This window comes from Psittacula echo, assembly GCF_963264785.1.
Source record: "Psittacula echo genome assembly, chromosome: Z".
In the NCBI taxonomy this organism is placed as follows: domain Eukaryota; kingdom Metazoa; phylum Chordata; class Aves; order Psittaciformes; family Psittacidae; genus Psittacula; species Psittacula echo.
Window position 1 is genome coordinate 102,192,779 of NC_137742.1, and position 72,089 is coordinate 102,264,867.

Genomic DNA, 72,089 nt, shown 5'->3' on the forward strand with positions numbered 1-72,089 from the left:
AGGGCTGCGGAGCTGCATGGTTTTGGGGTGGCCCTGTTGCAGGGGCACGGTGGTTCACCACTTCTGCACTCGTTATTCAGGGAAGTTAGGAAACTAGAGGCTGCTTGTATCATCTTTCAGCTGATGATATAAGCTTCCTGCAGATAGAGCAAACTCATTGATCCAGACAGAATCAGAGGAGCAAGGAAGAAAAAAGGATGCAGTGATTTTAAGCTGAAGCAGTGCAGAACCTCCAGTCAACCCAGTTCTGTGTGGTCCTTGGATTGTCGGTATTGGTGGCAGCATCTGAGCCTTTTCGGGACCAAGCTGCCCACGTTGCACTGCATCGCTTTTAGTGGAATAGAAGTGCCAGGTCCCAGTGATGGACCGTATATTGTAGGTTCACCTACACAGCTTGTTTTGAAGTATGCCAGTACAAAGTTCCTGTATGTGGGGAAAAGCAGCCAGAGATGGCGTAGTGACTGTATCAGGCTGTAGGACTGGCACTGACTGGTGAGGACTGGCTCAGCTACAGCTCAGGTTAAAAGACACAAACCAGAAGATACACCCTAAGTGCTGAGAATCTGCTGTTTAGAGTCACAGCATGGTTTGTGTTGGAAGGGAGCTTAAAGCTCATCCAGCTCCAACCCCTGCCACGGGCAGGGACCCCTTCCACTGGAGCAGCTTGCTCCAAGCCCCTGTGTCCAACCCGGCCTTGAACACTGCCAGGGATGGGGCAGCCACAGCTTCTCTGGGCACCCTGGGCCAGCGCCTCAGCACCCTCACAGGGAAGAGCTTCTGCCTAAGAGCTCATCTCAGTCTCCCCTCTCCCAGGTTAAAGCCATTCCCCTTGGCCTGTCCCTACAGAGCCTTGTATAAAGCCCCTCTCCAGCTTTCTTGTAGCCCCTTTAGGTTTTGTCTCCAGAAGTTTCTTCCAGAAGACCTCAGGAGCACGGTGCAAGAGATTAAATCAGCAGTTATGTCTCAGAGCTGACTTTGGAGGGGTTATTTTCTTTGCTCAGTGAAGCTGCTCTCCGCTGCCAATATTTGCTGCTTTGCTCACGCGCTGTTGGACAAATGTGATAAATGTCATTCTGCTTTTTGAGCACCACTGGGTTTAAACAAGCCTCTCAGCGGCAGAATACCTTGTAAATTCCCTTCTTGTAAATAGTAAATAAGTGGTTGGGGTTTTGCTCAAAGGCTCTTAGGAAGAATGGAGGGACTTTTCTACCCCAAAGAGCTTTGGAGAGAGGACTAGAGAGTGGATTTGGAGATATCATAGCTGCTTTGCTTGGATATGCCAAATCCAGGAGGTGGGTGCTCCTCTTCCTCTGTGCTGGGCTGTTGCAGGGGGAGATGTGGGCATGGGGACCCCAATGCACCCAGGTAGAGGGGTGATGCTCAGACCTGCTCACTCCAGACACTCGGCACCGCAGCATCCTGCTGTGGGCTGCTGCAGCAGAGGCTCTGTAATGTGCTCATGTTGTTACTCATGATAATGGTTTCATTTTTCCAGGTTTCTACTTAAAAAGAAACAAACAAACGAAAAAGGAACTTTCAACTTGTCTTTTGCTCAATCATTTCCTTTCACAGTGAGTAAAACACTTAAAAAAGTGTTTCAACAGTGAATGCAGGGATGGAGATGGGTGCGAAAGCTGGGGCTTTGTGAGCATCAGGAGGTGAGCCTTGCCTAGATGTGCCACTAACTTTTATTTCCCCTGTTCCCTGTAACTCCTGCAGCAGGATTGAACCACGAGTGTGTGCAGGGAATGCCAGCACCAAAACAGCTTTGGGAACAAGCTGCAGAGGGTGATAAATATCCCAATTCTCAGCAAGTGCCAGCTCTGGGGAGAAAGAGGATGCCCTGCGGTGTACCCAAGGGCTGGATCCCAGCTCAGCCCTGCTGCCAGAGCCAAGATCCTGCTTTGCCCTCGGGTCCAATGGAGCTGTGTCAGCCCTGGAGCAGTGGGACTGCTATGGGATTTCCCTGTGGGGAGCAGGAAATGGCTGACCTGGCAGCCAAGATAGATTTAATCCGTCACAGGAAAACCCCTTTATTGAGTTCCCCTTCCCTCACCACCGGAGCCCCTCACCGAGGCATTGAGTCTGCCCCAGCGACAGAGAAGATGCCCATGGGGCTGCGAGTTCTGCCTGAGAGCTGACTGCAGGGGAAAGCAAAGCAAACCCTTTTATATGATTATCTGGCTGCACTCCTCCTCCTCTCCCCCTCCCCGCATGTGGTGTTACAGCCTTTGGGAGGACGGTCCTAATCTGCTGAGCCCCAATGACTGTCTTCTTACTGCTGAGATCCCAAGCAACACCCCTCTGCTCCTTGCTCCTGCCTCCTTTTGGTTCCCCCCCCCCCCCCTTCTTCTTTTCCCTTCTTTCCTTATTACTACAGGCCCGTTGCCAAACAGGATGATCCAGGGTTGTCCTCTTTGCCTGGAGAGCATAAATACCACTGGGGAGCTCTGTGAGACTGCAGTTGGTACAAGCTGCTGAGCTGAGACCTTGTACATCTCGCGCCTCCTGAGGCTAATTTCATCCTTTTCCTCCTAGCTTAAATACTTCAGAGATAGAATTGATTTTCCAGGCTTGGAGGAGCTACAATTTCCTTGGGACTTGGAAGTACTCAGCAAGGTAAGTGTAAGCTTTGGTCTTTGCTTCTGAAATGTGATTTTTTGGGGGGTTCAGGGGAGGTTTGTGCGAGAAATGTCTCTATTCAGAAAGCAGTTTTAGTAACTTCTCCAAGTTAAATAGCACAGCACTGCATGAGCTCCCCTTATGTGTGCTTTGCAGAGGTTACTGCAGGATTAATCTTGAATGAATGGGAGGAGTTTGCAAGTGCAGGAGTGGGTTTCTACACAAACAGAAACAACCTAAGGGATGCTGCAGCCGCCTCTAATAGCTGGCTGCCCATGGGCACACCTACCCTGCTCCAGGAAGCCTGTGTTTATTCAGCTCTGCTCTTAAGCCCTGTCTAAAAGGAATTTCACAGTGTCGCCACATGTTGTGTCTGTTACCAGTGGGTTTTCCGTGTGGTTTTGCGTTGAAACTCACCCACTTCAGCTCTGTGGGAGCGGATTGTAATGGAAGATCCAGATGTTTTGGCCTGTGGCCTTGAAGATGCTGAATCTGTAGTGTGTTCTGTGCAGTGTTATGTCCTGCGTCAAGGGACTTGTCATTCTGCTTTTCTTTTGAAGCCAGCTCAGTTCTTCAAAGCTCGAGATGTGTGCTTCTCAGTTAAACAGATGACCTGGGGTTTAATGCTTTAAGTATGTTGTGGCTTTATTGCCGGCTTTCTTTGCACAGGATAAAAGCTGATCCCAAGTAAACTCAGTCTAAAAGCTGCTCCCAGGCTGACTCCACTCTGCTTCGCTGGTTTAGATGCTTTGCTGGTAATCCCGAGCCAACTTTTGCCTTTTCCTGCCTTGTCAGCTCGTTCCATGTATAACTCCTCAGGTCCCGGGAGGCTTTAACTGCAAATGTCATCTGTAACCAAGGAGTAGACACCCACTCGTATACTTTATGAGGGAAGGCAGCTAAAGATCAGTAGCCGTGAGGAATAAGGTGAAGTGGGGACATAATGAAGTGCAGAAGTCAGCCCTCATGTGGCTTTTTAGCAGGCAGAGATGCATGCCAGGCTTCAGACGCTACCAACTCTTCTGTGCAGTGCAGACACCATTCGTTAGCTGGGGAAATAGCTTTCTAAATATAGTCTTTTCCAAAGTCTATTTAACTGTTTAACTTGCTGGTTAACTTGCTCAGATCCAAAAAGGAAGCCTCCCTTTTGTCCCCAGCTTTGGACAGGCTTTACAGCACATCAAGGAGCCGGTTTCTGCTGACTCACTCATTTCTGATCGCTCCCAGATGTTTACCTGGCACCAGTATCAAGGGCCTGATGTGTTTAAAGGGATGTGCTAATGCTTCTCCTGCACCCTTGAAAACAACAGCAGAGGCTCCCTCAGCTGACTGTCAGCTGATAATTCTCTCTGAATAATGTCAAATCCCAACATAATTTCCGCCTTCCCCAATGAATTTCCCGTCTTCCTGATATATCCCAGAGGCACAGCCCCAGCTCAGCAGGGCACTTGTCCCACTTTAACACATGTCCAAGTGTTGTGTTGCACCAGGGCATGAGGATATTGAGAGTAGCAAATGGATGGACCCCTGAAATCTATGATGTCTATCGATGTCAATCGATGAGAGCTCCCTGAAACCTCAGCGTCTTTCTGCTGCTTCCAATTAACCTGGCTCTTTGATCCCCAGCCCTCTCTGATCATCCTTCCTTTGGATGCTCAGCACTCCCCACCTCCAGCCAAAGCAGAGGAAGGGACCTGCACTCCCTAAGTGAAAAGAAGGGTAGTGCCAAAGTGACCTAATTTTAGAGGGCTGCTAGTATCACAAACGGGATACAGGGAAGAATATCCCAAGGAATAATGCACCATCTGTTGCAAGGTTTTGGCTTGCTCATGGAACCAGACGCGTTGGCTTCATTGCGAAGCCGTGAGTGGGGCAGCTCCTCTGGGCTTCCAGATGTTACAGCTGACTTCTCTTCAAGCTGCCCTTTCTGTGAGTTCAGTGTTTGCCTTAAATGGGTGGTGGATACGGGCTCCTATTTAGCAAAGGGCACCCGGCCGAATGAAAGGGTACCACTGCAGCATGTATTAACTGTCTGTTCCTGCCTGCTCTACCTACAGGGCAGGCTGCAGTTCAAACTGCTTGCGCTAAATGGCCGCATTGTGAACGGCTGTGGCAGAGCGTCTATTTTTAAACGCTTAGGGAAGTGCCTCAAAGTAGGAATTGTTCCCTGAATTTGGGTCAGACAGTCTACAAAAGCAACTGCTCGTGTTGCCTCCCCCTATCCCTCTGTAGCTGGGTTAGAAAGCTGCTTGTGGGGGGAAGCGAGTGCCAGCAAACAGGGCTGAGAAGAGGATGAGGTTAAAGCAGTATTTGTCCCCATGCCACCGAATGTCCCGTCTTTCAGGTGTGCCTGGAGCTGGGGACAAGGCGTGTGTGTTCGACTTGCTCTGCAGAGCAGCAGATAATGAGAAGCCGTTACCTAAACTAAATGAGCAAATTGCATTCCTGCATTGTTCTACCCAGGCAAAGGCTTTAACGCTCCGCCTGGAGAGAGACTGAAGGCAGCTGGTTTTCATCTGCCTTAATACAGTACAAGAAGCCTCAAATGGGGACTTTATCTCCTTTACGTTGACAGCCAGCAGGTTTTCAGGAGTTCTCACTGTTCTCAGTGTCTTTTTAATATAAAGCACCTTGTCTTTGCTGCTGTCATCCTGGGTCTGGGGAACAGGGGTTTGGGACTTCACGCTTGAGTGCAGCTTTTGAGCTGGGAGCTGGAAGGCTGTTCCCTGCCTTGGATGGTTTCCAGTTCATCCAGTCTCAGTGTGTCTAAACCCCGTGTCACTGGGCTGAAACTTGTGGAATAATTCCTGTTGATCTGGGGTTTGTTGCTGTGTAGGAATGCTTTCTGTGTGTCTTGTAACAGTGGTGTCAAAAACACATCCTCACCCAGTGCTGAGGACAGGGATGGGGACGCTAAGAAGAGAGACGATGTGCTTGCACCTTCTGTATGGATGCTTATTGTCCTGACTGATTCTCCTTTAGTGGCTCTTCGATTCCACCTAAGGAGCATTAGGTGCTGCAGAGCAATACAGCAGCACGTTTCCTTCCCTGAATAGATCATGATCTAAATAAAACCAGCCTAGACACACAAGGCTCATTAGATGGAGAAGTCAGGGTGGGGAGAGAAGAAGGGAGAAAGAGTTTGGAAATGGCAGGTGGAGCCAGGAGCACCATGGAACAAGGGAAGGGGATTAAACAAAGCCGTTCAAACCTGGCAATGACCGAATCAGGACCATCTCTCCAAGCTCCCGTCGCTGACCGCTACAGAGCGTGCATGGGATCTCCTGGCTGGGGTTGGATGGGTGCTTTGGCTTCTCTCCTAACCTGCCATAATTCATATTGCTGGCCGTGCTCCCACCCGCTGTGAAGCGATGCGTCAGCGAGAACACCCCGGTGCGTCAGTGGCCAGCAGGGATTTTGGTGCTCGATGTTACGGTGACATTTCACATAAACAGCCGCTTTCACAGGGTCTGGCAGCTGCTCTGCTGGAGTCTATTGGCAGAAATAGCTCTTGCTGATGTCTGACCCCTGCGATCCGGCCTGCTGGGAGGTTTAGTTTCCCTTTTATTCGTGTTCATTCTCCACTCTAACAGCTATTTGGGCAAATAGGCTTAAATACTTCTCTCCTGAAGGAGGTGGGGTTGTTCAGAGCTGCTGGTGCTGCTGGCTGACACCTGCACTCCTGGTGTCTATGGTGGAGAAGGCATCCACTGCAGTGCCTGGGTAGTGCTCGCTCCCAATACAACATCAGTGGATTGCCTGGTGTAATAAACTGAGTTCCCATCACTTACAGTGCTGTTCAGGTATTCCTGTCACTGGGGTGAACAGTAATTGCTTACGCTGTAAGCACTACTCTTTTCCAAGCGAAAAAACAGGTTGTGTGGCTTCATCTGTGGGGGTCATACACACCAAGAGTTTCTCTGGCATAAATCTAACTGCCTGTTTCTCCCCAAAATCCAGATCTGTGCTGAACCGCAGCAGTCCCTGCAAGAAAACCTACCACCATCTCCGTGTTCATAGAGGAGGAGACATGAATCCTGCCCTGCATTGGATCCTTGGTCTGGGATGTGTGCTGCTCCTGGCAAAGGCAGCTGAATGCTTTATCCTGCCAAACTCAAGTCACCTGGAGAGCATTCTGAGTAAATATCAGGATGGGGAAATTAACTCGAGATCCAAGAGAGCCATTTTATTCTCTGACAGACAGGAGATACTGATGCTCCATAATAAGCTGAGAGGTCAGGTGTACCCAGTGGCCTCTAATATGGAATACATGGTGAGTCCAGCTCCTGATACCTAACTTTGTTATAACACCTTTTTAAGCTTTATTCTAATTTTCCTTGCACAAAAATTAGAAGCAAATTTCCTCTAAAATGTAGATTTTTTTTTTTTTTTTGGTAGCAAATTTCCCCTGGAGTAAGTTTTTTCAAGAGGTTTCCTAAAGCAGTTTCATTCCAGAGTGAATTATGCTTTAGATCATTGGACTGTTTTGGTTGGAAAGGACCACTAATGGGTCATCAAGTCCATCCGCTGCATAGTTTCAGGACTGGTTCCATTATTCATAAACTAGTGTCTGGCCCAATGCTGGATGCATCTCCAGTGATGGCAATTCCACAGCCTGCCTCAGCAGGTTCTTCCATTACCTTAATGTCATAAAAGCATCAAATTTTCCCTAGTGTTTAACCCACGTTCTCCCTGTGAAAGCTTTCAGACTGTTGTGACTGCTGTTTCAGGACACCATAGTCTGCTCAGAGAACCTTCTGATGGTCTTTGGGTTGCCATCAGCTGCCACCCAACGCTGGAGGCAGCATCTCCCTTTTTCATACACTGATCAAGAGGTTATCGCTGTGGTCCAAACATCCATGATGTTACTGGGAACCTGCTCAGCACCTTGGAGAAGCAGGGCTTGAGGAATGTGGCTCCATCTGTAGTGAGTGTGAGGCACTGGAAATAGCTGGAAAGACTTTGGGTGTTCATGGGTGGATGGGTCATTGCTATTGGCTTTTTGTAGTTCAGGAAACCAAAATAAAGGTTTGCTCAGTGTATTCTCCCACTTCAGAGGGAGAACTTAAAAGTGTGAGTATGAAATATGTCTTTACTATCAATAACCCAGATGAATAGTTTTTTTTTCACCTGACGCCAGGGACCCTACTTTGAGCTATTTTTGACACGCCATCAAAATATTGCGGGGCCAGAAAATGATGTAGGCAAATAAAATAATTTTGTGTGCCTTTTCCCAATGTGCAAATATAGTTATGACCGAAACTACTCTGACTTCAACTGTGTTCTCCTGCTGACAGATTAAATGATTAATGATTTGTTAAGACCATGTTTAAAAGGGTAAAAGTAAAGTACACTAAATGTGATATAAAATCGTTTGCCAGCTGTGCTAGAATGACTGCTGCAAATGGAAAATCCTGCCTTTTGTGACTGTAGGGAAAAAGGAAAAGAGAAGGGAGGGCAGTGGATGGTAAGGAAGGACATCTGTCCATCAGTTGGTCCCCAAGAACGTTCACACCGCTGGTCTTCCATCCCACTGTTGTCAGAAACCAAACGCCTTTTGAAGAACCAGTGCTTTGTTTCTCTCTTTCCCAGCTCTCACATTAACCTGCAGGCAAGGTACTGCCAGAGAGGAGGTGACTGGATTGACTTCCAGAGAGTAAACACAAAGCATGAGAAAGCCAAATGTGTTTGGGTTGGCTTTGAGGATTGGAGAGGGCTGCCATTGCGGGCTGTCCAACTGCTGTTTACACTTGCAGCGTGGTTGCACTTTCATATTTGCCTTTGCTCAGTGTGCTTTTCTAGTGGTTTTTATGGGCGATTGAGGGTAAATGAAAGGGCCTTATATGCTGTGAAGAAAGAAGCTGAGTATGAGATGGTGCTACTTGGAAAGGCTATAATCAGCCTTTCACGTATTCGTGTTTACCCAATATCACTTGAAAATGCTGTGTGTATTCTGAATGTGAATTTCACTTTAATCCTTTGTTCTGCATAGGACATTTCTCATTTGGACTCATTTAAGAGGCTGGTCTGTCTTTAGTACTGTAGACACACTTTTCTCTTTTCCTTTGGTGCCTATGAGGAGCGTCACAGGTGACGTGCAGTGCTAATTTGTGGATAAGTAGGTAGAACTTGTTCTTCCCATCAACCTCATTTCACTCAGCTCCATATCTGACATATTTATGTGATCTGAAATGGCAAGGGGAGCTAATGTATTCCATGAAAGGGATGTATTGGTCTACTACAGAATGAACTTTAGTTGTCGGAGACTGTTAATAAGAAAGCAATAACAGTGATTTCCATGACTTAGCTGGAGATGAAAAGAATTATAAACATACGGGATAAAGGTAAAGCAGACTGAAGAAATGAAGAAAGAAAGTTTTGCTGCTGGGTTTGTATAATTAATTGAAAACTGGCACAGGTATTCAGTGTTAATGGAAAATGAATGAGCAGTGTACATCTTGCTGATGAAATTGATCAAATACAGAATTACCTTAACCCCTCTAACAGCTTTCTGATCAACATTTCCGCTGTGTGCTGGACTTTATAACAGCAGTCCCAGCAGTGGATCAGTGCCAGGACCAAAACAAACTCCTTGTTAATGAGCATGGAGTAAAAAGAACAGAATAGTTCCTAAGACATCTTGACCTTTTAAGATGGTTTAGCCAGATGGCTTTCAGCAGTGATGAAAGGCAGAAATCTTGCAGAAGCCCCAAAGACATCTGGATAAAACAAAATTGTTCTCGTTACAGATTGCTGGAAGGAAAATAGTTTGTTTTCATGTATAAGGTATGCATCCTTCCTCTAAAGTGTAGGGTGGTGACTTTCCTTGTCAGGATGGGATAGTATTTCTGTGCAGGTTAGCAAACCATATCCAAGCTTCTACCAATACATGTCAGCCCTGGACTCTCAGGCCACTTTTAAATGTCAGTTGTCAGTATTGCAAAAAGTCTAAAGTGAGGAGAAAAATGAGTAACCTGATCACTGCAAATCATGTATCTGAGGCTGGATTTACTAACTGGTTAGGCTGAGTAAGTAGACTCCTTGTGGGATATGATATACTCTTATTAAATCTGAACCTACAAATTGTAGCATAGTGCGTGTATGCCACATGTGTATTTTACGTGTACAATGTATGCTGTGCTTTGAAAGACCATTACAAATTTGCAGGAGTGAAAAAAGAGAGTCAGTGTGCTAAATCACTTGGAATCACACATACACAAAGGCTTCTCAATCTCTGCTTGAGAAGGAAACTGAGCGTAGGTGTACGCTGCCTCTCTGGCTTCACTAGTCTTCCTAGACACTGCTTTGAATATTGGCATAAAGTGTTCTTGAAAGCATAGCTGAGAAAGTCTGAAATATCTCTTTTTTGTTGTTTCATATGTTTATTGCTCTGAAATAATTCCAGCCTCCTGACCACATTCACGTCTGAGAACTAAGAGGCAAATAACTGTTCTGATTTAAATGGGATGTCTTTGTAATCTGATGCCTGCAGAAATGAGCTTCTGTACGCATCAAGCACAAAGCCATTCAAAGATGTAGCTCATTTCCAATTACCTGTTGAGTATCTTTTGTCCGAGTTCATTTATTTTACCCATGGGCATCAAAGGAAGATGTAGCGCATATGTTTGCATCAATTTCCATTTAATCGCCTATTGTTAATGGTGTCTCTGCATTAAATTAGGAGATTTGGAACACCTCCACTTTTGAGGCTTCAAGGAATAACACTCTGCTAGGAAGTCTCGAGTACTAGCGGCACATAACATCTCGGGAGAGTTCCTGTGGCTTATGTGTTGGATGGGAAGGCAGATTGTGGCTGGACATTGCCTAGCGCAGAAAGTGGGAGACCACAAAAAGCTGTGTGTCTAGGCACAATTGCAACAGTCTGCTTGAAGAGAGGTTTGGAAACATGTGTGTGGTGGGGCAGATCCCATACACCTTCAAGGAGCAGGAGGGCTGAGATGGAAAATGGTTTTATTCCCTTTGTCAGAGGTGTGTCCGCATGGGTTTTTTCGGACTGACATGGATTCGCTTGGTCACTGGTCAGCTCACAGCCAAGCTGATGAGCTCAGAGAAGCTCTGGGATGTTGTTGGAATCTGGGTTGCCGAGTATGCTTCATGATAAGCTGTTCTCAGAGGTCTGGGCTGTCAGCTCAGTCAGATGTGCTCATGTTTGCCTTACAAAGATAGCGTAGACACACCAAGTTCCAGGAGACACTGCGTTTTCCTGTCATCTTAGCCAGACGTGCAGTCCCTCCCCATCCCAGTTATAACCGCCTGAGACTGTGTTCAGATGCTTACTCAGAATGAGCTCTTGATGTTCTTTTAATGTGTCTGAGAGCCTAAATGCCCTCCAGTCCTCCAAATGAGCTCTGACAGGTCCTTTGATATGTTTGAGATCAGAAGCTGCTTTTCTTCTGGAGAAGATGGGACTTGGAAAGACCAGCCGGTTGTGATTGTAAAAGTCCAACAAGTACATAATCTTGTGCTGGCACATGAGTGGGCTGGAGACACGTTACAAGACCTCTCTTCTTTTTGGTTTTATTTGTAGGAATGTGCGGTAATATTTTAATCCCGACAAATTGTCCTCTAAGGATTGTTCTGAATAGACCAGCTGTCAGTAATTACACAATGAATCTAGGGCACTGTCTACTGGATCCAACAAGTCTGGCCTTTAAAACAAATATACTCCTGGGCAGTGGAACCAGCGAAGCCTGCTTTCCTGTTTGCCTTTGTGTCGTGTTTGAGCTCTTATTTGGCTTACAGCTAGGTGATACTCAGGGAGGACTGTTCTTATAGCAATGTTCTTCCTTCAGTGGGAACATAAACAGGATCCATCGCTGCAAACCTGATGCTTGTGTCATTGAGGGTGATGTTAGCTTAACAGCTCTGGGACTTTGCCACCTCTGTTAGAACTGACTCCATCCATTGGTGGACTCAGTAGTTATTTTGGAAAGAGAGGTCGAGTGGGACACCCCTTGATTAAGAGGTTGGGTCAAAAATCTCCGGCTGTGTTGGTAGAGGACGGCAGGAACACATCCACTGTTGGAGTTCCCCTTGATGGCAAAGCCTGGAAATGTCCTAATAGTAAGGACAATGGATGAAAAATGGTGCAGAACCCCATCATAGCACTGACTGCATGTTAGAATTCTCGCAGGTCTCAGAAATAGGTGTCATGAGGAAGTCCTGGGGTCTCCAACCTTGATGGTGTGTTTTGGGATTATTTTTTTAAGCAGATTAGAAAAACACCTGTCAATAATATCTTGTGTTTTAGGATGGATAATCTAGATGGGTTCTTCCAGGTGTGTTATCTGCTGATCTATGCAAAAAACCTACTAAGGAGCACAGCAACAAGCAGGAAAAATAGTAGACCTTTTAGTGCCCTGCATTTCCATGGCATCTTGAGAAACTTGCTTTTAGGTTAGGGCACATCACTGAAATGTGCCAGCCTCACAAGGGCAGGCCAGACATGAGGGTCTTTCTCTGCTAACTGCTGTTGGTTGAGTCTCTTGATCCAATGAACTTGAGATGATGAATTGACCTGTTCTTTTCTCTCCCTGCATCGTGAAGACTTGGGATGATGAACTGGAAAGATCAGCCCAAGCTTGGGCTCAGCAGTGTATCTGGGACCATGGGCCCAGTGCCCTCATCAGGTCAATTGGACAGAACTTGGCAGTTCACTGGGGCAGGTAAGAGTTGGGGTGCTACAAGCTAATTGCAAAGAGCAATTTATGGATCCTCCTTTAACTAAGTTGGGAAAATTTTGCCTTGTTGATGCTTAGTAGAGCACAGGGGAGATGGAAGAAAAGCTGGGGACTACTTATTGCTATTGCTTTGGAGAAATGGTTATAGCGATAACATCTGCAGCCAGCATCAGTAAAACATTGATGTGGGTTACTCCATTTATCTCTGGGAACACAGCTGTAATGTGCTTAAAGTGACTGTTACTCCTCAAGAACAACTACATAAGTCATAACACTTGATGCTGTACCTGCTGTTTCAGTACTCAGGGTGGAGGGGGTTGTTGGCACCATGCTGAGAACCTGCTCAAAGCTGAAGTTTCTTAGGAATGATGTCAGGACTCAGCTGCTAGTACAAAAGTTAATAATTTCTTATTTTATTTCCCATATTTATCCACTCCTGATTTCCCTTTACTGAAAATGCTTTGCAGGTTTTTCTTTTTTTTTTTAAATTCCAAGGGAAGGTTTTTAATCTGGAGTTATCAACCTAGCTAGGAAAGCTAATGTTATGGCTTCCAAATGGATTTGGCTCTCCAGCTCATGATGAAATTTGCTTATTGTGAAGCCCCTATTGTTAAGCCTGCTACAGGTTAATCCTGCTTTGTGCAGCAAATTTTTTTGTACGTGCTCAGCAGCCCTGATGGGTGGAAATGCAGTTATGTTTGTTGTAAATCAGGTAGAACTTGGTTGAAAGCAATGGAAATTTGCTGGTGTGAAATTAGCCCGATACAAAAATCGGGCCTGTTTTTTTTGGCTGAATTAAGTAATGATTGGAAAGTGGAGTGGTTAATCCATTGAAACAGAGTCAAAGATCGTGCTGTCCTTGGCTCTCCTACAAGTGTTCAAGATGGCCATGGGTTACTGATGGAGGTAGATCCAATCTTGCTCCCTTTGCAGTCAACTGAGAGGAAAAAGAAATCAGATTTATCTCAGTTTTTTCAGGAACGGGCCATAACTTGATTGCCTCAATTTCCTCTCCTGTAAAATAGGATTCGGAAAGTATTCACTTAATGACATCATGAGATGAATGTTTTTAAAATACTTCTAATGAATGATTTTTAATGAAGAGTTGGCTGAAAGAACAAGCTCCAGTTGGTAATGATATCATTTGTGTTTCTGGCTGCTTGCTCCATGTGAGCTGTTGAAAGCAATAAAAAAACGTGGGTTTGAAGAGCTGCTCTGCTTTGATGCAGACTCTGCAGATCACTCTGCTCACTGCGTACACAAAACGCATATGAGTTTTTATAGCTAGTTTTAACACCATTTGTGTTACCCCAAACAGCATGAGTAGCATCAGTGCTGCTGGAGGCTGTAATATCTAGTGTGTAGTTTGCACAAAGCACATGCAGTGTGTGCTGGGGCTTAGTGAAGAGGGAAGTTGCAATAAAAGGTGGGATTTGTGTAGTGCACCAACACTTGGTGAATGTGAATTGATGAATGTGAAAAAGCCCACTCACTTTCAGAGGTCTTTCAGTATTAACTGCCAGCCTACTTCCAGATATAGCAAATTGCCCAGTGGTAAAATAGGTACACGCTGGCTTTTGGTTTAAGGTGTTTGGCAAACCTTTACTTGTGTTTACTTTCAAAATACAACTTTCCGCCAAACTAGAAGTTTTTTTGCAGTTGTGTGGAAGAGTGAGGAGGACATTTCAGGTCACTTGAAGAGCATGTCAAACCTATAAATAATACAGAAAGCCAGGCCAGGCTGTGAATCTGAGGGGAAAAAAAAACCAGTTTTAACGTTTTTCAATGAGATTTTTTGGTTTTTTCCTGTTCATTAGATTGGGTTCCTTAAGCACCTTGTCAATGAATGGAACTTGCCTTAACTTTAACATAAAAATTAGGTAATTGTATAAAAAAGAAATCTGGGCTTACAATATGGCTATCATTTGAAAACTTCAACCAGAACTTCATGATTTATACTGCCTTTGCTCCTTCAGGTATCGGTCTCCAGCTTTCCATGTGCAGTCCTGGTATGATGAAGTTAAAGACTACACATACCCATATCCTCACGAGTGCAACCCGTGGTGCCCAGACAAATGTACTGGCGCTATGTGCACACATTACACCCAGGTAAAGGAGACAAATGGCTTTCATACCTTTACTCTCTGCATCCCCCCATGTCCTTGTTGTCACTTCAACATGTGCCCACAGTGGGATAGTTTGCTTACCTCCCATAACTGCGTTACACTTGCAGATAGTCTGGGCCACGACGAACAAGATTGGCTGTGCTGTGAATGTCTGCAAGCAAATGAATGTCTGGGGAGAAATATGGGAGAATGCCGTCTACCTGGTCTGCAACTACTCACCAAAGTAAGGCAGATGAGCTGGGCTCTCTCCAGCTTTCCTAAAACTGGCAGGTTGCTTAACTAGCCCAGGGTCTGTGGAAGAGATTTGAGGCAGTCTAGACCGGTGGTTGTGGCTTTAAATTTTCTCTTTAGACGGCAGCACAGAGCTGGTTCAAGACTTCCGAGCATTGCCTGGAAAACTAAATGAGGGGCTGGGGCCAGGCTGGAGCTTTGATGTTCCTGCCATGGGAAGGAGAAGGAGGAGATGGCCAGGATGGAGCCAGTGTGCACTGCCAAGCAAGGCTTGCTCTCTTTGCTGCTGGAGGCTGGGAGGGGATGGGGTGGTGATTAACACTGCTCCAGCAGCAGCTTCTGGACCCAGCCAGGTAGGCTGCTGTATCATAACACATTTTTCCACCCCCCCTTGCAAAAGCTCCTTGTTTAAACACACCGCTGCTTCATGTAAAGCCAGCCCTGCAGTAGTCATTGGTGGAAGCTGGGGCCCGCTGCAAGGAGCTGCAATGAGTTAAATCCCAAACCTGGACGAGCTCCCTGTGGCTTAGAAGAAGGGGGGGGGGGGGGGGGGGAAAGGAAAAAAAGGTGAAATAACTGCATCAGTCAGGATTTAGCAAGCTTGATGGATTGGTTTGATTTCAAAATGAAAATCACAGTTCCTGGCTACTGTGTCCAGGAGAAGTGTCCTACCTGGCAATGGCAATTAATATTTTCTGCTTTAATGGCTAATAGAAGAAACATTCCTATTCCAAGTCCTTGGCAATTCAAAAAGTAGGGAAATCACTATATACAGGCGGAGTGGCTTGGAGAGCATCTGGCTTCTGGAGATCAGAATAATGGAGAGAAAAAAGATGTGCGGGCCTGGGGAAGGCTGCTCATAGTGTGATCCAGGCAGAGCTGTCTGCATGGGTTGCCTAAGCCCCTCTACCCATGTCAGATACCAAGCACGTTATTCTTCTGTTTCGGTGGGATTTAATAACCTGTGTCTCATAAGGGATCACACCATGTCCCATGGGTCTTCTGCAGCAGGCTGGGCTATTTGCACATCATCCGTTCAGGGATGCTGGATGGAAAAATATTCTATTTCCGCAGCTTCTGCTTAATCTTTTCTCTCTGGCATTGGTAAGCATTGTCCTCATCTAGCCTTATAGGTGGAGACAGCTGAAAGAGCAATAACCCAAGGGTTCACAGCCACAGGCTGAACTCCGGCTCCTTCAACCTTCTCAGCCCCTAAAGTCTGCTATGCAGAGCACCAAAAAAGCGCTTTTGTTTCTGGGTAGTTCCTTGAGGAAGATGCAGTAACCCATTGATATACCTCTGTTTACATAAGATCACAGTGTTTATATTGGAGTTTAATGTAAAAGTGATATTGCGTGCAATTTATTTAAGTAACCCCTAAAAATGTCATCTTGGCGGTGAAATGAGGAGGAGCGCTTTTCTTACAAGGCTTTCTTGGGCTGGTTGTTCAATCTTTGCTTAGCTGCTCTGGGCCACGATGGCGTTACTGCACTCTCAGAGGGAAAACTGGAGACTTGAGGATGGCGGGGTTGGGTGAGAAAGGACTGCAAAGTGCTTCTCTGCTTCCCAGACGATCTGGTGTGAGGGTCCATGTATTTTTGGTGGTTTTCTGCTTGGAAATGGTTCCAGATGGAAAATAGAGCAGCTTTTAAATGGTAGGAGCTGTACTCCAGCCTGTCCCATGAAGCTGCCTGGGGGTGTTGCAGAAAATGGCAGGGGATTTGTGGTTCTGACGAGCAGAAGACAAGTGTCAGACAAATGGGAGGCAGCAGGCAGACAGCCGCTGAGTTATTGCTGGAGAACAACAGGCAATGCAGGATGGGAAGAATGGGGACAGGCTGTCTTTCCCCATTTACAGCCCCCTATCCAAGAATGAGCACAGCAGAAACACCCATTTTATCCACTCCCTTAGTGCCAGGCAGTCTCAGGGGCTTGGTTGGGTATGTGGGTGTCTGATGGGTATGCATTGCTCCTGTTCTTCCAGGGGGAACTGGATTGGAGAAGCCCCATACAAGACTGGCCGCCCCTGCTCTGAGTGCCCACCAAGCTATGGAGGAGGCTGCCAGAACAACCTCTGCTACAAAGGTATGTGCTGGGGAGCCTGGGGGAAAAGGCTGGAGCAAACTTAGGTCTGGGAACTCTTAATTAGAAGCAGCCACAGCTTTGTGCACCTTTTAATTAGCCATCCCTAATATTTCAACATCACGACATGTGGTGCTGCTGAAACCAAAACCTTGAACTGCCCAAAATCTGGAGCTGGGATTCAGTGCGTTTGTCCTGTGAAAATGGGAGTGAGGGCTTGGATGGGGGGAGGCTGCTCTGAGCTTACATAGGTTTGGCCCGAGAGCTCAGGCGGGATTTGAGTGCTGGCAGGCTGCGGGTAAGAGCAATCCCGTCCTCGCGGGGTTTGTTTGGGAAGGGAATGTTCTCCAACGCTTACCAGAGGCGATGTGGGTGGGCAGAGCTTGGCTGCCTCCCCTGCTCCTTCAGGGGCCAGGGACAGAGCGTTTTCCCTCTCTCCCCACCTTGGTTTTCATGGCTGTAAAATGAATACAGCAATTCCTGTCTCTTGGAGGAGAGGAGGGGATCGTGGACGGTTTTTCCTGACCTGTGGAGTTTTCTCGGAATAGAGGTCAATAGAGAGAAAAATATTAACTCTGAAGCCTCCAGTGAAGCTCTGCTATCCCCACAACGTGCAGGATTTCCTGGGGTCACGCACTGAGGGCCATTTTCTTCTCCCATGTCTTTTGCTTCAGGGACAGCTGGGCTCTGGGAAGGAGGCAGGCTCTCCATAGACCTGCCCAAAGCAAAGGCATATTTTTCTGCCAAATTATCTTTATTTTTAGCCTTTGGCATTTGGAGGAAGGACCCCAGGGTGCAGTGGGGAGAGGGGGCAGGGTGCCCTGGTGGTACAGCAAGAGGGAGAAAGCCCTCTTGGGGCCATCACCCTTCATCCCTCCGCTGGCATTGTTCCTCCCCATGGCTGTGAATGGCGCATGGTTTTGGGTAGGACGGGCCAAGCAGGATGAATTTTGCTGGCACTGTTTCCCAAATCCCTCTGCCTGGCTGCAACAGCAGCAGCTTGTTCTCTGGTAAAGGGAGGGATAAATCCGCTGCAGGCACTGAAGCTGGGATCACGCTGCGGCAGGACCCATGCTTTACTGGAGGATCATCTGTATCCATGCTCATGGGGTGCTTGGGAGGATAAAAGGCTTCAGCCACATTCCCAAATAGTAGAGCCTCTTTTTGCATGCACCCGTCAGCAAATTTGTGTTTCCCTTCAGAGAGAAGGAGCTGTCTGTGAAACAGAAGAAATAGCAGCACTTTCTTTGCTAATTAGCAGAGATCATTTCAAACCCTCACTGTAAGATGCTATAAATGCTGCTTCATGCGCAGAAGAGCAATCTCCACTCCAAGTGCTGCACCTGCCCTCTCAATAGCCCCGTGCTGCATTTAACGGGCGTTTTTGAGCTTCCAATTATTTAAAAGCAGATCCTTGTTAAACTAAATCACCTCCCTCACAACAGCGACCTGTCAGACTTCCCCATCAATATGAACATGCTGCAACCCTTATTTTAATCCCCTCTTCTCACCAGATTACCGTTACGAGGATCCCATCATCACCGAGACGGATGAGACAAACGAAGTGGAGATTTCACAGGTTGCAGAGCAGAAGCCGGTGCGGTTCAACCTTCCGGAAGGCAGGGCCAACAAACCTACCAAGCCCAAGAAAGTCATCCCAGAGTCCTACATGAGTAAGACAGCCTCTCTTTTCATCAGCTCTAACATACCTCTATGAGTGTAGAAAAGTCATGAGGACTTTGAGCGACGTGATCTAGTGTGAGGCATCCCTGCCCATGGCATGGGGGTTGGAACTGGATGATCTTAAGGTCCTTTTCAACCCAACCCATTCTGTGATTCTTTGAGGAGGCTCAGGGAAAAATAACTGGAAGGATGTTTGAGGGGAGTGGAAGGAAAGCTATGTGAAAATTCAGTCTTCGTTATAGCAGAAGCCTTCCAGAAACTGGAGGCAAAGCTTTCAAGAGCTACTTGTGCCTTCTGCATATAATGTGCAATAGTTGTTTGTTCTGTTAAGCTATCTCGAGGAGGTGTCAATGAAGCAAGGGCTCTCCCATCCGTAATCAATTTGAGACATAGTGGTTTCATTTCCCATTTACAATACTTCACTACTACAGCTACACCCATTGCAGCTTTTCTGGGTTTTTTTGTTTATTTCTTTTTTATTTCTTGGTTGGGAGTATTTCTGAAGTTATCTGGTAGTACTTCCTCACTTGTTTTCTACCTGCTGTTAATTAAAGCAGGCTTATTGTAAAAACAAGGTGAGGCAAGTCAATGCATCCTTTTCAAGTCTATCTTCCAGCACCTCAGTAGTCTGTAATTAAACAGAGAGTATGAGAGGCTTGCAGACCTCAGGCTGTAAATCAAAGCCTTCAGCTGTCAGGTGTTTCTTCCTTGCTAATATTTCCGAAGACACCTGTCTCAGGTGAAGGGCTAAAGAGGCATGAAATGCTCCAGGCTGGGCTTTTCCATGCTAAGGTTTTATTGTGCTGCACCAAAGGCCTCCAGGGAAGATTCATGGTGGTTGCTCATCTCCGTAGCTTGAGAGCAGCCTCTTAGCTTTCTAAATTACTTATGTATTTTGTGTTTTATCCTCAGCACAAGTCATAACGTGTGAGACGAAGATGAGAGACAAATGCAGAGGCTCAACATGCAACAGGTAGGGTTTTGTTGATACATCTGGGAGCGCTACAGGAAAAAGTGGCTTAAAAATTGCCCAGTTTTTGCAAACATAGGATATGTAAATTTTTTTGTGACTATCTAGGTAGATCTCTTAAAAAATACAGCCTTCAGCCAAGCCTAGCAATAAGGTGACTCAGTTTTTTACTCAGCCACGATGACCCACAGTTTCAGGTATCCAAAATCATTTAATGAATTTTGGCAGTGTCTCTTTTTGAGCCTTTTTCATGCATTCCACCTCTGTCCAAGCCAGACCCATAATTCATGGCTTGTCCCCTCCTAGCCAGTCAAGAACTTCTGGTTAAGGTTTCTGCAAAGAACAGGACAGTTTATCACTTGGAGAAACCCCAAATCCACAGAATCTAAATATTGGTCAGGATTTTAAGGAAGGTGGAGAAACTGTTTTAAAAAGTAGCTATTTTGCAATCTTGTTTTTAAATGGAAGAGTTACGTGAAATGAATGGAATGACTATTAAATGAAATAGAGTCAAAGTCTGTTTTTCTTGAATTGTTTTTTCACCACCCTCAAAGATATATATCTTTACTAGGTATTTGTGCCCAGCTGGCTGCTTGTACAGTAAGGGAAAGATCTTTGGAACATTTTATTATGAAAGTGTAAGTACCTTTTAATAGCTCATAGATGTAATTTGTGAGGAGTTAGCGGTAATAACAGAAATGGGAAATGCTAACAATTCTAGTATAATTTGGCTTTTCGTATTCTCCAATTGTGGTGCTGTAAAATGGTGCTAATAAAGATTATCTGTGTTTTCCTCATCTTAGCAATGAAAAAAAGAGCAGTCTGGAAAGGCAAAGTGATTCCAGACGTGATTTTATGCCCTTAATTTGCAATGAAACCCATGGAAAGTGAGGGATGGTGATCAATAGACAGCTCTTACAAAGATCTCTTCTTTAGTGTGGGCAGCTGTCATGCTGAAAAGAAACTTTATACCAAAAACACCAGTAAATGTTGTAACTAAATAATGTTTTGGGCAGATTTCTTGGATCTTGAATTAGCAGGATAATTTATAAATAAAGCATGGCATTGTTTTCCCATCAAAACTACTTTTGGGGTGAAGATAAAAGGGGATTTGTGTAAAAGCATGTTTGCTTTCCCCATTCTCACTGTTGGTGCATGACTGCATCGCCCATGATACATCTTTGCCCTGAAACTTCTGTGATTGCAGACAGCCAGCTCATCCAAGTGGTTTCAGCATAAATATTTTGGGTTTGAATATTTTCTTGAGAGCTGGAAATATTTCATACTGGTCATTTATTTCCAATGCTGCTTTTCTTCTAAATTGTATCTAAATGTCAGGTTTTGTTATTCAAAAAAAGCTTGCCATTCAACCAGGCAGTGCTTAAAATAATAGTAATAATAAAAAAAGAATAAGGCTGTGTTGGGAGAGTAAGACTTAATAACCAGATTCCAAAGGGCTGTACTCAGCTTATTTTCCATTTGGCACTTTGGTGGTGGTTTCATTTCTTCTTCGTCTTTTTTTTTGCACAGCGGTTGGTCAGCGTTTCTCTGTGAATGAGATTAGTTCACATACTGTTTGTGTTTGTGCTCTTGTCAGTCCTCAAGCATCTGTCGTGCTGCAATTCATTACGGCATCTTGGATAATAAAGGAGGGCTGGTTGATATCACAAGGAAAGGGAGGACACCGGCTTTTGTGAAGTCTACACGGAATGGAGTGGAGTCATTTAGGTACCACCTTCACGAAAAAGTTTTTGTGTTTGTTTTAAATATAAGCAGATGTTCAGTCATCTTTTTACTCAAATGTAGACAATCGTGATCAAGTAATTCTGGTGTGCTTATGTTTTTAATAAATGTCTGTCTTTGTTTGCTTGTTTTTCAGGAAAAGCAAGCCTTCGAACGCATTCATGGTTTCCAAAGTCACAAGTAAGTTTGAACAGTTGATAACAATCCCTTGTCGCTAGAGTTTTAGGGGATACTTCAAAACATTACTCCTTACAGTGCTCTTTTTCATTTTAAGTGGTCATGTCAAATGGTTCAGCACCAAAACTAATACATAGACTGGTGATCCATCACAGAGTGTAGGCAATACCACCATCAACCACATCATTTATCTGTAGGGATCTCAGAGGAAAGTACAGAAAAAGGTGCTAAAGGGTCATTTCCAACAGCATCTCCTGGTGATGGATCACAGTTGGTCCAAATATCAGTCGCAGTGTCACAGGCTGCTGATAGTAAAGTGATGGAAGATGGTGCCTCCTTGTGTGAAAGCTTCAGTCTAGTGTGAATGCTATAAAGACTGAAAAAGGTAGTACCTAATCTAACAGTGCAGTAGTATAATGAAACACATAATGCATATATAATTAGTTTATAACAGTGAGTCTTCATATTTATGATAAACATATAAACAAATACTGTGGAGTTCTACTTTTTAAACAATTCCCACTTTCTGCGTATCTTTCAATAATGCCTCTTTCTCCTATATACAAACATCACTTTGATTAGTTCCACTCCAGCCGCTTTCAGGGAAATCTGTAGCTGTTGCATTATTTGAACTCTGGAGCTGTAGCTAAAATACACTGTCCTGTGGATCAGCTGCTTTACCCTTTTGAAAGCTGTGACCTTTTTAAGGCCACACTCTAGTATGGTAGCAGGATTTCTGCTGGAGAGCTGGTCAGCCCTCTCCTGGATGCATGCCACTGGTAGAGGAGCGATCAGCTTTCCTCCTGGTGCCCTCAGCCGGACATAGGTCTCACCAGATGTGTTGCGTGACTGACTTGTGTTTTCTGCAGATGTCTGAGCTATTTATTAGCTCTAGTGATTTGCCTTTCCATATTTATCCCTGCAGCACAGACGCTGGATTGCTACACTACTGTAGCTGAGCTGTGCCAGTTCAAAAAGCCGGCGACCCATTGCCCAAGGTAACACAAAGCCACTTACGTTCTGCTTAAACCCGCTCTGCTCTGAGGAGGGACAGCTGAATGGAGGGTGCTGAGGTCCCCAGGTCTGAGGGCTAATGGTAATGGAGCTGGTCTTACCATGAACTGGAGGAGTCGTTGGGAATGGTGTGTTTCCTCCTGCCGCTGCGCTTTTCTTAGCACCAGAATAGAAAATTCACATTAAGTTTTCAGACTGTTTCATTAACATGTAAGTCGGGCTATGAGATCCCATTTCAGCACACCCATATGTATGAGTATACAAATTAGCACTCTGCCTTTGTTCACCACCACTTCCTGGCTTTTGGATTTGGTTTTCCTTTCTGCTTTAGAATATGGAAAATGTTTATTCTAGCAAGCTGCTTTGCGCAGGTATAAGTAGTGAGCACAAACACATGCAAATAATTACACACACAGCATTGTGCAAAAAGGTAAATGCCCCCCTTTGAAAATGTCATAAAAGGCCAATCCCTCTTTCACTGGTCTAAACCCCTGTATTTGGAGTTCTACAGTAAGTACCAAATGTCATCTCAGGGGAACAAATTATTAAATTCACTGTTGCCACCTGCAGACCAGATGCGGGCACTTGAAACCTCCCAAGAATGCAGCTTGCTTTCCTGTTGAGCCTTGATATAGGGAATAAATATGAATAAATTGTTTTCTAGGATTTATTGCCCAGCCCACTGTAAGGACGAGCCATCGTACTGGGCACCGGTGTTTGGCACAAACGTTTATGCAGATGTGAGTATGCTCCTTGCCCTGATCCAAGGGCATCACGATGTATTGCAGAGCTAGGGTCACGGTGTGATTTAGGGAAGAAAATCAAACTCTCTGTGGTCATTGCAATGTGGGGATGAAGGAATAAGGAACACCAATAGCTACACCACCAGGCTGAGGTCAATGGGCTTGGGCACTCTTCGACACTGACTTATTCTTAAGGACTTGGTCAAGTCACTTGACTGCTCCACGCCTTAAGGGCTATGGCTATGAAACCAAGGTAGTGCTTGTCCATGTTTGCAAAGTGTTTTGGGATATACAGAAGAGCCCTAAAGGGCCTTTTATTATATACTGCCACACTCTATTACTTGGCAAAAATAGGCCTCCTTCCACCTCTCCTGTACTCCTTTTTCTGGGAGCTGAGCAATGTTTTTGAGCAGTGGAGATGCAGCACAGGTCAGTGGAAAGAAAGCATGCGAGTTGGTTTTATTGGTTTGTTTTCCTAAGCTCTGCTTGTGGAGGATGAGCAGAGAATTGATGCTGAAACTGGGCAAAGAGTAATTTTTTTGAAATCTCTTAATATTAGGCCTCCAATACCTGGGTTTTGACATTTTTCCAATTCTGGGTGCCTCTTTTTATTTTGTTTTACCCTTTTTTCTTTCTTTCTTCAGTGGAAATTGTGTTTAGAAATCCCAGCTCCCAGGCTCGTGTGTAGCCTGTAGGAAAGTGCTTTTTGAAGGCCTGGGGGGAAGCAGCTGGCAGATTGTGGACTCCCAGCTTGGGGTCACCGTGGAGCTTTGCAGACTCATGGGAAAAGAACATCCTGCAGAAATCAGGCAATAATTTGGGACAAGCAATTTTAAAAGCAATTTAAAAAACAAAACCAAGCTATTTCTTGTTTTACTTGAGACCAATCTCTTTAAAGGTAGGGCTGTACAAACAGGTTAGCCTGGACTAGCTCACATACAAATTCATCAGGCAGCTGCCACCCTGCGGTACTTGCCTCTGTGCATGCTCAGACATGCAGGAAATAGGAAATAACTTTCTCTTTTTTACTGAGGACAAAACTACCTCAGATTACCCCCAAACAAACAGGGCCTGTGATTACAAATGTATTAGGCTGAGGACCAGTATCCCAGGCTGGCATTGTTTCCTGATTTGTACTGACGCAAAAGGATTAGCGTCCTTTAATGAATGGCAAGCTCTTACCATACCCCCAGGTACCGTTTCATAAACGGTGGCATGGACTGTGATTTGGGAGAAAAGTAAAATGGAAAAAGAATGAGTATTTGGCCATTTTCTGGGAGGTTTGCTTAACCTTCTTCTGGACCGCTGTACTAATAAAGTGATGTGGGTGTAATAAGAAGAGCATTTAGGTTTTTATGAGAGTGAAAGGTTGGTAGCAAAGCAAGTTAAACCAGCTGGAAAAAAAAAGGAGTTTGAAGTGGCTGTGAGATGTGCTGGAAAGGGAGAGGTATTGATGCTGAGGAATGCCCAGGCTGGAAAGCTGAGAGGAACGCACAATGCTGAGCAGGGAGAATTTGGACAAAGGCTGTGCGGGATGCTCTCCAGGAGGGGATGCTGTGAATTAACCTGAGCCTGCGGCTGGGGAACCATTAAAACAGGCAATAAGTGGGATGACACAAGTGCTAGCCTTCTGAGAGGTCTCTTTGGCTTCATGTGTAGAGTGCTTCATGGCCCTGAAGGGGCTTGTGCTCTGACTGTGTCTTGTTAGATAAGTTATCCAACAGAAGCATTTCGCCCCATTTCCTGCCTGCAATCCCTGCAAGATGCCATCTGGCCTTTCAGCACCTTTTCTAAAACGTTGACTTGCTAAATGCTCCTGATAGTCCAAGCTGTGATGACAAAATGCTTTGTCAGTCTCTGTAATTACATGATTCACTCCACTTTTGGCCTGAGGTAGTGTTCCCTTTTAGGTGATCCCAGGCAGGCATGTGAAAGTTTGTTTTGCCATGAAGAAGAAAGCTATGACATGAATAATTAGCAGGTTTTGTGCCATAATTCTGAGTTTTGTTCAAGGGGGCATAGGAGCCACTATCTTGGTTTGTGTTAAGATTTTCACCCATTTTAAATGCATTCTGATCAAGTATTTTTTTACTCATCGTTATAAAAATGCCTTGTATTGTGTGTTTATAAGATTATCTCCTGGGTACTCATGGTGGCTTAAAGCACAAAGATATTGGAAAGCAGTGCAGGAAATTGTTCATGGTGAAATAAGTAAGACTGGAACAGGGACATAGAGGAATCTTAAATCTGGGGGTAAATGAACAAAGCGCAAGAAAATACACTACAGGGAAATTTGATGCCCAAATCTGAGGTCTTTCCATTGAATAGCATTATACCTCTTTGAGAACAGAATTGCTGCCTGCATGCAGGGTTTGTAGATGGAAGCTGCATGAGGGGAACATACCCAGGACCACCACAGTGCTGAAATTAGTAATGAGAAGCAGTGGCTGGGGAACAAAAGATTTGTTGCCTCTTTTCCCTGGTGGCACATTGCAGCAAAGCTCTTTATACTGCCATGTAAATGGGAGGGAGGAAATAAAAACCATAATAATCTATGAACACATGATTTTGCCTAAGAAATAAAACTCAGCTCTTGCTAATTTGGGCAGGACCATTTCTGGGGTGATGCTGGAGCTGTGTCTTGGTAAAGGCCCTTTTATCAAGGCTGTAAAAGAGCTTTCAGGTTTCACAAGACACTGTTACTTGACACCCTGCCTGGCTTCTAGTGTGCCTTAAGACTGTAAGGGAAACCCATCCCTATTTGCTGCTCAGGAGCCCTATGGAACCAGGAGACAAAACAACTCTCTGCTCTCTAGATAAAGTCTTTTATCCATGTTTGTGCAGCAATTAGTTGGAGGAGGATAGATCACCTATGTAGCGAGGCAGGCGTTTATCACCAGAGCAAACCAAATTGGGTGGCTCAGCTCTCAGGAGTTATAGAACTTAATGATTAAACCACTCACACTAATGATGAAATTATTGGTGATTAAACTCATAATCACAGACTATTGCTAATGGCCACTATAAAAACCATTGGCGTTTTATGGGGTATGCCTCAGAGTCCACTTCGTCAGGAAATGCTTCCAGAGCATCCCAAGGGGCTATGACATGGAAAGCCCTTGTGTTGTCCATTCAGCTGTTGTACTTCTGAATTTGAGGGGAAGGCCTTATTCTTGTAACGCCTCACCTTCCAAAAGCTCTGCAATCAATTCATCAAAGAGAGGCCTGGCCGGGGATATGAAAGGGCTGTAATCCAACAGAGATAAGAGGAGGTTTGGGGAAAAGCAGTAAAAATCCTGTTGAGCAAAGCTTTGAGTAAGCAGCAGAACAGCAAGTCCTGGAAACAAACAGGAATGCCTTGAAAAGAACATAGGATGTCTCCCAGTGGAGGGTGTTGCAAATTGATTCAGGACAGTTTAATTTTATGAGCCTATTTTAGATTTACAGATTTCCCACCACATACTAGGGTGAATTCACAGCATATCTTCCAAACACAGTGTTCCCTTGCTCCCTTGACCATATATAGAAGCAAAATACCAAATTGGCATTCAAAACTCAGAGACCTGCCAAGAGATAGGCCGTTCAAAATGATAAATATATAGGGAACAAGGCAAATCTGCCATATATGGCTGTGAGAATGAAACAGCACAATCCGTATCATACCTACGCAACGGGAACGTTTGCCCTTGGCACTGGCTTTGTGGTACTTTGATTTTTAGCGATCAGGGAGTTTATGGGGTTGGGATTTTCACCTGCTGCGGTTCCCCATGCGAAGCTGGGCTTTACTTTTTGTTATTCCAGCTTGCTGTGTATAAATCTTCTAGAGAGTTAATGGCCAAGTTTATATTACGTCTCAGCCTTCTCTGCTTTTGCTCCCTTTTTTCTAGATGCTTTGGAAGCTTAGTCATCACTTGTTAGTAATTTGTGTTCCTCCAGCTATTCTGACTCTGCATATCTTGGAGAGCAGGGTAATTGCATGATGTACAACAGAGAGGCTTTAATCTTTTCAGAAGTGTTATTCTGCCTTCGTACTTGATGTTGTCTTATGGGATAATGCCTGTCCAAAGTACACTCAATGGGTACAGGTTGTCTGTTTTTCCTAGAAAGAAGGATGTGAACTGTCCTGGATAATTGGTGGTCATTTACCTCAATTCAGGAAAAGCAGCTGCTTTTCAAGCAATTGAGTGAATAAACTTTGCTGAAGTGGCTTGTTGCTAACAAAGACTTTCACCACAGTGGTTTCTCTAGTGCAGACCCAGAAGGCACTGGCTGGAGAGTCATCCTCGATTCAGCTTTGGCCTTGGATAAGCTCCTAGGTGCAGCTCTAGCACAAATGGGAGTGATGGAAAGGCTGCTTGTCCTCTACAGTGGTGCTGGGTCTTGCAGCCAGGGCTTATGACATGTATATTTTTGTACCTTTATGCTTACGGAGATGGTAAAACTCCAGATATGAAATACAGACTATAAGTGAAAATTATTGTCTTTCAGAGCTCCAGTATCTGCAAAACTGCTGTGCATGCAGGAGTCATTGCAGATGAAAGAGGTGGTTTTGTGGATGTGATGCCTGTTGAAAAGAAGAAAAGTTATGTTGGCTCCCTAAAGAATGGAGTCCAGTCTGAGAGGTGGGATTTTTTTCCTTTGTACTTTCCTCTTATTCTCGACTGTGTGTTCGGTTGTAAGTCAGAGTCAGCAGATATCAGCTAGAAAGGTTGGTGGGTTGGAAGTACATGACTTAACAGTGTCACTGTGAATTTTAAGACCGAAGCAAACAGAGCGTGTTGTCCTGCTCTTACCTTCCACAAGCAAGGAGCTGCTTTCACATTGGTGTGAAACGCATGAAATATTGTTAAGCTTTGCTTTATTTTATTATAATATCAGTACATATTAACACTTTCTGGGGTGTGTGTTTAGCACATTAAAAGATGAACATGGGTATTTCTGCATCTTTCAGCCTGGGTCATGCTTTGACCCTTATAATTGGGATTTCCAGTCAAATTTAGGGTGTGGGATGCATTTGTATTTGTTACGTAGTTCCCTTTATTCTCTCTGAAAGAAGCATGGGTAAGCTAACCTTTTAAGAGATGATCAAACAGTTTTTGAAAATGGATTTGCCACCCTTGCAATTTTTTTGTAGTTTCGTTTGGGACAGCCTTGCTGGTTTCAGTGAACAGTTGCAAATCAGTATTTCCATAACCCTGCAACTCCGGATGATCACAAAGATCAACTTGCAGTTCATTCAGTCCTATCTAATTTGAAACTTCAGTTTTAGTTTGTGATGCACATTATCAGACATCGGTGTGAAGTACCGATTTCTCAGAGCTATCTTTGCAAACAAAGAATTTCCCACTATTATGGTCGTTTTGGTCCCTGCTAACACGGCACTTTCTCTTCTGTGTTGTTCCTCTCTTATAACTATCATAAGAAATTCAAACAAGTTTCCTAGTTTTATTCTAATAATGGATAACCCAGAATGCTGTAAAGCATGTCATAAAATAAAAATAGACTAAGATAAGAAAGCTATAGGCGTAAAATCTGGGCTGCTTTAGTGTAGATCTATCAGGGTCAACGTTTTGCAGTTCTGTGATTTGCAATCTGGTAGGTTGGATTTAGATGACAAACCTCCTGTTCATGAGTTTTCTTCTGTTGCTGTCTTGCTTTCACTTATCTTGTATACTAACAGCTTTATACTTGGATGGCAAACTCTGCCCTAGCTAAGAATAAACTCTACCATTAGCACTGACATGCAATATGAGCACTAGGTGCTGATCTAAGAGGTGAGGGAAACCAAAGACGTTCTCGCAGTAGGGATGAGCATGAAGATTTGGAAAATGTTATTTACACTCAGCAATAAGCAGCACCTTCATGCTGTGAGACCCACTAGACAGTGAAATAGCTTTTCAAAGACGAAAACCTTTACCCTTGAGGACACTGGAAATAACCTTTGCTAAAGATACATAGACAGGTATGGGAAAAGATTGCCTTTAAGATTCACTGAGTCTTTACCCTTGTTGGAACGTTTATTTTGAGGGAATGTGAATTTTTACCTTTTTCCTGGGGTTTTGGAACCCAGCAGGGCTGAAGAAATAAGGGCTGGGAGCAGAAACAACCTCTTGTCCCCATGCACGCATTCAGCAGCTTGGAGTCAGAGCTGTTGGGGATGCCTCTGCAGATTGAGAATTTATATCTATATTTATTGTCTTTTAATGTTAGCTGATCTGTGTACTCCCAGTGCCAGCACCAAGAGACAGTCCAGACAGGCCCTGGGAACCTGCCAGCCTATTTGACCATTTACTTTTTAAGAAAACATTCCTCTTTATGCCTGGATCTCTGCATACGGGAGCACAGTGTTCCTTGGATAAAAGCTAGCGCTATAAGAGAGGCTTTGGTTTCCCAGCTCCTTTTGTTGGTATTCACACTATAGATTTGGATTGAAAACATAAAACAAAGGTGGACTCGCAGATTTGTGCCTCTTCTTTTCCATCCTTAATCTTTCTTTTGCTCCTGGTAAGGCCACATCAGCACAAAGCCAGTGTGCTGAAGCAGTGCACCCCGAAGAAATTCGGGAGTTACCTGTATGTCTATTGCACTTTGAGTCCTGCAGCACCCACATTTGGTTCATTACATGGGTTTTGGTTTTAATCCTTTCTTTTTAATTTCTTTCTTTTTCTCCAGCTTAAAGAATCCTGCGGATGGAAACGCCTTCCGGATTTTTGCTGTGAAGCAGTAAATTCCCAAGGAAGGTCCATTTCTCTTTGGGAGAGCGCTCTGTTGATCTCCAGAGACAGGAAGCCTCCTCTGACAGCATCAGCTCTGGCTGTACCCTCCTTGCTGATCTCTTTCAGGGAATTAAAAAAGAAAATGGGGAAAAAAAAAAGAAAAAAAAGACAAAAAAAAAAAAAGACACCAGGTTCTGACTCAGCTGTTCGCATCTCATCACACCCGTTCAGCGTTGTATCTTTCTGTGTTTTTGTTTCTCTAGGGGCATTCAGCAATGATAAACTGTTCTAACTTTCAATTTACAAGAGGTGTGCTACACAGAACGACAGTAGCTTAATGTATGGCAGATGTAGGGATCTTGGCCTGGCCTTGGATGGCATTTTTAAGGTGTGAAGCATCTACTGCAACTGGTGTGAGGATGTGCATACTGCTGAGCAGACTTGGAAGTGAGTGACTATCCAGGTGCTGGATCCTTTGAAATGAGAAACTGTTTGAAAAGTTGCATCCTTTGAGGAAAGGCTGGGCTTTGACAGAGTGGTTTTGTGTATGTATGATGTTTCGTGTGCAACAGAAGAGAAAATTTGGTCTTTTCCCAATGAGGTGGCATGCATCAGCACTGCTGTGTAAGGCTGCTGGGGCACCACACTAGGCTATGTTGTATGATTGAGTCATGTTTGGGGAGAGAATGTTCTTGTCAAGGTTTTTTGGGGATATTAGTAGGGTGTGAAACGGTGGCAGAGAGCCTTGCTTGGAAAATGAGGCCACCAGATAACCAAAACAGCAAGTTTAGTGTTTGCTGGTCAAACATTCACAGGTATTTTGCAAGTCTGGCAACCTATGAGAAGTCAATGAATTGGGGCTCCTGTGCTGGCACATCTCATCCTATACTACACGCCATTTCACATAAAATTTCAGTTAAATGCAGTGTATTGTTTTATACAGCAGTGCTGGTTGTTTTATCTGTAGTAGTTAAGTAGTGATAAAGTTAATCTTATTTCTGCTAGGAAAGGTTGCAGCTGTAGGAAGCATGTTCACTTCGCCTTTGTGAAGCTTTTTGTGGTGTGTGCAGTTCTGAGGCTTTGAAGTTATGACATAAATTGAGTTAGATTAACTTTTCCCTTTCAATTTGTGAAACCAGCAGTTCCCCACTGTCAGTGTAAATGTTATACCAAAGAGCATTTGATACCCAGGATGATAGTTTTGCATAGCCCAGGTGTGTTATAATGATGTTATTTCATGTTTTGCTATTTACATCTCAACATGCACCCAACTGCATTCCAAAGCCAAAAGAAGAGCCTAGTATGACTTGCTCTTTTAAGGCTGGAGAGAATATTCTGTGCTTTATATTGGAAATGAATTTTTGCAATTGGTCTAAACACGAATCTGGTTGTAACTTCATTAGTCATAAGAAGGCAACTTAAACTTTAATTCTTCAGTTCTTGTTAACTGCATAATCCTTCTGCTCAATTACTTGACTGTAATATTTTGTAACAAATGAGAAAATATTACCCTCCATTTGGCAAATGTCTCATAGCTGCTCTTATGCTCAGGTCATGTTTGTTTTAATCTAGACAGATATACAAGCCATCTCTTCAAGCTCTTTCAAAACACAGATCAAAAACGTTTATATAATTAAGCACGTCTTTAATTCTGTAAACACCATGAAATCAGCAAGGAAATTACATTTGTCACTCAGTTTGTCTCACCATTGGGGTTTCTTTCTCTGTGAAATCTGAATTTGGAAAGAGACCTTTTGTAAAAGCTGCTTTGCATCGTCTCCAAAAGTGCTGCATAGAAAACCTAGCTTTGTGGGGGATAGAAAGAAATGAGTCTGTGTGTTGTCTTTGTTTATATAGTTTATACAGTATCGTCTTTCAAGATGTATTTGCTTTAAATAGGAAAACTGAACTATTTCTTTCTTACTAGGCAAATTGGTGTTAAAAACAGCTGGAACAGATCTTAGAAAAGCTGCTGGTTGGAAGCATTTGAGATCTTGGCAGTGAGATAAGGCTTTCCCTGTGTCTGCCCACTGTGAATAATTACGCTATACATGGTCTGGTTCAAGCCCATTACATACTGCAGCATGAATCTAGGACCATCATGGGCCAAATGATAGCCACAGTGCTATCTATTGAATTGGAAAGAGTGAAGAGATGCAATCAGGTGTTCTTCACAGGGACTGCAAGAGCACATAAACACCTGATGGTAACATATGATCCCATCTCTAACGTGCTGTCGGTAATAAATTACGTGTGCTCTAAAATGATGGGAAGAAATGTGAGGGCTTTTGCAGAAAAGCCCAGGGGATTATTGTGAGCACATAAAAATCCAAACAGCTTGGGATATATCTACCTGAAGAAAAGGGGGTGAGGGAAGAATTATTATTGCAACAGAAATATCCTAAAATACGTAATTCAAGTTACAATTGCGTATTTTTAACTTCAGCCAACTGGTTTGGATTTTTAGAAACTGATGTTAATTTAAGTTTGTATCTGTTTATTTTTATATCTGTTGCACAAAAGAGAAATTGTGACCTTACTACACAAATATTATTCGAGGTCCTGGGTGCTATTAATTTAAACATACCTCCACCAGAATTAGGGGCGATCAGGTCCTCCAAGGCAGTCATGATATATCAGTTACTTGCAATCATGTGTGCTAGCTATTCATATATAGGTGGGACAGTACCAGTTTTTAGCCAAATATTTACTGATTTTATTTCTGATACCAAAACATTTCTCAGCCTAATATATTTCAACACAGCTTAAAGGTGCAACATGACTTTATATCACCAGATCCATTCCTGCTTAGACGCCAGCCCAGCAGATGGCAACTTGAAGCATCCAGGCATAGCCATACTGGTGAAACCTCTGGCAAAGCCAGTGTTGCCTGGTTGTTCTCTTCCAAGGAATTTAGTTTTGAAGCCAAGCCTGACAGTGCAGGCACTGCCATTACAGAGCATCTGGCTAAGCATAGACAGCTTCCAGTACACACAACCAGTGCGAAAGCTGAAGCATGGTGCCTCCCCAGCTGCCAGTGTCCTGTCAGGTCCTTTGGCTCCATTAATATCTTCATTTTAAGATGTTCAGCCAACACCTGATTGAGGATTCTCCATTTGGTTGGTTGTGCAGTCTAAATATTTAGGGCCAGTTCATAGAGTTGCTTTTCTTTTTTTCTATGAAAAATGATGTATTTTACTTCCTATGTGTAAAAGTTTCTTGTAAATTTTTATGTACTTTTGCATGTTTTTCAAGGGGCAGTGTGTTTATAAACTACATTTTTTTTTTTTTTTCTAAATACAGAATTGTAAAATATCTTTCCCTTTCCCCTCCATTTTCTTTTGATTTCTGAATTATTTGTGGAATAAAATCTTTCCAGAATGAATGCTTCCCTTGTCTTTAATGCTCAGCCAGAGCTGGGGTTGTATTTAGAAGAGCTATTTGGGATTACTCCTGGGGACTCGAGTATCCCTTGGAGAGACCAAGCAAGATTGAGATGTGCAGAGTCTGTTCCATGGACAAATAAATAAAACTGCCCAGTGCCTAGGCATTAAAAGCCAACCTTTACCCCATCAAGAATAAGAAGTATCCCTTCCTGAAACATCCTGAGAGTAAGGGAAAATGAATGTCTGCCTTTAAGTCCCTGCTATGTAAGTGGTGGGAAAAAGAGTTTAATGAAGTTGTGCTGCAAAATACAACTGAGATGAACTCCCCCACAACTCGACCAGGCTGTTGTTAAATGTACCCTTAATTTTTGAAGGCAAAAGTATACATTTTATTTATTATTTTAATTTATTTTTAAATTCCCCTTAAAATTTTCTCCAAGCTCATCCTTGCCAATGGCACCACAAATCAAACCAAGTTGTTTCATGGTAATTCAACTCCATCTTAGTTAGAGAAGTAACTACGGCAATGAGTTTTACAACTCAGCTTCCAACCAATGAGCACCAGATGGCTTTTAACCAAAAATGTGGACTGAGCCATGGGAAGGAGTCCTGACTGACAATGAATGATGATGAATGATGGAATTTTATGTGTTCCATTCCAACAAGATCAACATAAAATACAAAGATGTTTGCACTACTCTTAAGCTGGCCTGATACAGTTATGGTTGAACAGTATGTGAATGTAAAACCCAAACATAAGACTTGCAAGATGGCATCTTTATTCTTCTGCCAGTGATTTCCACAATTACAAGCTGCACATCTGAACTTGCTAATGTCCAGTTTGTGCTTGCTTCCCCCATTCTTACTGATGCAAAAATACCACCCCTACTGAAAGTATTCAGGAAGATTTTCACAAGCAGAGCTGAAAAATAAGCAGGGAAAGGCATTCATAGTAATGCTCATGGTCATGCTGAGGTTGCTTAGACCATCCTATTAATTGTAAGAGTTACTTGAGTTTCTATTTGTTAGTGCTACAAAATACTCTGGCAAAATTCAGGTCTTGGTTGGCCTAGAGAGAAAAATAATGTAACACCTAAAATTTAAAGCTGACATTCTTATTTTTTTGTGTTAGCTTCTGACTTTTTGATGCTAGCTCTGGTTTTGTGAACTGTTGTTTCCTCCTGCTCAAGCCATGTCCCTTACACTATGCTTGCTAGCAAGAAAATGGTGAAATAAAAGAAGTGCTGCATGAGAACAACATTGCACACATCCCTGCTTCTTCTTTCTGGAGAACAGGGATGTGGATCAGGTAAATGAAGACTTAGAGCACAACACCAAGAGGTAGGAGCAAGATTGATTTCTCCTCCCCAGTTGGAGGTGTGATTCAGATTCATGCTTTAGTGAAGAAGACATGAATACTGGAAGGTTGAACAAGAGCAGAAGGGAAAGGAAAGAGAAGCCCATGTGGATCCGAATAAGGGCAGCAGTCTACAAAAAGGCAGATCTGATAACCCTGTTTTCCTGTGTTGCTGATGATCCTCTGGGATCAGCAAGCTGCAGGACTCTGCCTGCTCACTGTTGAAGGAAAACGTCTTGTTGCTTGTTGCTCTGCTTTCTGCTGCCTGCTGCTCACTCCATGCTGAGCTCATCAGAGGCTATGTATAGCATGGGCATGCCTTGGGATGGGTGTTCTTCCAGAAACCCACATTCATTTATAGGATGCACCCAAGCAATGTTTTCAAAGCCGTTGTGCAAACGACGGGGTTGGTTCTCATTTATACTAAGGACTTACTTTAAGGCACTTAGAAGACATTTTTGCCACTTTAGGGTGTGGACAGAGCAGTGTAAAGAAGCCTCAGTGCAAACAGAAACCACCCTTATATCTTGTTGACAGTGGTTAAAATAGGGTTATGGAGTTAAATCAACAGACAAGGTCTCTCTTATGCAGTGCTCTTCTCTGCAATGTTTGCTCCTTGCTCTTCATCCCATGTGAGCAGGCAAGGGCTATATGCAGTTTCCTTCACCCTCTGCTGCATAGCTGAGCACATCGTAGGCTATTAAGTGTCAAATTGGATACAAGGGTATTTATAGCAGGCTAAAACTCCAGAGGCTCAGGTGGAATATTATAGCTGGAAGCAGAAAGAGAAGGGAGCACAGGCTACAAAATAAATTTGGTGCTTCAGAGTGCCTTACAAGTGTTGCTTCTCTCAGGTTTGGGGTTCCTCTGCATTAGGGGCTGTTCATGAACATGACCATGCAAGAGAGGGAGGACACTGATATTTCTAAGTTTTGTTTTGTTTTTCAGCAGCTGCTTCGAGGCTTGGTTCTGCCCATCTTTCTTTTGCACTTTTGAAAGCTTAAGAAAATAACATCCATGAACTATGCCGAGGGGCCATAGGACAAGTTTGACAGAAACAAATCTTAAAAGCAGCCTAATCTCCTTCTGTACCAGCTTAACAGGCTTTGTGAGTTGAAAAAGAAAAAGTAAAACCCAATACAGATTGACTGTAGGAGGGGTTTTGGTACCATCTCACTTGACACGATCATATACAAAATGTGGTTTAAGTGAATGCAAGGGTCTCCTAAGCTGCACCAGTAACTCTGTTGGAAGTTGGAGAAACGGTCTGCAAAAATGGGAAAGGAAGAATATAAGGAATAATAACAGATGGAGAAGAACCAATAAGGCAGTATCTTGGCACAACTGAGATTAAAAAGTCAGAATCACCACACTATTTCCAAGGAGATAAACATCATACCTGATGTGCAAAGAGGGACAAAGTCTGAAGACATGTGAGAAACAGCTTTTCTTCATGCTGTTAAGGTCCTTATGATACCTGGATCTGTACATACTGACCAAAAAGTATATAACGAACTGTGGGAAAAAGAGGGACCCGAGAGACAAAACAATCCCTGAGAAAGGAAGAAAGATCCTTGGAATAAAGATCTGGAATGGCGCAGAGTCATGGACTTGCATTGGCCCATGTTTGATACAGATAGAGATCTTCTAGTAGAAGTGGCTTAGGTAAAAGTGTGCATTGCCATGCTAGTATGGACTGAGATAACAGAAAGTAGCCATTGCTCCCCCAACTGTTGTTCACATTTATTTCCACTGTAGGTGTTTTATCAGACAAATGAAGGCCATAGGACTTTGCAGTGGGTTTACAGGTGGACCCATGGACCTCCTACCATATCTGAGGATAAGCGCTGGGGAGAACCCTGGAAAAATGCAGATCTGAAATGCTAGCAAGGGGTGATTTAGGCCATCCCCTTAGGGATGTCACTGAGCAGAGTAACACAAACTGAGCGCTGGCTCTTGGACAGCAGCATGAGCTGCTGAAATGCAGAAGAGGCATCTCATACCAGTGCCAGGCGTGTGGCACCTTCTGAGGACAGGCTTTTGGTGGGAAGATGGAGACCATGGAAACTTTTTCATCTGCAGAGTCATGAAACAATCTCAGGCGTCCGAGAGCAGCTGGCCAGCTCAGCAGGCTGTGTTTGCCTTTCCAAATACACGAGTGAAGTCAGGCTGGCTTAAACTGTTACAGCAAAGCAGATGCACAGAGCTAAGAAGCCTACTGCTGGTCAATGCTTTTCTGGGGAACAGCTTCTTTATCAAGAAACAATGGTTTTTGAAAATCTAAAGCACTAAACTGGAACTTGTTTGTACACCAACCATTTTAACAAGAGCAATAAAAGTTATGAAAACACTCGAGCTTTGATAAGCTGAAAGTCTAGACCAAAAAAGGGACTTTAAAAGCCAGCTCCAGCCGATTTGGACAGCTCAGGATGCAGTTCCAGCAAATGCTTATGATCCTCTTTTGAGGATAGTTACTGGAAAAGTGGTCAAACCCTGGCCTATCTGCCATGTGCAGGTGAGGGCTTAGTAAGGAGGGGGTCCCCAGGCCCACCACGGGGTGTCCCACACTGACGCAAGAGAAACTCATGTGAGGTCTCTGCTCTTCTCTTATATAATCCATGACTTCAGATAAAACTAATGCCAAGTGCCCAAAAAAGGGATTGTGTGTGCTCCCTAGCAGCCTTTTCCCGTAATGTGAACACAGCGTTCGACTGTGACAGTTTTGCCAGTAAAAGAGAGGTTTTTCCTTTGCTTTGAGATCCAGATTTAAAATTAGCTGCATCTCAGCAGAGCCATCAGCAGTGATCCCTGCCAGCCTCAGCGCTTGGTGTTAGAGGTTCAGTGCCATAAAAGAGCTCAGCAGTCCAGTTTAAACAGTGACCAGAAAAGTTTGTTCAGGGTGGGCTCCCTGGCCGTTAACAACAGGAGCCTCCATTAGCTCCTACGTTGAGAAAACCAGTCAAACTTTACAAAAATACTTCCTAAAGTAAATATTAGTGAGTCACAGATACTAAATATTAATAATTCATACATTGGGAACAGAAATATTAGCAGGATCTGTAACGTAGGTATTTTTTATGTGCAATATTACAGAATTGGGTATGTGTTCTCTGGGGTGTTTTTTGTCTTGTGTATGCCAACCTTTCATGTCTGAGATGCAGGCTTGGAGCTGCTCCGAGGTCTTGGGTCAGCAAAGCCAGTTGGTGTCTAAGTCCCAAGAGGGAACGGATTGCCTGGAAGGGAACCAAGCAGGGATGGTGTTGAGCAGTGCTCCCCATCCAGGGGCCAGTAGTGGGGCAGTCCTGGGGAACTGGAGGGTTTGACTCCGTGCTTCATGATGTATGAGGGGGTTTGTTTCATTGCCAGATTGATCTCTGGGAAAAAGAAATGTCAACCCAAACCCAACCATGTTTATGCAAAGTTCAATCTCTTAAAGCACTTTTGTGGCATTGAGAAGCAAAACAGAGAGGGAGCCACTCCTCATTTTTCTAGATAGGCAGTTTCAAGAGAGAAGTGGCTTTGCTGATAAAAATTACAAAAAAATCAAAAATCAGTTTTAAAAAGTGAAATTGCAGTGATTACAGTCATTTCACATTTGAAAGCATGGCTTCTTAAAAATTTGTTGGCATAAAACATTAACAGAGGATTTAAATTAGATTCTTTTTTTGTTTAGTTTCCCACGGTGTGTAACTGGCATTTTCTGGCTCATGGTGGAGAATGAGGTGGTGTCTGGGTGAAAAGGGGATACATTTTACCTTTTTTAATTGAAAAGAGTGTCAACTGAAACAAAAAGAGAGATTCCAGGTAAGAAAGGCTTTTCTTGGAAGAATGGAGCAAACGGAGGAGTGAAGAACAAGGAACTGTGACAAAGAGACAAACCGGAGTCTTATTAACACCTTATTTTTGTCAAATCTGAGGGCGGTTTTGCCTTGGACAGTTAATGAAAGCCAGTCCTCAGAAAGCAGAGGGGTGAGTGGAAGTCAGGATGTGAGGTGATCCCGACGTTTCAAACCACCACAAGCACGTTTTCCTCTTCCTCCCAAAAAGAAAAGCATTTTATTTTGCCAGCAATGATTTGTTTTCATCATCAGTGCTTAATTTCACAATGCTGTGCTCTGGCTCCGCAGTCCATCCTGCCAAGGCTGGTCCAGCGTGATGGTGGGGAGCCTGCTGCCACTTGGGTGGTCCCAAATTGCTTCTTGCTTCTTGTTCCTCAGCTCCTTCAAGCTAAACCCCAGCTTTGCCATACCTCTGTGAGAGCTTTTTGCTCTGAGCAGTTGTTTCATTAATTAGCACACACATTAGCTTGAAGGTCTGCACCTCTCGGTGCTTGCTTTTTGGTCCCTTGTGGCATTGCAGGTGGAAGTCCTTTTCTGGGAATGGGGAATAGATATTCCTATTCCTATTTTGACCACATGTTTGATCCAATCCAAAGAGACAAGACACAGTGTGGATCTAGGAAAAATACTTGTAACTGAGAGCCATATTGGCCCGGAGATGCCAGCAAGTACATGTGGAGCCTGGTTTTTCTTTTCTCTTAGCCTGAGGTTCTTGGGGTTGTATGTATGTATTTTGTAGACCTATTCTGGATAGTTTCAACTGAAAGATGATGAAACGATGCTGAAATTACCCAAAAATGCTAACGCCACATTTCACACTTCTGGAAGCATGTGGAAGAATACTGCTATCAGCTCTTCGTTCTTCCAGGAAAACCATTGTCTGTGAGATACCAGATCATCATACTCTTCCAACTAAATGCAGTGTAAAGGAAATTTCTCAGTAGGAAAAGAAAGCCACAAGCAGCCTAGCTTTTCCTGAGCTAACGTTTGGGCTTTCTGGAAATGAATGGGTGGCTTTCCAGCTCAGTGGGTGGACATATAATATGGCCATTGTTTCTACCCCCTCATATCGGTGGCTTCCTAGTGGTTCTTCTTCAGAGAAAACGAAGTGGAACAGCTAACTCAGCTGGACAAATAGCATGCACAACCTGGAAAACCACCAAGGATTGCAAGCCTGGACAAAAGCCCAACTTCTACTGTTGCACCATCAACAGATATCACTAGTTTTGTGGTTGATCACTGACAAGTGGATGGTCGCTTGTAGCTACTCCATTTGTAGACCCTGCGTTGAGGCACACTGCTCTGCTTCCTTGCTGGCATGGAGCTAGGCTTTGTGTCTTGATGAGCTGCATCCCATCCGTGGGAGCATCTCAGTTTTGGTAGCCAAGTAAAGGAATCATTTCCATTTCTGGGGCATGCAAAACAGAGGGAAATCTTATTCCCATCAAACCTTTTATCCACTAGCCCTCTGGGCACAGTAATTTTGGCAGATGTGAATTTCTCATCAAAGCCTGATTTTGTGCTGAGCTCTCCTGTCCCTTGTTATTATCACTCGTGGACTAGTCTAGTCTTTTGTGATCTCTACCTTTAATTAAAAGCAGGCCGGAGACTCATGGGACTTGCATACCCTTCTTTGCATTCCCTCTGCCTTCCCCAGTGGCAGAGAGGGACAGGCAGGGCTCTGTTGAGCATGAAGCAATTTGTAGGCACAGGCTGTGCTCAGAGCATGCCATCACATTAATGGAAGGGGACTTTTTTCTTGGGAGAGCAGGATGGCAACAAAACTGTTAGAAGAGGAAGTAAACAGGAACCACTAATTCATTTTTAATGGGTGTACTGAAAATTAGTGGATTTCAACATCTGTTTTGACTGGGGTGGGAACCCAGAATTGTAAAGGGTGCAATGACAGATCCCTTTTCCAAAAGAAAGGCTCACAAAGTGCTGCCAGGATCTCATTTTTGGAACCATTCAACCGAATCCTGAGCTAGACATTGTGCTCCTGCCCCTAAGTTTGCCTGCTCAATGCTGGCAAACGAACCCCTGTTTGTACAGATTAGAAGCTGTAAACCAACCAGGGAGGAAAATGTAGATCTTTTAGGGTGGTGGCATCTTGGTCTTTACAGGGCAAATGATTTCCACAGGTCAGGAGATGGCATCAAACTTGCATCTGGTTGTCGATGGCTCTGTTGTCATAGCTGGCATTAAGGAAAAGGTATGGGCGATTTCTGCTGTGAGTATCCACAGGGCTGTGGGAGGGCGTCTGTGAGGCTCAACAGTGAATTTTCTAATTAAAGGGTCATGAGTGGTCCTCACATGGCAAAACAAGAGACAGTCGGATGCCACAGGAAGCCCACAGGCTTCAATCGCAATGATAAAGTCCTACTCTGCAAACTCCACTGCTCTGATTCACGTATATACATGATGCACTCTTTGGTAACAACCATTTACTAAATTACAACTATCTTGAGGCTCATTTCCTCATTTACTTATTGAAGTCTGCTTTAGGCTCATTGTTAAAATAACTGCAGAGTGATGGTGGGCTGATGTGGAGCAATGTCTGGGCATTTTGTTCTCTGGTATTTGAATGGAGTGTCTTGCACAGAAGTTCCCCTCTGGGCATGATAGCACCTCTTCCTGAACATAATCACCCTTCATTAAGCCCCATTAGTCTGCTGGCAGTGTGAGTCAGAAGCTGATGAGATTGCATCATGCTTTGCTGCAATCGCATCCCACTCTGCAAAGGGAACTTTTGGTGTCTTAACCTGTTTTATGACAGAAGCTGGAGTTAAGGGCAGGAAAGGTGATAACTATTCCATATCCAGAATCAAGGTGTCATGAGAGATGACCTGTGACGCACAGCAAAAGCGAGAAGAATGTTTCAGAGTATGTCTTGACTTCAGGAAACACAGGATATGACTGTGATGGGTCTGACGGTTGTTAGATATTCAACCACTCTTCTGCCTCACACCAGCTTCGAAAATTGTCCACGAACTTATAAATGTAGAAGGGCTTAGAGTTAATTCTCTAGGGTCATAAGAATGTTTTACTTTTTATTGTGTTACTGATAACAAGACAGAAGGAAATAAAATTGACTTCTGCTAAGAGAGACTATATTTTCTTAGAATCATAGAACCATAGAATAGTTAGGGTTGGAAAGGACCTTAAGATAATCTAGTTCCAACCCCGCCTGCCATGAGCCGGGACACCTCACACTAAACCATGTCACTCAAGGCTCTGTCCAGCCTGGTCTTGAACACCGTCAAGGATGGAGCATTCACAACCTCCCTGGGCAACCCATTCCAGTGCCTCACCACCCTCACAGTAAAGAATTTCTTCCTTAGATCCAATCTAAACTTCCCCTGTTTAAGTTTGAACCCGTTACCCCTTGTCCTGTCACTACAGTCCCTAATGAAAAGTCCATCCCCAGCATCCCTATAGGTCCCCTTCAGATACTGGAAGGCTGCTATGAGGTCTCCACGCAGCTTCTCTTCTCCAGGCTGAACAGACCCAACTTTCTCAGCCTGTCTCCATACGGGAGGTGCTCCAGTCCCCTGATCATCCTCGTGGCCTCCTCTGGACTTGTTCCAACAGTTCCATGTCCTTTTTATATTGAGGACACCAGAACTGCACACAATACTGCAAGTGAGGTCTCACGAGAGCAGAGTAGAGGGGCAGGATCACCTCCTTCGACCTGCTGGTCACGCTCCTCTTGATGCAGCCCAGGATACGGTTGGCTTTCTGGGCTGCGAGCGCACACTGAAGCCGGCTCATGTTCATTTCCTCATCGACCAACACCCCCAAGTCCTTCTCTGCAGGGCTGCTCAGAATCTCTTCTCTGCCCAACCTGTAGCTGTGCCTGGGATTGCTCCGACCCAGGTGTAGGACCTTGCACTTGGCATGGTTAAACTTCATCAGGTTGGCATCAGCCCACCTCACAAGCGTGTCAAGGTCCCTCTGGATTTTGATGAAATATATATGAGAAAAGCATGAAAGTTCCAAAACAGTGAGACAGTTTTTTCTGGTTTTTACTTATGAAGAGCAGACATGGAGGTCTTCTTGATGTGCCATGGGATATGGGCCAGAAGGTGAAATCAGCCACCGAGTACTGTCAGCAGAAGTCCATATTTCTCTGGTCAGTGAGATGCGTATTCTGGACAGGAGGGCTAGTAAAAAGAATGGTTTCTTGCCTTCTTGCTAACGAAGCCAATTATTCCCTTGCAGAAGTAGGGAAGGCAGATGTGAAACTACTTTCCAATAACAGCAGAGACACTATTACGTTGTTTGTAGCCCTATTTGGCCGATGCAAGTTTTCCAGTGTTTGTGCCTCATCAGAATAAAAGCAATTGTGGCTCACATCTTTGTTAACCCAGAGGAACCAATCTTAACCATGAGTTTTTGGGCCAAAGAATCTAAGGCCATGTCCTGAGACATAGAAAAGGCAGCCAGTTTTTGAAGCTTACTAGGTTTTCCTTCATTGTACTTTTACTCATGTTGGATCATCGTACACAGGCTGGCTCATGGCTTTGGCAAAGAAAATTGTCTGTTCAGAAAGCCAACTGCTAGCAGCACACCCAAAACACCATGCTGGACTCTCAAATTCCTTACATGGATAATTTCCAACTAAAACTTCTCATCAGTAGTCATCGAAGGATGCAAACAACAAACAGCTCCATATTGCACGTTTCACTCCATCAGTACTGTACTCTCTTTTACCTCTCTCTTGTCCTCTTTGACGCAATGTCCACTGGTATCAATCTGAGATTTATTTTTGGAATAATGACGATAAGATTGTCTGGTACATCTCCAAAAACACATGTTAACTCAGGACATTCTTTTGATCATAGGGCAGATAAACACAACTCTGCGTTGTCAATGTAGGCATTATTTGCCCTGAGAAAGCAACTGGGTTTTGTCACTGGACAACACATCATGCAGAAGCTCTTTGTATAGCACGAGCAAAGTTGAACAGTGCATTAGGAAAGCTTTGGTCTAAGGCGTAGCCATTTTATCATCAAAACTTTTTTGGTGGGAAAGTTGAACTTCTTTTGTGGCATTTTAAGTAAGGAGTTGACTTTTTCCCTGGAAAATTTTAGTTCTCTCATGGGAAGATGAGAGCATGCCCAACCTAAATACTAACGAACATCACATATTGCTTGAAACATTTCTTCCATGCTCCTGGAAGCTGGTAGGCAATTACTGTGTGTTGCTCTTTTGCTTACAGAAAACCCCTCCAACCTGCCCTGTAGGTGTGTCACTGTGACTTCTGACATTGCACAGAATGGATATGGACAGTAAGAGAGACAGGTCTTGCAGTATGCTCTTAACATTACTATATTGGGGCACTTCTGAGTTAGATAGAAGCATGTCTTTACAGACACAATTTCTCTCCTTTGTGATTTGTTTTGATTTCTTGGACAATCTGTGTAACTGGGCACAGATATCGGGGAAATACAGTTTATAATCCTACTTCAGCTTCTTAATTAAATGAATGAGAATCTTTAGGGAAAGTTTCACCTCAGAAATTTCTTTTTCCCCAGTGAAAGAAAACTGATATTCTGCTTTGGACTTGCAGCACTTGAATACATGGCTCAGATTGTTCTTGCCCATAAATTATCCACGGGACTGAAGCTGTAAATGATTTGTTCAGGGTTTGAATGGGATACTCAGTATTTCAAGGCACAGTAAGCCCTTATTGTCAGTACCCGAGATGGTGTAAATTGGCACAGTCTCACTGCAGTTGATGCATTTAGTTCACATTTTGGCTGCAAGTGTTTACAGCCTAAAACCCTGCACACTGTTGCTGCTGATAAAGTAAGATACTTAAAGTCTTGCATGCTAAATGCAACCCCATATTAGGGTCATGAATTATGCCATTGCTGACGGTGGTTTCCTGTTACGGTTGGAAAGCTGCATGTATTCGGGCAGAGCTGCCCTCTCCCAGGGGATCACATGGGCCTGGAAACAGAAATAAGCTTCACATGGCATTTCTTCCAACAGACTGCTTGCTTCTCTGAGGTATATGGTGTATCAAGAGACCAGCGTCAGCAAATGCATCACTCTTCACTTACTATAATGTTATTTCTAGCCCCTTGCTTGGTTTACAAAGAACAAAAATCTGATAAAATAGTTGGATGAAGAATAGAATAAATTCAGCTGTTCTACAGATGTGAAATGATAGAAAGCCATTTGGTTCTGTCTCTTTTTAAAACAAACCAGCTCCTTTATTTCTGCAGCATGCAGTCTCTTGTGCACTGTCACAGCCTCTCCACCCCAGCAGAAAGAACAAATACCCTCCCCATGCTTTCACTGTTGGAAACCCATCTGCAAAAGATGCATTTTAGGTTTGTAGGTGAATTTATTTCTCATAGTCTCAGGGTTCTTATGGGTAAAATGGTATAAGTATAGCAATTATGATGAATGTAACAGTTGTAAATAACAGGGCAAACAATGTTTAATAACAATTTAATGGTGAGATTGGCTTTGTCGTTACTGATCTGTTTTTTTGAGCTGAATTTCTGTGAAGTGGTTGTCAAAGAAGTTCAAGGATTTCTGACATGCATTTGTCCATTGGTTGAACTCAATTCTTCTCTTGGCCTTCATGTTTCTTCACTTTCCTGATGTGCCCAGCTGGAATTGCAGGTAGATGTCATGAGAGACCGTATTCAGCTTTCCTAATGGAAAATTGGTGCCTGTCTCATGTCTCAGGATTCCTGGTCATATAAAGCTAAAACACATTGCTGCCACACTTTTGTCCTTTACCTGTTTTATCTATTGTAAGGCTTCTTGGAAATACACTCTATTTTCTCTTCTGTTCTGCTCTCCACATGGTGATACACTGGAAGATATTAAACAACAAAACAGCAAAGAGGATATGTTTTATATTATTTTGTTTATAAGAACACTCTTGACTGGTAAATAGCTACACCCTTCTTAAGTGTTTTCAATTTTCTCTTTGAAATGTGAAACAACTAATGTTTTCAACAAACAGCTCTTTTTTTGTCAAGTATTTTTCTTGTTTTAGGATACCCAAATAGTTTGCAAATCAGAATGTTTCCAGAAAACATGTTTTGGGCGTGCTTTTTCTTTTTTTTCAAGCCACGTTAAGTTCAAGCTGTGACTATAAAGATATGACTGTCGATGATGCTGAATGTTTCGTGCTGAGTAGAACATGTTAAAGTATGGGAACCAGTGTGTGATCTATGAAAAAAATCACAGCAATCTTATAAAACCACTTGCATCCTGCATTAGAGGCTTTACTTGGTTTCTTTCTTTTTAAATTCAGCAAAAATCACCTTGTATAACAAATCAATAAGGTGAGATATATAGGGAAGAATGTGCCTCTACATACATGTCAGTGGCCTTGAGTAGGGTATTCTCGTTATGATCATGTCTTGGAAATGGAAGACTAGACCATGGCATTCCAGTGTCCCCGCTGTGTTCCTCCCAGCAGTATGAGCTGATCGCGAAAATCTCTTCTATATCAGCACGTGTATTTTTCTTGTGAGAATTTCTGGGTGTATGCCTGATACTTGGTCCTTTTCGCAGGTGGGGCGCAGGGGTGGGATTCTCCTTGACTTCAACATTGAGAGAACTTGAAAAAGTAGGTCTGAAAGTGAGGTGGCCCAAACCCAACTTATTCTAGGTTAGCCTTACATCATCACGAAAGGCTCTTTGGTCATCTTGTAGCTGGGATGGTTTCCTTTAAATGTGTTGTACTCCACTGTGTGGTTCTGCACTTCCAGAGAGGATTGTTTCAACCAGTTTTAAGGTCACTTTGAGAATGGCTGATCTTGGCATCATACCTGATTTCTGGGTCCAGGACTTGTTGATCTAGTATAGTTGGCTGATCACACAAAATGGTTTATAGATTAAGTCTTAATAAACCGTTAAATTAAGGTCGTAGTAAATAACATTCTAAGGGTTAAAACTCTTTATGGCAAAAGAGCTTCTTAGGAAGTAGTCATATTAAGAGTATTGATTTCATTACGGAATGAGAAAGAAGACTGGGAAGATGGGAACCTGACCTCAGCAATGAAATTTGCAAGCTTGTTTTTATTTTCTCCTTCTTGGAAGCTGGTGTGCAAAGGTACAATTAAACAACATTCCCAATATTTCAGCAGGCCAATGCAAGTGGTTTGTGCTTTTCTTGACTCTGGGTGTCTGCACAGAATTTTGCTTTGCTTAAAACTTTTGGTCCAAATCCTCCTGCTAGCATGCAGCACAAAGAGGCTGCAACATTAGGACTGAGATAGATAGAAAGTAAAGGCTTTATCCCAAAAATGGATAATTCCAGTACCACTAAAGTGCCAAGCAGTGTTTGCGTTGTTGTTATTCTTTCTTCTTGTCTTTCCGCAGGAGGAATTCTGTCCCAGGAGCAGGGCTTGCACACTTGGATCCTGCCGCTGAAGTATTAATGAGGTGCCCTCTGGTTTGCTTGAATGCAGGATGTAGCTGAGCAGGCTGTGAACCAAAGGGAAAAACACAGATATGATGCATCAGTGTGGACTACAGCTCCATGAGTGCTTGGTGAGAGGTCACAAGGTCAGTACAGATGGAAAAGGCAGCCTAAACCCCGCTTAGATCTGCTCATCATGCCCCTCTTCAGTGGGTTGCAAGTGCAAAGGCAGCTAACACAGTGGAAAGCGATAAGAGAAATTATCAGAGTTCACTGATACATAGCCTGTTATCTTTATGCCAGCATCTACCCTGTTTAATTATAGCAAGTTTCATTTAGGGCTGCCATCAACCCTGTAGTAAGACAGGGAGATGGTGCCTTCCTGTGATGTTTATTCCTTGTGTGAGTAACCCAGCTTCTCTTCCAGGCTGCGTAACTGACGGAAGAGGATAGCCCAAAGAAAGTGTCTTTGAGGGCAGTGTCTGCAGATGGGGCACTGTTGTAGGACAGATGAGTTTACTCTTGTTTGCACTTCAACAGCTGGCTTTGGCAGCCTCTGAGCCATTGCAGCCCATGAGCATCAAAAGGTTCTTGTTTGGATATGGGCAGACCAGACTTTCCAGCAGGAAAAAACAGGACCACATTATTCAAAGTAGTCTTGTGATTGAATTAAACAGCAAAGCGATGCCTTGCAGGGGAGGTATGGCCACCATTTCATGTCTTGTAATTTCACATTAAAGTTTCAGAAAACTTTGTTTATGAGCAGGCCTCCCAGAATAAATGCTCATCAAATACAAATGTGCAGTAGCACTTGGAAGTCTGGTGAGAAATAATTACATTGCACTAAATGTGTCATTACATATAAGCCCACTGATGGTTTAATCACAAAGAGGGTTGGGGATACCGCATATACACATTGCAAGAGACCCCTCCTTCTGTGAAAAGGTGCTGTAAGAATGTGTTAGGAAGGTGGAGTATTCCTGTGTGGATGTATCTTAAGCACTGTATTAATATAGACTTCCTCACTTGTTTATTTCTCCAACCAAATCACTTGGTCTAATGAAGCTGTGATGTTTCCCACAGACCTGACTTCATTTACCTCCTTGGAGGTTTTTGAAGGCTCTTGAATCCCCACGTCTGTCATGTTTCATATGTGGCAGGTAGTCATTAGTCCAAAAGAAACCAGCAAAATGAAGACATGTCGGTCAGGGTTGGTGGTTGCATATAAGGAAATAAATCACCGGGTGGCAACGATTGTATTTCTGGTAGTGATTTCAGGGACTGCAAAGCCAGGAGAAGCTGACACACAGGTAATGGAGCTCTGTGCAAGACTTTCTGTCTTTCAGCAGCACTTTGTACTCCTTCAAGCATCAATATTTCAGTGGTAGCTGAGCTGTCATACATAAGGCAGGACAAAAGAGAACCCATCTTGAAAAGCTACTTTAGCTGTTTCTCCAAAAGCCTTGAGATTCAGAAAGGAACATGGATTTCTGCTTCTCGGAGGTGTAAGAGTAATAGTGAGAACACAAAACTTTTCATGTGTTCTTTGTGCAGAAGAGGTAAAAAACTGGTATAACCTGAGGAGCCATTTGGCCAAGTTTGGATGCTCTGTTTTAAAGTACGGTTGTGATTGCCGCAGTTTATTTGGTGGGGATGCAATAGAAGATCTACTGGGTCAGCAAATATTTCCATTTATTTCAACCATCAACTTCTTCACTGAAGTATTGAAGCACTGCATGGAAGCCCAGTGTAATACAAGTTGAAAAGATTTAGGTAGAAATCAAACATTTTTATTTTTTTCCCTTTCTTTTTAATATATCACTGACAAACACTGACAGTAATTCCATTGGCCTCAGTAGAAATGTCCTAGTCTGAACACAGCATTTTTCAGGTCCAAATCAGCTTGTGTTTGTGGAAGTTTTATGCCAATTTGCAAAGTTTATTTTCTCAAATGGGAAAGAAACATCCAGAAATATCATGACTTCTACAGAAAACAAGTTGGAGTAGGCCAAATAAAACGATGGTCTCCATTTGGCAAGAAGAAGAGGTGATGCAATTAGCTGGTTTTTATTAAGAAATGACTAGAAAGGTATGAATCTTATATATAGCCTTTTTCTGTCCAGATACATGATGGTGTGCAGAGCAGAAAAGAAGATAAAATTCTGAACACTTCAATGAAAATTATCTGTGTTTATAGTCAGATAATGCTCAGTTATAAGACTTGAGAGATGAAAAAATAGAATAAAATAGATATCCTTAATTTATTTTCTTTCTCTGATTTGCAACTTCAAAGTTTCCCTCAAATTTCTCCCATTTGCTGATTTTTGTCTCTGTAAGAAAGCTGTCCTGGTCTTTCGTAATTTAGAGCAAAACGGATGCTTTCAAAGATCACAAACAGATAATCTTCTCTTTGTTCTTTTCTTGAAGATATTAGCAAACACAAGCTGTTTGCCTGATGCCTCTGCTACAGTGAAACTGTACAGAGCAATCATGATATACTTGAAGATATATATACCTTTTGGTATACAATCAGACCCAGAGCTTAGTGTAAATCTGAGGACAGGTAAAAGTAACAAAAAAACCTGCTGAGGCTTTGAGAAAACCCTGTTTCTCTGTGAATACCTCTTGAGTTTGTTTTCTGGGTTGGGGAGGAGAGGGCTTGTTTGGTTTTTGCTTTGTTTTCCCTTTTTTAGCATCTAAACAAGTACTGAAATATAGAGGAGAAGCAAAAAAAGTAGTTGTGCTTAGCTCAAATAGAAGAGAATGAAACTTGCTCTTGTGCTTGACAACAGCACTAAAGACTAGAAAAACACCATGACAATTTCCACTGGTTTCCATGGATTATTGTCATGTGTTCACTGGTAAAATAGGGGATCTAAAGTCTGGCACCCAACACCCATTCAAGCTTTTGTAGACACAGAGTTTTAGACAATGGCCTGAACTTCAGGGGACTCACTGAACCACCAAACCTTTTAAAACAATACCCACTAACAGTGAGGGCATTGTTGGATGACTTACTCTCCCCCCTGAAGCAAACTCAATAGTTAGAATCATTTGCTACCAAAGATCATGAGAAAGTGTTGCAACTGTACTTGCTATAGCTTCAGAGCCTTTCTTTGAATGAAAGCATATGTACTTCTAGCATCTAATGAAAGTTGAGGAGTTGATGCTGAGCATCTGGGCTGCTTCTGCACCCCCGGAGAAAGACAGACATCCCTGGAGTCATGAAGGCGAGAGATCAGAGAAGGAGCACAGCCCATTATCTTAGAATGCATCTCCCATTTTACAAGTCACTTGAAGAGATGAGCTCCTAACTGAGAGAAGGAAAGTCTGTGTTACAGGAGGAACAAGAAGGCTAAGACAGTTTGATGTTACGAGCAGTCACCCATAAGGTTGTGTTATTGGGCTTCAATGTAAGAGAAGCACTAAGGGAGAAGCAGGGTTTGTAGGGATCAAACAAGATCCTCCGGGTCCCGTCGTCCCTTATGAAAAGTGGGATTTGGTATGTCCAGGTGTCACCATTGCTGCTCTCTCTCAGTTTCCAAATCCAATAGCTGTCCTGCCTTTATTATAGATGTATGCATTTAAGTGTGTGGCTTTATGAAAACTTTTCAGAGATGTGGTTGACAGATCAGTGTGTGTGGCTGACCCAGCAAATCGTAACATCTGTCCAGAGCTGTGTTTTCATGGATGTGAATACATGTGCTGCTACATCTATTTTTGAAGGTATATCAACAAATGCATTCTGGTTTTGACCTCACAGAGGGCCAACGGTGTAATAATGATCTCTCTCTTCAACCAATCTTACATCATTTTTGCTTGATTTAGTAACAGTTCTGTTTTGTTTTCTCTCATTGGTGAGCTGCTGAATCAATGTTTGCAAAATATTTGGGTTATAAGTGGCAAAGCATGAAATGTCACTCAGGGTGAAGCCCAAGCTGGCAATGGTTTGCTGCTTCAGTGATATTTGGAGTTACAGTCCCTTGCATGACATCTGCAAATCAAAACCAGAGTTGCCTGAGGTCACATCACCAGAGGTGACTCTCAGCATTACCTTATGCTAAGAGGTGGCTTATTCCTTTTATTTATTTGAGGTTCTCCTTGTGATTATTTCTGATGGAGTTGGATTGAAGTCTTCTCACAGGAGAGGTGCTTTGCAGTACTGGATGCCAGAGCTGGCTCTGGCAGCAATGATGAGTCTGGGTGTATGGCATCAGAGCTGTGCTGACAGAGAATGAGAAACTTTGAGAACTTGAAAGTGTTTTTCACACTTGGCAGCTGGACAAAACAGAGACAAAACATCGTTCTCTCAAACACTCTAGTGGCCCATCTACCAGGGGCTGTTGGAAATGACAATAAGCCTGTTGTCTGGAATGTTTCTCCTGTCTTAAGCCTGGAGAACTGATATAATTTATTTCCCTTATTGTTTCTTGACCAAACCATTCTCTGCACAAGATCTTATCATTTCCTCATATAGTAATAACCAAACCTTTTCAATTCTTTTGCATTCCTTTATCAGTGCAACTGGCATCCTGTTTGCTTTCTGTGCTGCAGCTGCACATTATGTTGAAAGCTTTGTGAATATTTTCTACAATCTCCTAAATCTCTGGTACAATTCGCTAGCTGCAGAACCTGTCAGCTTTAACTGCACCTCCCATTTGGATCAGGGCATGGATTGCTTCAGGAGATACTGCCCAATGTGGTTATACATCATATAGTCAAACCTTGATTATTTGCATCCAATTTAGGAGAGCTTTTCTGATGCTGAGAGCTGGGTATGTCCCCTGAGGTTTGCCTGGTGCTGCAGGAGCTCAGGTGTTGGAAAAAGTTTGCTTCTGCAAAGCACAGGCACATCAGGGGACAAACTGCAGCATTTTGGGATGAGATTTGCACCTTGCGCAAAAGATGCATTGGCGGTTGTTGAGATCACTGGTGGGGTTTTGGGGGAATTTCAACTCTGACCTCAGTGGTGTGTTTTGTGTTTATTCAGTGAGCAAGGGTGTAAATGCCATCCTAATGTCACTGTGCTCCTCAAGTGCATTAGCATGGTATGTGCTAGATATTGCATAAGGAAAAGACAGTGTCCACTACTGTCTGGGACAGTGATTGGGCTCTTCCACCTATCACTGCTGCTCACTCTCTTCCCACTGGGTGCAACAGGGCTGTCACATTGCTGTTTAGCATTTATTGGAGCATTTGTGGCTTTTAATTCTCTATACTTTTTTTAAAGTAGATGTCTGTTTATGGACTGGATCACACAATCACAGCTAAATCAAAAACCCTGATGTTGCTTTATATATTAATAAGAAACACAAACACAAGTTTCTGCTTTTGATATTCCAGCTCTGAGTTTTGGGGTAGTGATTGCTGTCTCTTCCCTGCTCCAAACTACTTTTCATTTTCTTAGAAACGAATGTCTAAAAGTCCTAAGGAGAATCAAAACCTTACTTTACCAAAAATCTGAACCTGAAGTATCACTTCTGCTTTGTACTGCTTGATGCATTCAGACCATGAGTTCTGCATAACACAAACCAGCCTTGCACGTTGATGACAGAAAACTGAACATGGAACTCACTGTTCCTTCAGGAGAAAAGTATGATAGTTTTGATGGGCTCATTGTAAAAATTACAGTGAAAACAGCATTCTCGTGGCAAAATGGACCACATTATTCTTGAGGTCGGAGTGTCTTTGCATCTGTGCCAAAGTGAAGTTTTTGCAGTGTTATGTATAGAGGATGACTAAGCTAGCATGATGTTAATGTAGATATTTATTGTTGCCTTCGGAATGTCTGATGGAAAGGAGGGAAAAAATCAGAACAAAATAACAATTACATACAGTGCTTAAGCCAAAAAACATGTTCAGGGTAGTTTTTTTGCGCGTAAAACAAATTGCTTCATTTGCTTCTTGCAGCAGTCTTGGGGAGCTGCTGGTTGCTATTACCTTGATAACAATCTTTAGTGCAGAGCTGTGAACACACATTTCCCATCTCCCGTTGTTGCTTTTCTAGTTTAGACAAATTAAATTCTTGTTCATACACTGTGTTTTCTGAAGTATTTTCCCCCTTCTTTTGGATTTATTCTCATCACCTTTCCCATCCCCAAACAAAGGTAATGGTTGAATTTGAGGGCCAGCAGCACGTTACTGCAACCCCGCAAAAGACTGGCTTTATCTCAAGCAACTTTGTCCCATTCAGTCTGCATCTCCATCTTGCTCCTGGGTTCTTTACACAGAAGTGGCCCCTGTAACCAGTTTCCCATTCAGACTTAGTTTCTCCTTTATAAGTACAATCCTTCTCACTTCTTTGTGCAATTTGATGATTTTCATCTCAGCTCATTTCACCAGTTTTCCAAGAATACTTGCAATTTAGTCTTGGCTGGTAAATCTCTTGCAAACTTTCCTACTGTGATACAATCTCAGCTTTTGCAAGTTCACTTTCTTTTTCTTTATCCAAATCCTGACTACAAATAACTACTTAGAACAGATTCATGGGTCTACCCCAAAGACCTGACTCTGAACTCATAAAACTGAGCAAGATGTTTCAATTAGTTTCACACTCATGTTAAAGGGGTTTTGTCTCCACCATATTTACCTATGCTTTACAATGTCACGTAGAGTCATGGTAATATTTCCATGCAGTAAATCCCCAAAACTATCCTTCTGTTCCACACTTGCTGGTGTCCTGCTATAAATATTATCTACCTCTCAGCTAAGGAAGGACGCATTTTTTCACCTCTCTTTATTAAAACAGTAATCTTCACCTTGATCTTTTCTTTGCAATGTTGATTCTTTACTTCTTAATGCATCCCTTTTTTGAGCAATACTGCTATTTTTACTTTATTTAACGCAGGGCTGTTGTCTACTCTATACTTCATATAGCAAACGAATCCTTAGCTTTTGTTAGGGGAAAGAGAGATGAAAAGCTTCAGGAAAACAGGAAGCAATGACAAGATGTGGGTTTATTGGATTATTAGCCCTGGGGCATGAAGCTTGCATGATATGGTATTTTTCAAGTAGTAGCATCCAAAGGTCACTGAAAGTGTCAGGCTTGAGATACATGTTAGACTGATTTCTTAAAGTTCAAGCACTGGATCACACAGTTTATTGAGAGCCATTTGGTTTCAACACGAATTATGTTAGTTTGAATTATCGGCATTTGGTGGAGAATTTGCTTTTGCCATGCAAAATTTACTGTGCAATTTTCTGTGGTAATTCAGGACCCTCTTGTCAGCCTGTGAACTTTGATGCAGAGACGTATGTTTCAGAGCTGGACTGTAAAGGCTTCAATTTATATTTTCTGGGGTAGAAATCTCTACCTGAGCAAGAACTGTTAAAATGTGAACTGCATTTGAGGCATTGTGTAACTTATCCGGCACAAGAGCTCACACAAAGAGCACTTCAGATTTCTGGCTCTTCAATTCAAACAGTCAGACTTTGAATAAACAGAATTAATTGTCTGGTCCACAGATGTAGCAATTCAATGAGTTAATCTCTTTATTCTACTTTATTTGGGCTTATATTGCCTCTTTTCTGGGAATACACTCCCAGAAATACTTGACATATATGAATTCTACTCAATTTGGGCTAGGAATTTCTTGAATAATCCACAAAACCAAAGGACTCTCAATTGCTATTTCCATTTCCTAATTACATTTTATTGTATAAATGCGATTAAACTTGATAACACTGGAACACAATGTACCAAACATTCAGGGAAAAAAATCCAAGACTGGAAAGAAAATAAGCTTCAACCTTTAGCAGAATTTGGAGTTTTTTTCCTCTTTTAAATAAAACCACATGTATTTATATTTGAAAAGCTTGTCCAGGCCAAATGTTGACAAACTGCACTATTTCCTAATCTGTAACCTGGATGGTCACCCCTTTGTGTAGCCAGGCATGTCCTTATCCTTACTATACAGTGTAAGAATACAGTGCAAGAAGCCAGAGAAGGAAAATATTTGCCAAAAATATTGGGAAAAAGAAAGAAATATGAAGGGATGTTTGCTATCAGGATAGGAGCCTTAGGAAAAAATAATTAGTCCTTCATCCTTGTTGCCATCAGTGAGGCCGAGCTGAAATAAAAACCAAGTAGACTAATATCTGTAGACTAGTAAACTGTTCTCAACAATCAGAAATATTTTTTCTCTTGAATTCAAGCACAAACTTTAGATTTGAGCATGGGCTTTCCTTAAGCCTAGAGTGCACTTGGATACTTGCTTTGGTTCATATTTACATTCTGATTCTGTTTTAACTTGAGGTATGTTTATATACAAATAGCAACAGAAAAATAGGCTTTTAATGCCAGTTGACCAATTCGTGTTAATTAATACTGATGAAAGTAAGGGTGAAGAAAAAGAAGGAAAAATGACATAGGCTACCACTCAATTCAGCAATTTGAATTCAACCCCAACCCTAAAACACAAGTGACCTCTTGGCGGTTACTCATAACTTTATGGTTTAAATCAACTGAGAAGCAGTAATCTGTCCCACAATTCATTATCTGACTGAGGAGCTTATTTCTGTGGGCTATCTGTGGGATAAGGCTGAACTGCCATATGAAGCATGGGCCCATGGGAGGCTTTTAAACATATCCATTGGTTGGGACCTATGCCTTTAAATATTTCTAAAGCTGTGGGTGTCAAAGAACTAAATATGACATGGGAATTAGTCACTGCTTCCCATGCTTATATGTTCCTTCCTGAGCACATAAGGACCTTTGATATCAATCAGTCCATACGTTCATGTGTTCTTGTAGTATTTTCACCTCTGTTTTAGCCTGGGTTAGCTCATTGGGGTTGACCAAACTGAAATAAACACATTTTCTTCTTTTTGGGGCAGATATAACATCAGGCATCTCTGTTCAAACAAAATCCTGTTAAATCAACAGCAATTAAATTGAGAAAGGACATGGGAACTTGTTTTTATTTTTACGTTCTTGCGTCTACAATGATTCAGATTGGCTTGGTTAAAAAAACCCCAAAATCCTCCTCCTCTTGCCATAAATCAGTGTGTTCTGGCTTTTATCCCCAGGAAGAGACTGTCTGTTCTGTTGCCAGCGTTATTGCCAGTTTTTTGTCATAGTTACAGGACTTGGTTATTTTCAGGGACAGGCTATTGCCTTGTGGTCCTTCTAACAGTTTTCAAAAGACTGAGAAGACCTTCAGGTTGTGAGCCATCTCCTTCCTATCTCTAACCTAATTGTTCTCTAGCACGAGCCGAGCTGCAGAGGGGTTTGTGCTTTGGAAAGCTTAGCATTTTCTGTCCTCAATTTACTTAAATGTGGGATTGATGACACATCGGGAACCGAAGATGGGCAGATGATATCCCCTCGTGCAATAACACTATCTGTGCAGCGTGAGCATTGATGCCCAGACCACTCAGCTTCCCAACCTCCAGCCCCCTCTCCCTTTTTCAATCCATATCCATGTCCATTTTACCCTTCTCTCATTCTCCATCTCTTCCCAGCACATAATGCCTAAGCTTAACATTTTGTACATTTTAAGGTCCTTCTTTTGCTAAGGATGAAACAGGCAATATTTTCCTCTGGAAACTCACTGTGTCAGGACACAAGGGGTGGCTCGTTCAAAGTGCACCCCGGGCAGCATAATTACTATAAAAATGATGCATATTAGAATATGCAAACTGTGGGCTTGCTATTGCCAAAATTTAGAAGCCAGGTAGATAAGATTGCAGGAGATTTTTCCTCTGTGAGAAGGGTGTTTTTCTTTTTCTTTGGCTTTTTCATTTTCCTGTTGAATGTCATCTGTCTGAAGGATTTAGAAAGAATCCAGAGGAGTTACACTGTTTTAGAGGCTGGCGCAATAAATTAAGTAAAGAAGGTGTGTGGCTTTGAGAGGGTTGAGGGGGCTCAAAGTATGGACATAACAAAGTGAGGTCAGTGCCTTAGAGACTGTAAATCATCATTGATCCCATGAAATCCATACAGCCACATTGGTAAACGTAGGAGTTAGGGAGCTCACGGCGTAAAACAGTAAACCAACTAAATTAATTTCCAGACCAGGCTTGGAATTACATAAAATCTGATTGTAAAAACTTTCCCTGCTTTATCAACAAGTTACCCACTAATGCTGCATTTCAGGAATGCACATAAATGCATGTTTAAATACACTTAAATTGAAAGCTATGTGAAAAATTATTTTAAGGTCCACTAAAATGACATAAAATATTTGAGGTTGGAGGGAATCTCTGCTCAAAACAACTCAACAAAAGCAGGCTCATCAGGAGTAACTTTGGTGCTGATTTCATTTACTACTTTTTTTTCAATCAGAACTTCAGGTTTACTTTTATATTTCTGAGGTGAATGGGGCAACAGGGAAATCATTTTTCTCCTTTCATATTGAAGTCCTGAATCTGTGTCGAATGCAGTGGCAGTTCAGCTGATTTGCAGGCTTTATGCAAGATGACAGCAAACCAGACACATCAGTGACATTGGAGAAGGAGCCCCCGAAAGAATGTGATAACAGTAGCATATTCTTGACTTCTGAATAGTATGGGTCCATCAATAGAGGTCTCAATCCAAATTTTACTTAATTCTGTCCCCCTAGGAATAGCGGCCAGTGCTGATGCTTCTTTGTAATGTGCAGTCTAGTGGGAATAAGAATCAGAATGATGTGATGGTGCTGCGTTCATATGAGAGTCAGCAGTGAGAGGTGGCCACTCAGCAAGTGTGCTCAAATGCTGGAACAAAGTCTTACAGAGGCTGTGAAATCCCCATTTTTGGACTATTGCAAAGCTTGGTTGGAGAAGGCCATGAGCAACCAGGTGTAATTTAGAAGTTAGCCCTGCTTTCAGCAAGGGGTTGGTTCTACCAGAGGCCCCTTTGAACCCATGTGGCTCTGTGATGCTGTATTCCTTGTAGCTGGTGGTCGGATGTGCTTGCTGATTGCATGCTTTAACACCTCCTCAGTCTAAATAGGCACTGATGCCAGCAGCCTGATATTTTCAATGGGTTTCTTTGCTTTTTGATGTGCTGTGTTTCGTTTGATCCCCCCTACTTTCCCTGAATTAGGGCAGGCTGGCTGGCAGCTGGTGGGAAATACAGAGGGTTGAAGAAGTGGAATGTAAGCTCCAGATTATTGTCTGGACTGGCTCAAAGTGCCATCAGGTGTGAGGCTTGGATAAGGATTTGTGGAGTTTGACGTCTTGCCCAGACAGAGCTTGAGTTCAATCACTTAAAAGCACGTCCGGTTAGACACAGCCATTGTGTTGGATCCTGGAACAGGAATATCCTGCGCACTTTCAATCGGAGACACAGAAACATTCGGTTTTACAGGTCACTTCATTTGTTTCTGGCCTCTGCCTATGATAAATAGCTCTGTCTACTGCACTCAGCTCTTGCAAAGCTGTTTGCTCAATGCCTGTAGGCGTTCAGACCTACCTGAGATGATTTTTGCCTTTTGGCCTGAGTGGTCCAACCCCTGGACTGTAAAGAAATGCTTTATGAGCTTGGCACAAGCAGTATTTATTGAGTCTGTCTTCCTGATCATTAGACAAAGCCTGCTGTGGAAAGTGTATATCTTATCAATGGCATCAAGAGGTCTTATTTGGAGACAGATTGAGATTTAGAGTGTCACCTTGGACTGTTATAAATTGAGTTGTTTTCTATTTGCACCATTATTTACACTGTGATAATATTGCATCAGTAAAATATGCCACTTTGCCAGCATCAACTCACAATCCCACCTCTCTAGGACTGTGGCCAAAGCTCCTCCATCACAGATATTTCATGACCTGAGTTCTCACCGTGGCGTCCCTTCTTCATTCTTCACATCACAACAGCAGCCACTGTTGGAGTTACAGTGAGCAGACAGCCCAGTGTGACTCCCAAAATGGCATCTGCAGAAGTATGAATATGGATTTAGCTGTGCCAAATCTCAAACTGACCCATCAGTGCCATCCTGCTTTCTCCATAGACCAGTGCTGTCACCCCAACAACTGAGCTGCAGCACATAGAATCATAGAATAATTAGGATTGGAAAGGACCTTAAGATCATCCAGTTCCAACCCCCCTGCCATGGGCAGGGACACCTCACACTAAACCATGTCACACAAGGCCTCATCCAACCTGGCCTTGAACACCGCCAAGGATGGAGCATTCACAACCTCCCTGGGCAACCCATTCCAGTGCCTCACCACCCTCTCAGTAAAGAATTTCTTCCTTAGATCCAATCTAAACTTCCCCTGTTTCAGTTTGAACCCGTTACCCCTTGTCCTGTCACTGCAGTTCCTAATGAAGAGTCCATCCCCAGCATCCTTGTAGCCCCCTTTCAGATACTGGAAGGCTGCTCTGAGGTCTCCACGCAGCCTTCTCTTCTCCAGGCTGAACAGACCCAACTTTCTCGCCTGTCTTCATACAGGAGGTGCTCCAGTCCCCTGATCATCCTCGTGGCCTCCTCTGGACTTGTTCCAACAGTTCCATGTCCTTTCTATGTTGAGGACACCAGAACTGCACACAATACTGCAAGTGAGGTCTCACGAGAGCAGAGTAGAGGGGCAGGATCACCTCCTTCGACCTGCTGGTCACGCTCCTCTTGATGTAGCCCAGGATATGGGCGTATCCTCTTCTTCGCAACACATCCAAGGGAATCTCCTGCCTGCTGCAGAGCTGCCTTCATCACGAAAGATGGGTAGGTAGCAAAGTATATCAATTTTTAAAGGCCTGGAAAGGCCAGAATAATCCTACCTTGGGCTTGGCAAGACACAGCATTGCAGCACATTCCTTCATCATTGTAACTCTGGGTTGAAGCTGTGAAGCCAGACGATACTGGCAAGGCAACAGAAGCTGAGTTTGTGGGTTTTGGGGGAATAAAGAATAATATGACCAACTGTGAACTCTGGGAGGTGCAGTATTAGGACAGCAAAAATGTCCTGACTCTGTATTGTGCCAGAAATTAATATCCCAGTTTTTGCAAGAAACACAGTGTTGTCTTTCCAGTATAGCCTAATAGTTACCTCTCATCTGAAAAGAATAATATCTCTCAGGCTGCATACCCAATCACGCTTGGATGGTTTTGCTTTGAGGTACAGGTGTCCTGACTCTATTACTGAATCCGCAGGGTGGAAGGAGTTCAAGGCTGAACAGAGCATCATTCCCCAGCAACTCATACCAGATGTTAGAGAAATGAACAGAGATGAAAGTCAGTGTTCCCTGGGACAACGGTATCAAGGTATTTCCTAGGATATTGTTTCATTTCTTACATGTGCCCTGTCTTTTGGTTATTAATGGACTTGCACTGCAGTTTGAGGGAGACAGATGGACAGTTCGCACTATAGTTGTATCCAATTAATTAAAGTAAGGGGTTGACAACGTTAAAATCAGAAAGTGTGAGTCCAGTCAGAAGGGTGAGTGGTAGAAAAAGAAGGGTGGTTAATGCTAAGTCATTTGTCTTTTGTCAGTCACCAACCTGCCAATCATGGTTATGTCTCTTCAGCCTTTGGCAGTAGATTGCAGTAGGACAGTGCAGTAGTTTTGTCCCACAGCTCATTTTCACCAGCCTCTCCAGAGTTTCATACAATTGCCTTAGTTTTGTAAGGCTGTCGTGCTTTCTGTGATCCTTCTAAAAGAATGTTTTTGCTGATCTTCAACTGTTAGAACTGTTTAAAACATTATGGTTTCTTTTTGCGGGCTTGTTGGAAACACTCAAAGCTGCAAGGTACTTCTGGCCCCATCAGCCCTTCAAGTTAACCAAAATTGCTCAGGAGAATCTTGTGTAGAATTTGCCTGGGACTGGGCAAGTGTGCGATGACTGTCCTTAGACATAACTGATTTAAGTAGATGTAACTGGTTTAAGTGCCTCTCAGCCAGTATAGTCCTGAATATAGTACCGTACCCGGGATGTGTAGGAGGAATGTATGGACTATGAGTTAAGAACCCAAAAATGTGCTATTGAATTCTCTATTGCGATTCAGTTACTATAAACAGTAATTAAAATACTTATTGGGCTATCCACTGGCATGAGGAATATTACATACGGTTATGTTTTCCACAGGCAAAGAGCCAAGCTTGGGCCAGAGTCAGTCTTGATGCTTTTTTACTTCATGCAAAGGGAATAACAAACATGAGACTTTCCTTCAGAGCCCTGCAATGAGCTGCCCTGAGGCATTCCTTATCCAAAATCAGGATGCCTCCTGCTGCTGATGCTCTGCAGCACACAGTAGGGACCTGCGTACTATGGAGTGGGGACAGAAAAGTGGCAGCCCCTCCAGTCCTTAGGACACATCATTGCTGCCTTGTTCATTACCAGCAAAGCAAGAACTTCTGTTTATTTAAACTTTTCTCCTCTGTGAGCAGTGCAGGGCTCTTCCTCTGCAAATGTCTTATTATTCAACCTGACTCAGACTTGCTGAGCTGACCTCAGGTGCTTTGGGTTGAGAAAGGAGGAGGAAAAGGCTAACCAAGCTTTGCAATACCCGTTTGGGAGATGAGAGCTGAAGTCATTAATCCTTCTGCTTCTACTATGAATTTTCTGAGCCTGCTATTTCCACCTTTTAGGGTAAAAAGAACGGAACCAGCCCCCAGATGAATGAAAAAATAACATTTTCTTTTTTTAATGTAATGACTTTTAGGTTGTTTTTAGACAGTGTCTTCTCCCTGGGGAACTATCAGTTGCTCTTCTCTCATGCTTTTCTTTTAAAGCTAAGAAACATCCTTTGCAATGAATAAACCCCACAAAATCAAACCAGCAAGTGTCAGATAATTTGTTCCCAGGACCTGGGGCTTCACTGACATGCTAGAGGTCTGAAAGTACCTGGAGATATCATGAGAGGTCATGCCAGTGAGAGCATCTTGCTCCCCTTTCTCCCCAGCAGCTTTTCTCCCTTTTGTTCACTGTGGATGAAGGGCCTGGTACAGTCCCTGTGGTACAGCTATTGGGGCTAAATGACTGTGGAGGGGTAACTGTGGGCTGCTGTCATTGGGACACTTGAAAAGTGTTTTAGATCTCAAGCCGTTTCAATACCTGGGTATAAAGTGCTGAAATACTTCACACCTCTTAGTGAAGTTTCCTCCAGAGCAGATAAAATGCTTGTAGAAGTGGTGGACAGTCCTGAACCCAGCAAAATCCAGCCTTGAGCACATTCAGGGAACTTACAGGGAAACTGAGGCATTGGGAGGGTATGCACAGTGGTGCCAGCAGGGAAAAGGGCTCAAGCCCAACTACTTACCTTTACTGCTAGTCTTTTCTACTTCTAGCTCTGCTTCTGTTGGTGAACATATATACAAGACTTACATGTAAAGGTGCTGCAGTGAGAAGATTCATATAAAAAGATTAGACATAGAGAGGTTTGTTTAAAATCAGGTGTCAGGCTCTGAAGGTTAATAGTTTCCATTCTGAACAACTGTCTGAGTGATCAGCTCATATAAATCTCAGCTCCATGTTCAAAGCCATTCCAGCTGATGTACGGCAAAGCAGTTATTCATTCAACAGATTTCCAGAGGAAAGCTTGATGGAAAAAAAAAAAAAAAAAGAAGAAAGAAGAAAGAAATAGGCAAAAGTGCAAAAATAAAAAAAAAAAAAAAAAAGAAAAAGCAGAAGATACAGCCAAGACAACAGTGATAAAGTGGAGCAGAAGAGACAGCCGGAGCCTTGGATTGCAATGCAGGACATTGTGTGCTGGAATCAGGAGGCACTCCAGAGAGATCAATATTTGTTGACCAGTTGGTCCAAATGCCAAAGCACTCTGTCATCAAGGTGGAGAAAATCTGTGAAGAGTGAGTGATAGAGCGTGATGTGCACATTGCAGGGGGTCATGTAATAAGTCTGTAAAAGAAGATATATAGACTATATACTTGGCTGTTTGGAGGCTGCAGTTTTTTCACCCCTGACTCCGTCTATGTTCTTGTGCTTTTCTTCCATGTTTCATTTTATTCTAGTATTTCCTGGGTCTTGCAAGCCAAACATTATCACTCTGGGTGACCGTGCCAGCTACTTTCTAGGGCCTGGCTGAGGGTAACCTTTTGTACCAAGCAGGGTATCACAGCACCATTTGTCTCTCCTTTACCCAGGTTTTTCTGCTGCTACGGGAAAAAGTCTTTTGGAAACTGCTTTTCTTTCTCCCATGTGTAGTTGAAGGTGGATGAAGGCTGGGAATTCTTTGCTTCTGTATCCAGACTGAGAAGCCCAGCAACACAGATGAAGGCAGCATCTGATCCTATTCCCCTTGTCCAGGAGAGACCTTGGGCAGCAGCCAGTGAGTGTTGGGCTCACACAGTTCCTAAGCCACCACAACTACACACTACCCGCTCACTCAGGGGTTGCAAAGGACTTAATACCCACCTATACATTCAAATTTCTGCTCTACTTATTGGGTCACTCATAAATCCTAAACGTCATCTGGACTGTCCAATGGCAGCGATGTCCAGCTTAATCTGGAGAGACTCAGCAGAATTTATTTCATGTGTCACAAGCTTTTAACAGGTCAGGCTTTAGCAGCTTTTGGGTTGTCTAACTCAAACATGGGTGTTTATTTTTGGCCACAGAATTAGCTTACTGACAAGGTTTTTATGCTGTCTAGTGGAGGCTTCTGTATTGCTCTTTGGCTTGCAAACCTGACTTTTGGCATGATGATCAGATGACAGAAAGGGTTTCTGTTTGCTTGGAAGATGATGGTAATGGGACCATAAACTCATTGCCAGGATAACGTCAGGCTACTAAGCTACAAATTAGCTGTCAAAGTAAGTAAATACACTCAACCAAAACCAGACTTCACTCATAGTCTTCCGTGGAACAGAGGCAAATGGAGGGTAACCCCTGCACAGAAATACACAGTAAGACAGTCCCAGGAAGAATGGATGAAGGTGTTAGCAGTCTGCTTTGTTGCACTAAATCTAGGGCACATCAGCTCTTTCTAGCCACGAATGCTGAGGCTTAGCAAAACCCTGAAATTAATTTTTAAGGGAGTGTTTGGTGTCTCGCCAAGGAACTTTTCCTTACTAAAACTTTTCCACTATAATTGGCAGAACTGTAACTGCGCATGAAAGATGATTGCACAACGCTGTCTCCCAGTGTGCCAGAAGAGAAGGAAAAGGCAAAGAGCATCCCAGATAGACTATAACGAAAGTTTAGATGAGACCGTTTCATAACTGTATACACATATCTACCATGAGCATCTCCATGTAGGAGCTGTGGCTCACTGCTTAATCTTTCAAGAATTACCAGACTGATATGAAGAAGTCCACCTACAAGAAATATCAGGAGAAAAAGATGAGCTTTTGGTTTGTTTTAGAAATTGCTCCTATATTGTGATTCTTCTATGAGTAGGAGAAACTTTCCTGCGTTGCTCACTGTAGCCTTTTCCTAATGAATAATTGCAGACTAAGGGAGCTCCTGTATATTTGTCCTGGACAATTTTTTTGCTGTATTGTGGTACAGAGAAATTTTGAGGAGATAAAGCTCTGGCCCTATGTAAGTTGGAAGGATCACGAATCCCAGCCCCTTGGCACAATATTAAAACCAAAAGAAAGATTTTTATTAGGTTTTAGAGAATAATCTACTGATTTAGTTTTGATAATGCTTAGTGATATTCACCAGGCATAGCAAAATTCTGGTAGATAGCCCAAATCTCAATGTCTCCTCCTTATCATCCCCATCTGGTTTTCATTTTCTCACAAAAAGACAATAGTAGTCTTTGGGAGAGAATGAGAGAGAAATTAGCACTACCAAGATAATTATAGTGGGGTATGGAGGTCAGAAGAAGATCTTAAAGCAGTAAATAAAATGGGGAGGTGCATTAGTTGAGTAAATGAAATTTCTGTGGGAGAGGATAAATTCTTTTTTGCATTATTGGATATTGTTTTTCTCCAAAGTTTAAACTATTGATGCTTTCTACTGTAAGAAGCTTTCTGTGGCAGGTTTGTATTGTCTTTATGATCACATAGCTTTCAATGCTGAATTATAGAAAATAGGATGGCTTTTTAATGCTTAAACTTGTTTCAAGTATAAAGAAATGAAAGAGTTTTATACAAAAGCCTGCAGAAATATACAGCTGAAGAGCATTTGATTTAGAGTTCAGACATGTAGTGCTTACCATAAGTTACTTACCATAAATTTTAAACTGATCCTATAGTTTTTATTATTTACTTTTTATGCTGTATTTTATGCCTCATTTCAAGGCAGATTTATAGCCCTTACACAAAGATAGATGAGAGACTACACATGCTTCATGTCAACAAGTTATTTTTCTTTTTTTCCCCTGAAACTCCTGCTGTTTAAAATAAAACCATATTGCACTAAAAGTGAATTTGCTTCTGTCATTTTTGGCCTGCTTTTGTCATCCCAGAGTATGTGATGAAAATGACAAAAGAATATTTTGACTCTACAGATGCATAGCAGTAAACAAGGGGTGGTATCTCTAGAAATTCCAAAACTGATACTGGGTCATATATATAACTATATATATCTATATATATAGCTGTTGTATTGACCAACTGAGTTTTGACATGATTAAAGGGCAAGGTGAAGCCTATCTACCTACAAGTCATCCTTTCCAAAACAATCTCATCTACAGAAACAGAGAGAGAACCATGTCACTTTTTGCAGGCTAACAAACAGATGTGAAAATATCTACAAACACAGAGTAGCCAACAATAACCTAGCACAAATCATGAGCTGCTGGAAAGAAAAATACCTCTATACTGGGCTTTGAATAAATGCTGTGACTTGCAGACAAGCACAAGATTTTGCCCAAAAGTTCTGTCTGATGCTTTGCCTTTGATGTGTCCTACAGGATGGTCCCAGCGCCATCCCTGCATCGTGCTGTAGCACCCGAAAGTCTTACACATGTCAAAGCCAGAAACAGTAAGCAAAACACAGTGTTTGTTTATTTATCTATGAGTAAACACAAGTATATTTATATTCACATCCAAAGCCCTCAACAGCTTACAATGTCTGATTAAGGCTGCTAGGCCAGGGTGGTCCTTTGGCATATTCATAAACACGGGACATGCAGAAGTAAGAGGAATCTGCCCAGGATATCGCATCAGAGCTTGGTGTAACCACAAGGCCACTCCACATTTTACATGCGGTGTTGCACCTGACTCACACAGGATGTGGCTTTTTTGCCATCTTGCCCTGGAGTCTGGAAATTTCAGCTGTTAATCCCTAAAGGGGAATAAATATCTCTGTGGGGTGTTGCAAGGATGGCGGTTGTACCCACAGCACAAGGAAATGAGTGGCTAAAGCAGAAGGAGGAAGGGATGATTTTCTGGGCAGGCCATATGGGAGGAATGTGCTACAGTCTGGTAGCAGAATAACCCATCTCTTGTTCTTCATGCAAGGGGAGAATCAAGCATATTGCTGAGACTTGCTGGGATAATTAATCCCCTGATGGGTCCATCAGCCCTTCAGAAGATGATGGCTGGAGGGAGACTGCCTAGACTTCAGCAGAACTTTACCTGATGTAGTCAGTGAGGCAGAAAATGTTCCTGGTATGGAAAAGCATGTAGATTATCCTCGGGGTTATTCTTGCTTTCTAAACTGAGTGTGTGCTTGGAGGTAGCAGCAGTGGAATGATGTTGTCAATGGGTTGGCAGATGCATCAAAAACCCAATGGACTTGCCAACAGCCGCGGTCCATGGCAGTGATGCTCCCTGCTCCTATGGAGCTGCTTGCCCTGCTGCAAAGCCCAGCGGGCAAGGGCAGGAATGACCATTTTTCAAGGAGCTGTTTCAGGAGCAGAGATTTACGCTGTGTTTGACAAGAAGAAAGTCAGTTTCAGCAGCTCCTGTTTGCAGCTGGCGTGCTGCAAGGAGGCGGCGGCCATTTGCCTGCTTGTTTTCCAGCCCCACACGCTTCTGTTTGGCTCTAGGGATCAGGTGCTCAGGAACGCGGGGAATGGCCACTGTTCAAGGACAGAACATCTTGTTAAAGTATTTTCCTTCTTTAAAAATGACAGTGACCTCTTTAATGCTGTTGCTTGCCTGTTTATGTACCAGAGCTAAGAATATATTCCTCATGTGCAGCGTATTTCTTTTTATGACCTGAAAAGCAGCACACAGAGCAGCTTATGGATTTGAGGCAGCACTGATTTATCTCACACCCATCCTCAACCTCCAGAAACAGTCCATCTTCTGGTTTTTATTTCTTTAAACCTGGTCTTTCCAAAGTGTTCCTTATAACATCAAAATGCTGCCTGCCCATCTTGTCACTCCTTTGCATTGAACTTGTGAGAATCACTGATATTGTCTCCTGCGATCCTCATGTTACTTACATTATGAGGCTCTCAGCAGTGAAGACAAGCCTGGTCAGCTTAACCCGAAGATGACTTTTAGACCTTCATGTCTCCACGTCACAAAGAATCAAGCACTTGGCCTTTCCTTTCTACTTCTTATTTTCCTGTGGCATATTACATCTGTGTGTGTGTGAATTTAAGCTGTTGTACCGGAGGGTTTATTTGATTTGTAGGCTGCTGGAGTGGCTGGAAAAGTTGCTGTGAAGACCCTTCTACCATTCACCTATTAAAATGACAAAAAGAGAGGATTTAAGATGATTTCCAAACTCCAAATTAAAAAATCTCAGGGAAAACCAGTCTGTGGGTCACAGACATTATTGACGTCACTTCTCTTGGTGCTATCTCTCCATGGCTCTTTGCTGCTGCCCCCCCCAGCAAAGGTTTTGCTGGACCCTAGCACCTCTGTGCTGCTTTGCCCTCTCATCTGTCTTCATAAGGCTGAGTATGGGATTTGTCAAAACCTTTTCCTCTAAAGGTTGTCAAAACCAGTGAAAGGGCTTTTGACACAGCTTGAAAACAAAAGGTTCTTTGTTCTAATTTCTGTGGTTTTCAACAAAGGTCCAACCTTTTCCACAGTAGAGAGAATGTTTTCAGTTCATTTCCCTAACAGCTGTTGCTCCTTGTATGTTCTCCTCTCCTTCAAATCCTCTCTTAATACCATCTCTACCAATCTTCCTTCTCATGTTCTCCCCAGGAAGTGTTGCATATCTCATCTGTCTTGTTCATTGTTCTATTTCCTCCCCCCTTCAATCTAATTTAAACTGTAAATTCTTGAGGGTGAAGAAGAGGGTTACATTTTGGCAGTCTTTGGTACCATTGACTTAATCGGGGTTCGATGAAGCAGCAGGCAGTACTGTTCGATACGAGCTCACATTTAGAGATATTGTAGCATAGAATATTTTGCATTCTAAAGAAGAGGATGGCTTAAGGACAGAAGAATCTGGTGCTCTTCAGCCTTCTGCTATGCAACTGTCCATCGCTGTTGGATGTTTTCTTGGCATTATTCCTTTGCAATCAATAGTGGTCATCTCCCCAACTGTCTAGAGGCAGCTAAATGCTCGATTGTACTGTGACTCCTGTGGTTTGTCCCTCATCCAAAAAGTCTTTCCAGGACACCTGTATGAGTTGAAAATGCAAATGCACTATTGAATTGGCAGTAACATGCACTGGACAAGGATGAGATCTCCATAACAGACTGACCTCTTTTCCTGCTGATTTCACTGAATCTGTCACAGCTTGTTATCCAGAAGTGGATGCTCTAGAAAGAGCTGTTATGACTGCAGCTTCTGAGGTATGCAGGGGAAATGGTAAAAATATGTGTACAAAATGTGTGCAAAGTGGAAGCAAACCAAGAGTTATGGAAATAGTCAGGTATTTGTGAAATAATGGCCTTTGCACTGTCTACTGCCCAGCAGAAATGGAGTTTTGGTCATGCTCTTGTCATGGTAGTAGTAGATCTGTGAACATTTATCAAGGTCCAAGTGCTCACATAATCCAAAACATTTGGAATTTGTGAAAATCTTTATCATTTTCATCTTTTCTGTTAGCTATAGCGACAGAAAAATCATTACTCGAGTCCAGCAGTAATAGAAGTGACGGTGGTGTTGATATCTAGTCCAGCTAAGATAAATTAGAATTTGTTCCCTTTCAGTGGTGTTCCAGGAAAAGTGGCAGAAATGACAGATGTAAAGGTGACCCTGCCTATTATTATGTGTTGGAAGTCCTATTTCTTTCTTTAAACGTCACTAACGTCTCAAGACTTCTTTTCCACAGAACACTACAATATTTGATTATTTCCAACTGGAGGAATATATAAAATAATAGAGAGTTGTTACACTTGATAGTGCCTCATGGCCGGTGGTCTGGCAGCTGTTCAGATGATACACAGGAACACTTAGAGGAAAGCATCTTGGAGAGTTTTAAGAGCCTTTCTTAGAAATGGATATATGTGTGATTCAGTTCACCTCTTTTCCTCAGCCATGACAAATAAATGTTACCAATGTCAGGAAGAACAGTCCTGGTGAAGAGCAATGGCAGCTTGTTCAAAGAGGGATTACAGCTTGAAACCTGGAAGCGAAACACTGTCAGCCCTGCCCTTGGAAGAGGGGAAATGTTCTCAGAGAGAGGGATGTGACATATAAAGAAAACCCAGTGTTTCCTGCCTTCATGCCAAGTTTTTTTTCTCTCACAGGGAAAGATTGACCCCTTTCCTTGAGGAGAGCTGTGCAACCCCAGAACGAAGCAATAGACCCTTCTGTCATGTCCGATGAGATTCTATAGCCTTTTATCTGTATATTGGAGCTTTGCCTAGGATCAGGGTAATTAACAGCCAGTATAATTAATCTCATGTTTGACTCTTTCAGATTAACCAATGGAGACTGTAAGTAATGATTGCGTGACTAAGTGCAGAAGGAAAGAGGTACGTTGTGCTGTGTGCTGCAAGTTCTATTTTTTCTGGAAACAATGACTAATACTTTTTCAGTGGAGGATTTGATGTACATCCAGGCTGCATGCATGAATCAGTGCTGAGAATTAACAAACTGCAGCTCTTTCTTTACTTTTTCCTCCTAGAGCTCTCTAGTTTACCTTCTAGAATGGAAGGACCTGATTTGTTACCTCTTGTACACTTTGCACTACTGCAACTACTGAGAAAGGGTTGGGGAGATGACAAGATAGGTTCTGCTGCCCACACAGTGTTCTCCTTTACATGTCACCACACGAACATGTGTTACATGAAGTAAGTTTTCAGGCTGATGCATTTGCTCATCATCTGGTGTGATTGGATCATGAAACATCACGAGCACCAGATCAAAAGTTAGTATTGCTACTGTTACATGTTGCACTCATTGACCTTCCCATGAATAATGACAATCACATCCTGATACTTCCTTTGCACACAGAAATGATGTTGCAATGCAAGGAAAATCACTCTTTATGCGAGTAATCCAAACAGCAGATTTAAAAGGAAGCGTAAGGCTGTAGCAAGAGGGCCAAAGAGCTGCTTATAAAATGGCAATGTAAGCAACTACAGGGGCAGTTGTTCTTAATAGACTTAAACTTGATTAAATAGCCCACCTAGCTGGAAGAATCTAGGTATTAAACAGAATGTTTAAAATGACCAGAGAAGAGGTGTGTTATGTCTGATATCTTTTAGCACCAGCTTTCCACAGCAAGGCAAACAGAGACCAAAGTGATGGGCGAACACATTTAGGAGTTGCTTTTGAAAGGCACTTGCCTACAAAACCAGAGATTTTCACCATTACTGATGTCAATTCTTTATGTTTTCCTGCATTCTATTCTTCAGTGTGGTCCAAAAGTCTATCAAGGACTGCTGCTTAACTTTGCAGTGGTTTCTCAGTATAAAAAGATGCCGTTTCCACCCAGATTGTTGTTCTCAGTGTAAATATGTTTTTAGGCAGAGAGTAATGTAATCCTACAGATTTGCAGAGAAGCTGCAAACCCTTCTGGCAGCGTCTAAGGCAACATAAATGCTCTGTTTCCATTGCTTCTATTTATGGAAAACCGAAGGCCATTCATCTCCTAGATTCCCGTGGGACTTTCTATAGCTTAGTTGAGAACCGTGAATTAGCTGCTTGGTTGGAGTTATTTCAAGGAAACTGAGGAGGATAGGAAGAGGCTGTGCCTCAGCAAACAGCCACAGTGTCTCTAGCCTGGCTTCCAAAAGGAGCCATCATGATGCCCCTTTCCTGTTCCCTAAGAACTTCTCATTTAGCTAGTTGCAAAAATGAGACTTACATTTAAACTCCTGTGATTAAAAGTGATCTTAGATTTTATATCCCAGATATCTGGCTCCTGAAAGAATGACATCCTTTCCTCCCCACACTTGCTGGTTCTGGAAAGTGATGGAGAGTTGCCATAGTCAAATCCAGGCCAAGGGAAAGAAATTATGTATGTCCTCCCTGCAGCAGGAAGGGACCCAAATGGATATGTACAGAGACCTAGGAGAGTGGGAAGATGCAGAAACCCTCGCAACCATGGTGGCTGCTCAGGTCTCCCTCAGTCCTGGCACAGACAAGCACAACTTTTTTTCCCATGGACATTTTGTCATTGCAAAGCTTTTGTTGAGCAATTCCAGACCCCCCCCAAAAAAAAAAAAAAAAAAAAAAAAAAAAAAAAAAAGGAACATCTGAGTTCTCCTGACTGGACTAGGAGAAATTCCTTGTGGTTTAAACGGTTAGACTTAGCTATGCGCTGGCAGAAGGCCCAGTTTGAGAAGTGATGGGAGATGCAGCCATTGCACTAAGACCTTTTGGAGCATCCTGCAAGGGCTGCCTGAGTGTCCTTCAAAATGCTTGCGCCACTGCTCAAGGATGCATCATACAACACATTGGACATGACTTCAGGCCCTCATGTCATGCCAAGTATGCCAAGTATTCTACATCATCTGATTGATGCTGTTGATGTCATAAGATTTGCCCATCACTAATGACACTTTGGCAACCACTAAATTGTTATTTGATTTATGTTTACAATGTGATAAACACACTTCTATTTATTTCTGCAGTTAGCACCTCATCTTGGTTTGTAGGAAGCCTTATGTTTCTGAAGTACTTTGGCAAAAGTGGAGGTCAAAGTTGCTTTATTTCTGTGTTTAGTTGGTTTGGTTTTTTTAAAGACCCTGAAAGACAAATTATGTATTAGTTTTTTTGTATTTTTAGATGAATAAAATAAGGGACAGGTAAACCACTTTGCAATATCATCCCTTGAAGACTAAAGGAAGTAACAAATCCAGAAATTAGGTAATTTTGGATTTTATGATAATTTTTTTATATATATAATATATAATATATAATACATAACACATAACGCATAACACATAATACATAATATATAATATGTAATATATAATATATATAATTATTTGGAGAAAAATAAGCCTCTAGATAAAATACTCTAGCTTTTGATTAGAATATCATACTTTAAAAATAAAGAACAACAAAAAAATCCCTTCCTTGCTCAAGTTTTTTCACTGGATCTGGGTATTTGTCTTCCAGCTCTCCCTTGCATAACATTTCTCAGATTCATTAAACTACTCCTAT

General features: G+C 42.9%; 1 protein-coding gene across 1 annotated transcript; it reads left to right on the plus strand.

Moving 5' to 3' along the window:
* Window positions 1-6,652: 6,652 nt before the first annotated feature.
* On the plus strand, window positions 6,653-30,032 carry CRISPLD2 (cysteine rich secretory protein LCCL domain containing 2; the record flags this gene model as incomplete). Its single annotated transcript, XM_080637126.1, has 14 exons — window positions 6,653-6,895; window positions 12,190-12,308; window positions 14,300-14,432; window positions 14,557-14,672; window positions 16,665-16,765; window positions 18,277-18,435; window positions 19,358-19,418; window positions 19,987-20,053; window positions 21,013-21,143; window positions 21,295-21,338; window positions 22,261-22,333; window positions 23,014-23,089; window positions 27,581-27,714; window positions 29,765-30,032. The coding sequence occupies 14 exons, from the start codon at window positions 6,653-6,655 to the stop codon at window positions 29,817-29,819; spliced, it is 1,512 nt and encodes a 503-aa protein (XP_080493252.1). The 3' UTR covers window positions 29,820-30,032.
* Between the last annotated feature and the right edge of the window lie 42,057 nt (window positions 30,033-72,089).